The sequence below is a fragment of the Triticum urartu genome, chromosome 2A, assembly GCF_056163025.1.
Source record: "Triticum urartu cultivar PI428250 chromosome 2A, HENAU_Tu73, whole genome shotgun sequence".
Lineage (NCBI taxonomy): Eukaryota > Viridiplantae > Streptophyta > Magnoliopsida > Poales > Poaceae > Triticum > Triticum urartu.
In genome coordinates, this window is record NC_141874.1 from 684,449,056 (window position 1) to 684,520,631 (window position 71,576).

At 44.2% G+C, this 71,576-nt stretch overlaps 4 protein-coding genes and 1 non-coding gene across 8 annotated transcripts; 2 read left to right on the forward strand and 3 right to left on the reverse strand.

Annotated features, from left to right (window-relative positions):
- Positions 1-20,100: 20,100 nt before the first annotated feature.
- LOC125534084 (germin-like protein 4-1) lies at positions 20,101-21,846 on the reverse strand. Its single transcript, XM_048697380.2, has 2 exons — positions 21,623-21,846; positions 20,101-20,990 (listed from the first exon to the last, which is right to left on the reverse strand). Exons 1-2 carry the CDS (start codon positions 21,753-21,755, stop codon positions 20,332-20,334), a joined length of 792 nt encoding a protein of 263 aa, XP_048553337.1. The 5' UTR covers positions 21,756-21,846; the 3' UTR covers positions 20,101-20,331.
- Positions 21,847-26,602: 4,756 nt separating this feature from the next.
- LOC147986716 (uncharacterized) lies at positions 26,603-27,196 on the reverse strand. The gene has a single exon (XM_087542125.1). It carries the CDS (start codon positions 27,194-27,196, stop codon positions 26,603-26,605), a length of 594 nt encoding a protein of 197 aa, XP_087398251.1.
- A 1,957-nt stretch (positions 27,197-29,153) lies between these two features.
- LOC125539712 (transferases, transferring hexosyl groups) lies at positions 29,154-35,121 on the forward strand. 2 transcript variants are annotated; one of them, XM_048703222.2, is made up of 10 exons: positions 29,154-29,462; positions 29,923-29,984; positions 30,641-31,047; positions 31,149-31,254; positions 31,814-31,906; positions 31,998-32,193; positions 32,823-33,001; positions 33,952-34,205; positions 34,408-34,595; positions 34,668-35,121. In XM_048703222.2, the coding sequence occupies exons 3-10, from the start codon at positions 30,729-30,731 to the stop codon at positions 34,839-34,841; spliced, it is 1,509 nt and encodes a 502-aa protein (XP_048559179.1). In that variant the 5' UTR covers positions 29,154-29,462; positions 29,923-29,984; positions 30,641-30,728; the 3' UTR covers positions 34,842-35,121. The 2 variants fall into 2 exon arrangements, with proteins under 2 accessions (XP_048559179.1, XP_048559180.1); XM_048703223.2 differs by having other exon boundaries at positions 32,835-33,001.
- A 4,757-nt stretch (positions 35,122-39,878) lies between these two features.
- Positions 39,879-39,951, reverse strand: TRNAR-CCG (transfer RNA arginine (anticodon CCG)). The gene has a single exon. It is a non-coding gene; the product is annotated as a tRNA-Arg (tRNA).
- Positions 39,952-40,034: 83 nt separating this feature from the next.
- LOC125539713 (GRAS family transcription factor) lies at positions 40,035-47,055 on the forward strand. 3 transcript variants are annotated; one of them, XR_015617395.1, is made up of 2 exons: positions 40,035-41,814; positions 41,904-42,187. XR_015617395.1 is itself a non-coding variant. In XM_048703225.2 (2 exons), exon 2 carries the CDS (start codon positions 44,902-44,904, stop codon positions 46,453-46,455), a length of 1,554 nt encoding a protein of 517 aa, XP_048559182.2. In that variant the 5' UTR covers positions 41,354-41,814; positions 41,900-44,901; the 3' UTR covers positions 46,456-47,055. The 3 variants fall into 3 exon arrangements, 2 of the variants coding, with proteins under 2 accessions (XP_048559182.2, XP_087401027.1); XM_048703225.2 differs by having other exon boundaries at positions 41,354-41,814; positions 41,900-47,055; XM_087544901.1 differs by having other exon boundaries at positions 41,354-41,814; positions 41,904-47,055.
- The last annotated feature ends 24,521 nt before the right edge of the window (positions 47,056-71,576 follow it).

Sequence of the window (71,576 nt, forward strand, 5' to 3'; positions counted from 1 at the left end):
GGTACGTAGATCACACTCTCCCCTCTCGTTGCTATGCATCACCATGATCTTGCGTGTGCGTAGGAAATTTTTTGAAATTACTACGTTCCCCAACACGTAATACTTATGCTCTCGAGAGAAGCCTCTAGTGAAACCTATGGCCCCCGGGTCTATTTTCCATCATATTAATCTTCCAATACTTAGTTATTTCCTTTGCCATTTATTTTACTTGCATCTTTATTTCTCTTTGTCATAAAAATACCAAAAATATTATCTTATCATATCTATCAGATCTCACTCTCGTAGGTGACCGTGAAGGGATTGACAACCCCTTTATCATGTTGGTTGCGAGGAGTTTATTTGTTTGTGTAGGTGCGAGGGACTCGTGCGTGGCCTCCTACTGGATTGATACCTTGGTTCTCAAAAACTGAGGGAAATACTTACGCTGCTCTGCTGCATCACCCTTTCCTCTTCAAGGGAAAACCAATGCAGTGCTCAAGAGGTAGCATTGCCCTGATGTATTTACAGAGGAATTACCAGGCATGCCACCAGATCGAGATATAGAATTTTTTGATAGAGCTATTGCCAGGCACCGGACCAATATCGAAGAGACCGTATCGGATGCCCGCAAATGATCTGGAGGAAATTAAGAAGCAGATTAAGGAGTTATCAGAGAAAGGTTATATTCGACCAAGTTCATCATCGTGGGGAGCCCCAGTGCTCTTAGTAGAGAAGAAGGATGGATCTTTGAGAATAGTTGTTGATTATCGTGCATTGAATGAAGTGACGAACAAGAACACGTACCCACTAACAATGATCAATGATTTGTTTGACCAGCTGTAGGGAGCTAAAGTATTCTCGAAGATCGGTCTTCGATCAGGATACCACCAGCTGAAGATCCGAGAATAGGATATACCTAAGATAGACTTTACCACAAGGTACGGGCTATATGAGTACACAGTCATGTCTTTTGGATTGACTAACGCCCCTGCCTATTTTATGAGTATGACGAATAAGGTGTTCATGGAGTTCTTGGATAAGTTTGTTGTGGTGTTCATAGACGATATATTAGTGTACTCGAAGAATGAAGAAGAACACAAGGAACATTTGCGCCTAGTTCTCGAGAAGCTCAGAGAACATCAGCTATATGCCAAGTTCAGCAAGTGTGAATTTTGGTTGAAAGAAGTTGGATTTCTTGGACATGTTATATCAGGAGAAGGTATAGTAGTAGACCCTACCAAGGTTTAGTCTGTCACTGAGTGGTTGGCACCCACCTCAGTTGGGGAGATCCGCAGTTTTCTGGGACTCGCAGGATACTATAGGAGGTTCATTGAGAATTTTTCCAAGATTGTGAAACCCATGACAGAGTTGTTGAAGAAGGAAACCAAGTTTAAATGGACCGAGGAATGTGAGTCCAGTTTTCAGGAGTTCAAAAAACGTTTGGTTACAACCCCAGTGCTGCTTCTTCCGGATATACGCAAGGATTTCCAAGTTTATTGCGACGCTTCTCGCCTGGGACTTGGAGGTGTACTTATGCAAGACGGAAGAGTTGTTTCATATGCCTCACGTCAGCTTCGACCTCATGAGCTGAATTATGCCACGCATGATTTGGAGTTAGCAGCCCTAGTGCATGCGCTCAAAACCTGGAGACATTTTCTTATTGGAAACCATTGTGATGTATACACGGACCATAAGAGTTTGAAATATATTTTCACACAGAAGGAGTTGAATATCAGGAAGAGGAGATGGTTGGAGCTCATAAAGGATTATGATATGAAACTACATTATCACCCAGGAAAGGCCAATGTCATAGCAGACACTTTGAGCCGCAAGAGTTATGTCAATACCCTCGTAAGCGGAGGATTACCGCAGGAGTTAGTCGACGATCTCAAGGAACTTCGTTTGGAGATAGTTCCAAGGGGATTTGTTGCAGCAATGGAGGTTCAGTCTACGTTATTGGGAAGGATTCGAGAAGCTCGGAAGGATGATAAGGAAATTTCTGAGATAAAGGAGAAGATGAGTGAAGGAAAGGCCAAAGGTTTTTGTGAAGATGAGCACGAAAATTTATGGTTCGAGGACTGTGTTTACGTGCCTAATGACTCAGATATCAAGAAGTTAATACTTCAGGAGGCTCATGACTCGCCATACTCGATTCACCCCGGAAACACTAAGATGTATTTGGATTTGAAGGAACGTTTCTGGTGGACAGGTATGAAGAAGGATTTTGCCGAGTATGTAGCCGTATGTGATGTATGTCAGAGAGTTAAGGCAGAGCACCAAAAGCCAGCCAGATTATTACAGCCTATGCCGATACCTGAATGGAAGTGGGATAAACTTGGAATGGACTTTATCACCGGATTACCCGGGACAAGATCAGGATATGACTCCATCTGGATAGTAGTTGATCGCTTGACCAAAGTGCCTCACTTTATCCCTGTGAAAACCACTTATACGAGCGTGAAGTTGGCCAAGATATATATGACCAGGATCGTATGTCTGCATGGAGTTCCGAGGACCATCATATCAGATAGAGGAACACAGTTTACTTCGATGTTTTGTAATCAGCTGCACCAGACTTTAGGTACCAGGTTAGAGTTTAGTACAGCCTTTCATCCGCAGACAGATGTACAGACCGAGAGAGTCAATCAGATTCTGGAGGACATGTTGAGAGCTTGTGCACTAGATTATGGATCTAGTTGGGATGATAATTTTCCTTACGCAGAGTTCTCATACAACAATAGTTATCAGGCTAGTTTGAATATGGCCCCTTTTGAAGCTTTGTATGGAAGAAGGTGTAGGACACCATTGATGTGGGATGAAGTTGGAGACCGTCAGTTGTTCGGACCAGATTTAATCAGAGAGACTGAAGAGAAGGTTAAGTTAATTCGTGATAGACTGAAGGTAGCTCAGTCCAGGGAGAAGAGTTATGCGGATAGAAAACGCAAGGAGGTGGTCTATAAAATCGGAGACAGGGCATATCTTCGTGTGTCACCACTGCGAGGAGTTAAAGGATTTGGAGTCAAAGGAAAATTAGCCCCAAGATTTGTAGGACCATATCAAGTTATGGAATGTATGGGAGAAGTGGCCTACAAGTTGGAGTTGCCAGAAGGATTGTCAGGAGTTCATGATGTGTTTCACGTTTCCCAGTTGAAGAAGTGTCATGCTCAAATGGCTGATATTCCTCTGAGAGATACAATGCCCCTGGAAGCAATTCAGTTGGAGAGTGACCTAACCTACGAGGAGAAACCCATCAAGATTCTCGAGTTTGCCAGCCGAGTTACACGCAACAAGGTTATCAAGTTTTGCAAATTCAGTGGATCCACCTGATATGTCTCCAACGTATCTATAATTTTTGATTGTTCCATACTATTATATTATTTGTTTTGGATGTTAATGGGCTTATTTATACACTTTTATATTATTTTTGGGACTAACCTACTAACCCAAGGCCCAGTGCAAATTTTTGTTTTTTGCCTATTTCAGTGTTTCGCAGAAAAGGAATATCAAACGGAATCCAAACGGAATAAAACTATTTTTGGAACAAACGTGATCCAGATGACTTGGAGTGGACGTCAAGCAACCAACGAGGAGGCCACAAGGCAGGGGGCGCGCCTACCCCCCTGGGCACGCCCGCCACACTCGTGGGCCCCTCGTGGCTCCACCGACCTACTTCTTCCTCCTATATATGGCCACATACCCCGAAAACATCCAGGGGCACCAAGGAACCCTATTTCCACCGCCACAACCTTCTGTACCCAAGAGATCCCATCTTGGGGCCTTTTTCAGAGCTCCGTCGGAGGGGGAATCGATCACGGAGGGCTTCTATATCAACACCATAGCCTCTCCGATGATGTGTGAGTAGTTTACCTCAGACCTTCGGGCCCATAGTTATTAGCTAGATGGCTTCTTCTATCTCTTTGGATCTCAATACAATGTTCTCCTCGATCTTCTTGGAGATCTATTTGATGTAACTCTTTTTGCGGTGTGTTTGTCGAGATCCGATGAAGTGTGGGTTTATGATCAAGTTTATCTATGAACAATATTTGATTCTTCTCTGAAATCTTTTATGTATGATTGGTTATCTTTGCAAGTCTCTTTGAATTATTAGTTTGGTTTGGCCTACTAGATTGATCTTTCTTGCAATGGGAGAAGTGCTTAGCTTTGGGTTCGATCTTGCGATGTCCTTTCCTAGTGACAGCAGGGGCAGCAAGGCACATATTGTATTGTTGCCATCAAGGATAAAAAGATGGGGTTTATATCATATTGCTTGAGTTTATCCCTCTACATCATGTCATCTTGCCTAATGCATTACTCTGTTCTTATGAACTTAATACTCTAGATGCATGTTTGATAGTGGTCTATGTGTGGAGTAATAGTAGTAGATGCAGAATCGTTTCGGTCTACTTGTCGCGGATGTGATGCCTATATACATGATCATGCCTAGATATTCTCATAATTATTCACTATTCTATCAATTGCTCGACAGTAATTGGTTCACCCACCGTAATACTTATGTTATCTTGAGAGAAGCCACTGGTGAAACCTATGGCCCCTGGGTCTATCTTTTATCATATAAGTTTTCCAATCTATTCTACTTTGCAATCTTTACTTTCAATCTATATCATAAAAATACCAAAAATATTTATCTTATTATTATTATCTCTATCATATCTCACTCTCATAAGTGACCGTGAAGGGATTGACAACCCCTTTATTGCGTTGGTTGTGAGGTTCTTATTTGTTTGTGTAGGCACGAGGGACTTGTGCGCAGTCTCCTACTGGATTGATACCTTGGTTTTCAAAAACTGAGGGAAATACTTACGCTACTTTGCTGCATCTCCCTTTCTGCTTCAAGGGAAAACCAACGCAGTGCTCAAGAGGTAGCACCACCATACCGAGGAGGAAGCCACCTGGGAGCGGGAAGAAGACCTACTGAAAGACCACCCACACCTATTTTCTAGTCAACCCGAATCTCGAGGGCGAGATTCATCTTAAGGGGGGTAGGTTAATAACATCCCAATTTTCAATTTGGATGTTATACATAGGTCATCATATGCATATCCTATTTTTTTGCATTTGGTTGTGATCCTACAAATCCTAAGCAACTCAAGGACCCAAGGAGAGAGTTGGAGGTTTCACTAAATTTCATATTTGAATTTATTTCAAATTGGATGAAAGGATCAATTTGATTTTAATATTTTCTCTCCAATTATTTCCAATAACAAAAATAAATGAGAGAAGATAATATGACTTCTTCAACACAAGAGAAATATTGGAGGAGAAATTTTAAAATCAATTTCTTATTTTTTTTGCTATTTTATTTCAATTAGAGAAAAACTTGCATTTTGAAATTTGCATTTAGTCCAGAAAAATGTTCATCTTGTCCTAAATATTAGGTTTGGACGGTGAAAGTTGTTTCTGGGATTTTTAGAATTTTTTATGTTTTATTAGGATTTTTCTTCCGCGGCAAAATTTATTTTTAAAAAAGGTTTCTTGGGCTGGCCCAGCACGCCGTCGTCTTCCTCCGGCTCGGGACCGGAGTCCCGAGTGCGCCCGCCGTCGTCGCCGTGTCCGACCAGGACACGGGGACCCCGCCCCCTCTCGCAAGCCACCCCACCGCCTCCCTCCCCCTCCCCTTAAATAGCGACCCCGGGGCCCCCTTGGGACCCCGAGCCAGCCGCCGCCCGGTTCTAGCCGCTGCCGCTGCCGCAAGCCAGCTGCCGCCGCTGCCGCCCGCGCCGCCCCACCCCGCAGCCCCGCTGCCGCCTTTAGCCGCCGCCACCGCCGTCATCCGGATCCGCTGACGTTTTTCCGACAAAAACCGTCGAACCGGTAAAAACCAACAAAACCCCGCCCGTTTTTTTTCTAATCTCGGTTTTTTTGTTAGATCAGTTTTATTTTTAGGGTTTGCTAATTAACGAATGTTCACCCGTTAGTTTCTCATAGCGAACATGTTCGTTCATTAGGCTCTGTTTACGAACGTTCGTTCGTTAGATTTTTCTTTTAATTTTAATATTCGGCCAGGGACCTATCCGCGAATACTTTTAAACTTCAAACCCTCCTTACCTTTTACTCGTTTATCCAAATCTAGTGAAACCAACGCAAATATCTTCGTCTTGTTTCCCTCTATCCAGATAATCAACTTGAACATGGCTTTGACAATTTAAAATTTGGTTTGAAGCAGATTTGAATTCGAACTTCTTTTGATCGTAGTTTGAGTTTCGTAGCTCCGATTCGATTGATTCTTTTTGCAAATCGAAGCTCTTGACTTGAAATTTCAGTTTGGATCTTTTCTCTTAGGTTTTACCTTTGCATTTTATGCTTGAGTGCTTATGTATGCTATTGTTTGTTCACGATAGAGTTTCCGGAGTGCGAGGCTTGCTACTACGAATCACTAGGGTTTTCAGTTCGTCAGCAAGGCAAGTAACCTTTGATCATGTCCCTTATTACCTAGTTTTTATGCATTACTTTCAACCATCAAACATTTCATGAGTAGGTTTGATTAACATGTGGGTATTGGGAACTAGTTGATGAGGTAGAACCTATTGTCTTACATCAAACCCTGGGTATTTACTACGTATTCTTATACTGCTATGCTATTCTCGTAGACGTGGTTTGGTTTCAGTGATCCATGACAGATGTGAGAGTTGTTATTAATTAATGGTTAACTTAAGGTGTCTACTTTAATACACATCTGGGTGGATTGGTTGGGGCACCCTGGAGCACCCAGTGGTTGTCCGGACACCTGGAGCAATCCAATGTTGTCCTAGGATATCCCAGAGAACCCGTATGATAATCCTATGGTTTGCCACCCAGGCTCAAAGGGATCATAAGATTATTCATGCTAGAAACTTCCGTGTGCAGCCACAAGCCATTATGGGCTCTGGCATAGTTGAGTATGTTGTGTGACCTCTTTCAGTGGTAGGCTAGCAGATGTAGGGGATGTAGGTGGTGCTGTCTACCCAGAGTAAAGAGTTAATGCTTCTGAAAGACTGTGTCTCGGTCATCCATTTCTCAAACACCATGTAGTGCGAGAAATACAACGGAGGAGATCGAGTCTTGTGGGGAAAAGTGTGCAAACCTCTGTAGAGTGTACAGACTAATCATGGTTAGTCGTGTCCCCGGTTATGGACATCTTGAGTATCTGGTACTTGAATTATTGATTTGATCTCATCACTCTACTTAATTAATTTGTGGGGTTATAATTATTATTATGGGATAGAGTTGGAGGAACCTTCTCAATGATTTCAACCAACTTGGTAGTTAAATAAAAAAATATTCCTTTGTTGTAGGAAAAAATTAGCTTTATGAGCCTCCACCAGCCATATATGCATGTAGTGATAGCTGTTATTTGTTCATTGCTCTATAGTGTTATCTTGCCAGCATATTCCATGTGCTGACCTACACAGGCTACAACGTATTATGTTGCAGAGTTTTCAAACGAAGAGTAAGGTGCGCTATGTCATTGTCATGCACTCAGCTTTGTCGTGGAGTTGGATGGACTCTACTACCTTTGAAGCTTCCGTTGTTATCTTATTTAGATGGCCTTCAGCCATATTATTGTAATAAGCTCTCTATTGAGACATTCGATGTAATAAGTGTGTGATTGAACTCTGTTATAAATCCTCGAGTACTGTGTGTGTCAGCAATACCGATCCAGGGATGACACTTAAGCACAGCGACTTGACCGTCTGAGGTAGGGTCGCTACAAAGAGAGATAAGAAGCCTGATGGTGGTAGGCTTAACCAATGGACTGAAGGTGTCTTTGTAGTCAAGACCATAGCGCTGACGAAATCCTCTGGTAACAAGATGTGCTTTGTAGCGCTCAATAGACCCATCCGAATGCTTCTTCACCTTGAAAGCCCATTTAGAATCAACAACATTAACTCACGGTGGTCGAGGAATAAGAGTCCATGTCTGATTACGAAGAAGAGCGTGATACTCCTGCTCCATGGCCTCTCTCCAATGAGGAATTCTCATAGCAGCTTGATACATATGCGACTCAGAGGATGGATCCGCAAGAGCAGCAGTCATACATGCAGCAAGCTAAGCAACAGTACCATCGGTGCGCTGCTTCAGTTGAAAAACGCCACTGCGACTGCGTGTATGTGGATGTAGAGCAGCAACAGGGGCTAGCGACGTCGAGGGTGGAGCCGGCGAGGGACTGGGCGATGAAGGAGGCTCAGCCGACAAGGGGCTGAGCGGTGGCAACGGAGACGACCCAGTCGGCGAGGGACTGGGCGACAGCGACGGAGATGGCCCAGCCGGGAAGGGACTGAAGACATAGAGCCAGGCGGCGCTAGGCTGCTTGCCGGCCCAGGCGCAGTGGGCGTGGAAAGCCACACGCGGGGCGAGGCTGGCCCAGATGCCGTGGGCGAAGCCGGCCCAGGCGTGGTGGGCATGGCAGGCAGGACACAAGGCGAGACCGGCCCAGATGCCATGGGCGATGAAGCGGGCGGCGTCACAGGTGCATCGGCCTAGCGTGCATGGGCACGCGGACCGAGGCCATGAAGGGGCACAACCTGATTGACGTGAGCGTCAGTGGGCATCAACGATGAAGGTGATGGTGCCTGTAAAATTTCCAAACAAGCCCCACGTCCAGTGCTTGCACCATGGTTAGGTAATAATATAGGAGAGTATGAAACATCATCAAATTGGTCAGAGGCAATGGGAGATGAATGCATGGATGGTGGTTCCGTGGTGGATGCAGGAAGTTTGGCAAAGGGAAAAACATGCTCATCAAACACGACATCCCGAGATATGTAGACACGATTAGTGGGAACATGAAGACATTTATATCCTTTATGAATGGAACTATAGCCAAGAAAGACACACCTTGGGGGGCGCCGGCCCTAGGAGATGGATCTCCAAGGGGGGCGGCGGCCAAGGGGTGGCTTCCCCCCCCCCCCAAGCCAAGTGGGGGGCGCCCCACCCCTAGGGTTTCCCAACCCTAGGCGCAGGGGAGGCCCAAGGGGGGGCGCACCAGCCCACTAGGGGCTGGTTTCCCTCCCAATTCAGCCCATGGGGCCCTCCGGGATAGGTGGCCCCACCCGGTGGACCCCCGGGACCCTTCCGGTGGTCTCGGTACAATACCGGCGACCCCCGAAACCTTCCCGGTGGCCGAAACCGGACTTCCTATATATAAATCTTTACCTCTGAACCATTCCGGAACTCCTCGTGACGTCCGGGACTCCAGACAACTTTCGGGTTACTGCATACTAATATCTCTACAACCCTAGCGTCACTGAACCTTAAGTGTGTAGACCCTGCGGGTTCGGGAGACATGCAGACATGACCGAGACGCCTCTCTGGTCAATAACCAACAGCGGGATCTGGATACCCATGTTCTCTCCCACATGCTCCACGATGATCTCATCGGATGAACCATGATGTCGAGGATTCAATCAATCTGTATACAATTCCCTTTGTCAATCGGTACGTTACTTGCCCGAGACTCGATCGTCGGTATCCCAATACCTCGTTCAATCTCGTTACCGGCAAGTCACTTTACTCGTGCCGTAATGCATGATCCCGTGATCAACCACTTGGTCACATTGAGCTCATTATGATGATGCATTACCGAGTGGGCCCAGAGATACCTCTCCGTCATACGGAGTGACAAATCCCAGTCTCGGTTCGTGTCAACCCAACAAACACTTTCGGAGATACCTGTAGTGTACCTTTATAGTCACCCAGTTACGTTGTGACGTTTGGCACACCCAAGGCACTCCTACGGTATCCGGGAGTTGCACAATCTCATGGTCTAAGGAAATGATACTTGACATTTGGAAAAGCTACAGCAAACGAACTACACGATCTTTGAGCTATGCTTAGGATTGGGTCTTGTCCATCACAGCATGCTCCTAATGATGTGATCCCGTTATCAATGACATCCAATGTCCATAGTCAGGAAACCATGACTATCTTTTGATCAACGAGCTAGTCAACTAGAGGCTCACTAGGGACGTGTTGTGGTCTATGTATTCACACATGTATTACGATTTCCAGATAACACAATTATAGCATGAACAATAGACAATTATCATGAACAAAGAAATATAATAATAACCATTTTATTATTGCCTCTAGGACATATTTCCAACAGTCTCCCACTTGCACTAGAGTCAATAGTCTAGTTACATTGTGATGAATCGAACACCCATGCAGTTCTGGTGTTGATCATGTTTTGCTCTAGGGAGAGGTTTAGTCAACGGATCTGCCACATTCAGGTCCGTATGTACTTTACAAATCTCTATGTCTCCATTTTGAACACTTTCACGAATGGAGTTGAAGCGACGCTTGATATGCCTGGTCTTCCTGTGAAACCTAGGCTCCTTGGCAAGGGCAATAGCTCCAGTGTTGTCACAGAAGAGAGTCATCAGGCCCGACGCATTGGGTATGACTCCTAGGTCTGTAATGAACTCCTTCACCCAAACTGCTTCTTGTGCTGCCTCCGAGGCTGCCATGTACACTTCACATGTAGATCCCGCCACAACGCTTTGCTTGCAACTGCACCAGTTTACTGCCCCACCATTCAAAATATACACGTATCCGGTTTGTGACTTAGAGTCATCCAGATCTGTGTCGAAGCTAGCATCGACGTAACCCTTTACGACGAGCTCTTCATCACCTCCATAAACGAGAAACATATCCTTAGTTCTTTTCAGGTATTTCAGGATATTCTTGACCGCTGTCCAGTGTTCCATGCCGGGATTACTTTGGTACCTTCCTACCAAACTTACGGCAAGGTTTACATCAGGTCTGGTACACAGCATAGCATACATGATAGACCCTATGGCCGAGGCATAGGGGACGACACTCATCTTTTCTCTATCTTCTGCCGTGGTCGGGCATTGAGCCGTGCTCAATCTCGTACCTTGCAATACAGGCAAGAACCCCTTCTTTGACTGATCCATTTTGAACTCCTTCAATATCTTGTCAAGGTACATACTTTGTGAAAGACCAATGAGGCGTCTCGATCTATCTCTATAGATCTTGATGCCTAATATATAAGTAGCTTCTCCAAGGTCCTTCATTGAAAAACACTTGTTCAAGTAGGTCTTTATGCTTTCCAAGAATTCTATATCATTTCCCATCAACAGTATGTCATCCACATACAATATGAGAAATGCTACAGAGCTCCCACTCACTTTCTTGTAAATGCAGGCTTCTCCATAAGTCTGCGTAAACCCAAACGCTTTGATCATCTCATCAAAACGAATGTTCCAACTCCGAGATGCTTGCACCAGCCCATAAATCGAGCGTTGGAGCTTGCACACCTTGTCAGCATTCTTAGGATCGACAAAACCTTCCGGCTGCATCATATACAATTCTTCCTTAAGGAAACCATTAAGGAATGCCGTTTTGATGTCCATTTGCCATATCTCATAGTCATAGAATGCGGCAATTGCTAACATGATTCGGACGGACTTCAGCTTCGCTACGGGTGAGAAAGTCTCATCGTAGTCAACCCCTTGAACTTGTCGATAACCCTTAGCGACAAGCCAAGCTTTATAGATGGTAATGTTACCATCCGCGTCTGTCTTCTTCTTAAAGATCCATTTATTTTCTATGGCTCGCCGATCATCGGGCAAGTCAGTCAAAGTCCATACTTCGTTTTCATACATGGATCCTATCTCGGATTTCATGGCTTCCAGCCATTTGTCGGAATCCGGGCCCGCCATCGCTTCTTCATAGTTCGAAGGTTCACCGTTGTCTAACAACATGATTTCCAAGACAGGGTTGCCATACCACTCTGGTGCGGAACGTGTCCTTGTGGACCTACGAAGTTCAGTAGCAACTTGATCTAAAGTTTCATGATCATCATCATTAACTTCCTCTCTAATCGGTGCAGGCACCTCAGGAACATTTTCTTGAGCTGCGCTACTTACCGGTTCAAGAGGTAATACTTCATCAAGTTCTACTTTCCTCCCACTTATTTCTTTCAAGAGAAACTCTTTCTCTAGAAAGGACCCATTCTTGGCAACAAAGATCTTGCCTTCGGATCTTAGGTAGAAGGTATACCCAATAGTTTCTTTAGGGTATCCTATGAAGACGCATTTTTCCGATTTGGGTTTGAGCTTTTCAGGTTGAAGTTTCTTGACATAAGCATCGCATCCCCAAACTTTTAGAAACGACAGCTTAGGTTTCTTCCCAAACCATAATTCATACGGTGTTGTCTCAACGGATTTCGACGGAGCCCTATTTAAAGTGAATGCGGCAGTCTCTAAAGCATAGCCCCAAAAATGACAGCGGTAAATCGGTAAGAGAAATCATAGATCGCACCATATCCAATAGAGTGCGATTACGACGTTCGGACACACCATTACGCTGAGGTGTTCCAGGCGGCGTGAGTTGTGAAACTATTCCACATTTTCTTAAGTGTGTGCCAAATTCGTGACTCAAGTATTCTCCCCCACGATCTGATCGCAAGAACTTGATTTTCCTGTCACGTTGATTCTCAACCTCACTCTGAAACTCCTTGAACTTTTCAAAGGTCTCAGACTTGTGTTTCATTAAGTAGACATACCCATATCTACTCAAGTCATCAGTGAGGGTGAGAACATAACGATAGCCACCGCGAGCCTCAACACTCATTGGACCGCACACATCAGTATGTATGATTTCCAATAAGTTGGTTGCTCGCTCCATTGTTCCTGAGAACGGAGTCTTGGTCATTTTACCCATGAGGCATGGTTCGCACGTGTCAAATGATTCGTAATCAAGAGACTCCAAAAGCCCATCTGCATGGAGCTTCTTCATGCGTTTGACACCTATGTGACCAAGGCGGCAGTTCCACAAGTATGTGGGACTATCATTATCAACCTTACATCTTTTGGTATTCACACTATGAATATGTGTAGCATTACACTCGAGATTCATTAAGAATAAACCATTCACCATCGAAGCATGACCATAAAACATATCTCTCATATAAATAGAACAACCATTATTCTCGGATATAAATGAGTAGCCATCTCGAATTAAACGAGATCCTGATACAATGTTCATGCTCAAAGCTGACACTAAATAACAATTATTGAGGTTTAAAACTAATCCCGTAGGTAAATGTAGAGGTAGTGTGCCGACGGCGATCACATTGACCTTGGAACCATTCCCGACACGCATCGTCGCCTCGTCCTTCGTCAGTCTCCGCTTATTCCGCAGCTCCTACTTTGAGTTACAAATGTGAGCAACCGCACCGGTATCAAATACCCAGGAGCTACTACGAGTACTGGTAAGGTACACATCAATCACATGTATATCACATATACCATTGGTGTTGCCGGCCTTCTTGTCCGCTAAGTATTTGGGGCAGTTCCGCTTCCAGTGACCACTTCCCTTGTAATAAAAACACTCAGTCTCGGGCTTGGGTCCATTCTTTGGCTTCTTCCCGGCAGCTTGCTTACCGGGCGCGGCAACTCCCTTGCCGTCCTTCTTGAAGTTCTTTTTACCCTTGCCTTTCTTGAACTTAGTGGTTTTATTCACCATCAACACTTGATGTTCCTTTTTTATTTCCACCTCTGCTGATTTCAGCATTGAATATACCTCAGGAATGGTCTTTTCCATCCCCTGCATATTGAAGTTCATCACAAAGCTCTTGTAGCTCGGTGGAAGCGACCGAAGGATTCTGTCAATGACCGCGTCATCCGGGAGATTAACTCCTAGCTGAGTCAAGCGGTTATGCAACCCAGACATTTTGAGTATGTGCTCACTGACAGAACTATTTTCCTCCATCTTACAACTGAAGAACTTGTCGGAGACTTCATATCTCTCGACCCGGGCATGATCTTGGAAAACCATTTTCAGCTCTTCGAACATCTCATATGCTCCGTGTCTCTCAAAACGCTTTTGGAGCCCCGGTTCTAAGCTGTAAAGCATGCCGCACTGAACGAGGGAGTAATCATCAGCACGTGACTGCCAAGCGTTCATAACGTCTTGGTTCTCTGGGACAGGTGCGTTACCTAGCGGTGCTTCTAGGACATAATCTTTCTTGGCAGCTATGAGGATAATCCTTAGGTTCCGGACCCAGTCCGTATAGTTACTGCCATCATCTTTCAGCTTGGTTTTCTCTAGGAACGCGTTGAAGTTGAGGACAACGTGGGCCATTTGATCTACAAGACATATTGTAAAGATTTTAGACTAAGTTCATGATAATTAAGTTCATCTAATCAAATTACTCAATGAACTCCCACTCAGATAGACATCCCTCCAGTCATCTAAGTGAAACATGATCCGAGTTAACTAGGCCGTGTCCTATCATCACGTGAGACGGACTAGCCAACATCGGTGAACATCTACATGTTGATCGTATCTTCTATACGACTCATGCTCGACCTTTCGGTCTTCCGTGTTCCGAGGCCATGTCTGTACATGCTAGGCTCGTCAAGTCAACCTAAGTGTATTGCGTGTGTAAATCTGGCTTACACCCGTTGTATTCGAACGTTAGAATCTATCACACCCGATCATCACGTGGTGCTTCGAAACAACGAACCTTCGCAACGGTGCACGGTTAGGGGGAACACTTTCTTGAAATGATTACGAGGGATCATCTTATTTAAGCTACCGTCGTTCTAAGCAAATAAGATGTAAACCATGATAAACATCACATGCAATCAAATAGTGACATGATATGTCCAATATCATTTGCTCCTTTTGATCTCCATCTTCGGGGCTCCATGATCATCGTTGTCACCGGCATGACACCATGATCTCCAACATCGTGTCTTCTTGAAGTTGTCTCGTCATCTATTACTTCTACTACTATGGCTAACGGTTTAGCAATAAAGTAAAGTAATTACATGACGTTATATGTTGACACGCAGGTCACAAATAAATTAAGACAACTCCTATGGCTCCTGCCGGTTGTCATACTCATCGACATGCAAGTCGTGATTCCTATTACAAGAACATGATCATCTCATACATCACATATATCATTCATCACATCCTTTGGCCATATCACATCACAAAACACTTGCTGCAAAAACAAGTTAGACGTCCTCTAATTGTTGTTGCAAGCTTTTACGTGGCTGCTATAGGATTCTAGCAAGAACGTTTCTTACCTACGCCAAAACCACAACGTGAATTGCCAATTTCTATTTACCCTTCATAAGGACCCTGTTCATCGAATCCGATCCGACTAAAGTGGGAGAGACAGACACCCGCCAGCCACCTTATGCAACTAGTGCATGTCAGTCGGTGGAACCAGTCTCACGTAAGTGTACGTGTAAGGTCGGTCCGGGCCGCTTCATCCCACAATGCCGCCGAATCAAGATAAGACTAGTAACGGCAAGATAATTGACAATATCGACGCCCACAACTACTTTGTGTTCTACTCGTGCATAGAAACTACGCATAGACCTAGCTCATGATGCCACTGTTGGGGAACGTAGCAGAATTTTAAAATTTTCTACGCATCACCAAGATCAATCTATGGAGTCATCTAGCAACGAGGGAGAGAGGAGTGCATCTACATACCCTTGTAGATCACGTGCGGAAGCATTCAAGAGAACGGGGTTGATGGAGTCGTACTCGACGTGATCCAAATCACCGATGACCCAGTGCCGAACGGACGGCACCTCCGCGTTCAACACACGTACGGTTGGGAAGACGTCTCCTCCTTCTTGATCCAGCAAGGGGGAAGGAGAGGTTGATGAAGATCCAGCAGCACAACGGCGTGGTGGTGGATGCAGCAGGATCCCTGCAGGGCTTCGCCAAGCGCAAGCGGGGAGGAGAGGTGTTACGGAGGGAGAGGGAGGCGCCAAGAGCAAGGGGTGCGGCTGCCCTCCCTCCCCCTCTTTATATAGGGGCCTTGGGGGGGGCGCCGGCCCTAGGAGATGGATCTCCAAGGGGGCGGCGGCCAAGGGGTGGCTTCTCCCCAAGCCAAGTGGGGGGCGCCCCCACCCCTACGGTTTCCCAACCCTAGGCGCAGGGGAGGCCCAAGGGGGGCCGCACCAGCCTACTAGGGGCTGGTTTCCCTCCCAATTCAGCCCATGGGGCCCTCTGGGATAGGTGGCCCCACCCGGTGGACCCCCGGGACCCTTTCGGTGGTCCCGGTACAATACCGGCGACCCCGAAACCTTCCCGATGGTCGAAACTGGACTTCCTATATATAAATCTTTACCTCCGGACCATTCCAGAACTCCTCGTGACGTCTGGGATCTCATCCGGGACTCCGAACAACTTTCGGGTTACTACATACTAATATCTCTACAACCCTAGCGTCACCGAACCTTAAGTGTGTAGACCCTATGGGTTCGGGAGACATGCAGACATGACCGAGACGCCTCTCCGATCAATAACCAACAGTGGGATCTAGATACCCATGTTGGCTCCCACATGCTCCACGATGATCTCATCGGATGAACCACGATGTCGAGGATTCAATCAATCCGTATACAATTCCCTTTGTCAATCGGTACGTTACTTGCCCGAGACTCGATCGTCGGTATCCCAATACCTCGTTCAATCTCGTTACCGGCAAGTCACTTTACTCGTGCCGTAATGCATGATCCCGTGATCAACCACTTGGTCACATTGAGCTCATTATGATGATGCATTACCGAGTGGGCCCAGAGATACCTCTCCGTCATAAGGAGTGACAAATCCCAATCTCGATTCGTGCCAACCCAACAGACACTTTCGGAGATACTTGTAGTGTACCTTTATAGTCACCCAGTTACGTTGTGACGTTTGGCACACCCAAGGCACTCCTACGGTATCCGGGAGTTGCACAATCTCATGGTCTAAGGAAATGATACTTGACATTCGGAAAAGCTACAGCAAACGAACTACACGATCTTTGAGCTATGCTTAGGATTGGGTCTTGTCCATCACAGCATTCTCCTAATGATGTGATCCCGTTATCAATGACATCCAATGTCCATAGTCAGGAAACCATGACTATCTTTTGATCAACGAGCTAGTCAACTAGAGGCTCACTAGGGACGTGTTGTGTTCTATGTATTCACACATGTATTACGATTTCCAGATAACACAATTATAGCATAAACAATAGACAATTATCATGAACAAAGAAATATAATAATAACCATTTTATTATTGCCTCTAGGGCATATTTCCAACATTGCCCCGCTCGTTGATGATCTCAACCAAGGCATCATACTCCTCGTCGAGCCCATTAACGATGAAGGAGTTGAACTCGGAGTTGGTGAGTGGTTGTCCAATGGACACCAACGTGTCAGCAAGAGCCTTAACCTTGTTGTAGAACTCCGTAGCAGTGGAGTCGAGCTTCTCACACTCGCCAAGCTCACGGCGAAGTGCGCTGACACGAGCCTGCGACTGCGCCGCGAACGAGCGCTCGAGGATAGTCCATGCCTCATGAGACGTCTTGGCAAAGACGATAAGCCCGGCAACAGCCGGTGTGAGCGACCCCTGGATAGAGGAGAGGTTCGCCTAATCCAGCCATGTCCAAACACGGCGTGCCGGATTGTAGACCTGGCCGTGCACGCTGTCCACCAGCGCGGGGGGCAAGGAAGAGAGCCGTCGATGTAGCCAAGCAGGTAATGAATCCCAAGGAGCGAAAGGACCTACGCGCGCCAGAAGATATAGTTGTTAGACGACAACTTGATGGTGATGAGGTTGCCGAAGTGAAACGGCGGTGGCGGCAGCGAGCCCGTGGAGTAAGCTGCCGGAGGCATATACGCCATAGGGGCAGACAGCGCCAGCGTGGAGCAGCCAATGGTGCGGACGCCACGGGGGCAGGGCCTGATGCAGAGAGGCCGGCCATTCAGGCTGACGCGGGCTCCTGCAGCACGAGGGGCGGGACGGCAGCGGCGATGGAGTCGGGCGATGAGGCACCCGACATGTGGATCGTCAGCGCATGCCCGACGACGAGGAGGCTGAGGGCTGGTTGGAGAAGAAGGAGCCGACGCTCCTCGTCCCGATCGGGAACGACTGCACCGCGGCGGAGTCAAGCGGGCGGGAGAGGAGGGCCGCGAGGGAGGCTGGCAGATAGCCGGCAGTGGAGGAGCCAGAGGCGGCGGCGCTGGACATGGCGGCGGCGGCGCGATCGGCAAGGGTGGCGGCGGCGGCGGTGTCGGCGCTGGTTAGGGTTTTAGGCGGAAGCGTTTTGACCTAGTCTGATACCATGTAAGACAATAAGTTTGGGGGAACCGGCACAACCCTCTAGAAGTGACCTATCACATATATATAATGAGTGAGGTACAATGTTACAATATATGTACACATATACAGAAGCTATACAGTCTAACAACATTTAGCTTAAATTATGTGCCTAACTTTTTGAACAATTGTTTTGGGAGTTGGATTAAAAGCTTTTCTAAGGGGTTGTTTGGATATGGAGCGTTGGCCCCGAGTATATAGAAAATCAGTTTTTAGCTGATTCTTAGCAAAACCCGTTTTAGAATATATTTTATCGATTATGAGTTTATGCAAAATTATGTTTGGGTTAGGAAAGTAATAAATCACGGCTGTATGGTTCTTTGTTTGGATAGTAACTAGTCTATCATAAGCTCACGCGTGACCTCTTCCTAATTTGACCGCTCGGCCACCATTGACGAACCTTCAAACTCCGATCTAGGACTCCTCCGTCGTTACTGACCATGTACCCTCCGGCCACAACGATTCTGTCTGGTCATCGCCCTCGGCATAGAATCTACCCTGGCCGCTGCTCACGTTCCATCTAGCCAACCGGACTCCGCGTGCGGCTATGCCGCCGTCGCCGTGGCAGGGCGTTTCTCCCGGCGAGGAGGTCGTCGGTCCCGCGCAACCTCTCCCTCGGGCTGCTGCACGTCGGTGTCGCAGTAGTACTCTGCCGTCGTGATGTCGTGCATACGCAACTATGCATTGCAGTCAAACACACGGCGGAGGCCACGCTGGAGCTAAATAACGAGCGTCGAGACGTGACGCTCCAGTTTTTTGAAGGACATGGGCAGCGTTGCGCCGTCGGCGAGGACCAGGAGGTCGCCGTCAGTGTAGCCGTACACGGCGCAGTCGCCAGCGATCCATCCGGCCGCCGGCCGCCAGCACCGACGGTCGTGGTTGTGGCAGGTCAGGCCTCCATCCATCGAGTCGTACACGTCATGATTGTCGCCGCCCGTCATGGTTTGTCATGGCGGAAGACATTCTTCATGCAACTCGATGCCACACGCTGAGCTTTGAGCTGGTTTTTCTAAAAAGCGTTTGCGCAAAAACGTCTCAGAGCCGTTTTTCTAAAAACGCAAATTTTGGGTATTACGAGAACCAAATTTTCCTTATCCAAGAATTAGTTAGATAAGCCAAACAAAGTTTTAGTTGGTTAGAATCTAAAACACATTTATAGCTAACTGGTTCTCTAAAAGCTCGCTAACCAAACAATCCCTAAGGATAATTAAAAAAGCGTGTACTTGTTGGTTCGGCTGCTGTTTTCTGGACTCTTTGGAAGTGCAGAAACAATATTATATTTGAAAACAAAATCTATACCGACCCATTGATTCTGATTAAGCTGATTTGCTACTGGATCGTGGGCTGGTCGATATTGCAGAAGGAGGAGCAAGAAGAGGTGTTGATGCTAGGGGCAAAACTTCTCAAGCATGTAGCAAGTGAGATATACAAGGCGTCGTATGGATGGAGATATGGTGTCTGCAGGCTTGGATCCTGAAGATCGAAGATGATGCTTTGTCTGCGTTCTCGCTGGATGCTGTTCGTAGTGTTTGTTTGACTTCTAGTTTCACCCTCATCTTTTGGCGATGTGTATAAACTTTGCAGTCACTGGAACCTGCTTAATCCTCGCGCATCGTCGTTGCCCTTTGGCTTTGCCGGGGTTAGTCTAGCTTTTGGTTGGTCTTGGTCTTGGGCTATCTGATGTAATGGATGTTAATTGTCGGATGCTGCTGTTTTCTTTTATGCTTTAGTTTGTTATTAGGAGCACCATATGGTTTCTTTAACGGAAATCGGAGGGGAGGCCCTTCTTATGCTAATTTTTTTTTATGAGTTTGAATAAAATTACAGAAGAAAACCCTACTACCATAAGCCATGTGACGACCGAAAAATAAGTACTCACCTTAAAAAAATGTACTTCAGAATGAATCTAAATAACACCAGGCAATGGTTGGCTGAGACTCAGATATTTCTCCGTCGACTGAGAATTAGCAAAACTTATGACCAAACCTTAGAATTTATTATTCCATATAGAAATTTAACAGCATTTAGCTAGTACACCGGTGCACTTTGGGCACTATTTATTCGACACGACCGAGTGCTAGCACGTATACGTACGTACCCCTCGATCCACAAACACCTGCTGGTACACGACTTACTACACCACACTCTGTTTACCAGTGGCTTGTTGTTTTTTCTTTACCTATAGGATGGCCGTCCGTCCGTCATTTAGGGCTTCTGCTTGCGCATGCCAGGATAGTAACCGCCACCGCCGCCGGTGCTGTTGCCGCCGGGCGGCATGTAGCCGCCACCGCCCATGCTGCTATTGCCGCTCATGGCCGGTGCGAACTTGGCCTGGATCCAGTCGACGGTGTCCTTCTCTGTCATGAAGGCCTTGGCGAGGATGAGGTCGCTGATGGGCGGCGTGGACCCGAAGACGGCGTTGGCGATGGTGATCACGCCGGCGTCCTGGCTGCTGAGCGCGGCAATGGCCACGGCGGGTACCTTGCCGTTGTTCACCTGGAAGTGGATGAGCCCCTGCGGGAACACGAACACGTCGCCCTCCACCAGCTGCTTGGTGAAGAGCAGGTTCTTCCCGTCCGCCTGGTTGGAAGTGACGAACCCCACCAGCAGCTGCCCCATGATCACGGTGAGGATCTCGGAGCCGCGAGGGTGCGTGTGGGGTGGGTTCTGCCCGCCGTTGGGCCCGAAGTCGATGCGCGCCAATGAGATGCCCAGCGTGTTCAGCCCCGCCAGCTGCTTCACCGTCACCGGTGTCACCGCTGAGCCCTGAGCGTTCAACTTGCCCGGCTTGTTAAGCCCGGGCAAGAAGAAGTCGTTCGCCGTCACCATCTTCATGTTCTTGCACACGAACCCATTCACAATCACTGCATGTATACACAGTTGCACATCCAAAGTTAAATCTTACCATGTTGCAGCAATTTCCAAGTGCCAAAGGTTGAATATAGTTATTCTAAGTTGATCAAGTTCTACATAAAATTTTAAAATATGTTTACTATCTAATAATGGATGTTATTGCTTCGACTAACCTAAGTGATCGAAACATGAAGTCCTGAACAATGAAACAGTTCACTTGATGTGCAAGTATGCATTTATAGTTTGTCCACTTTTCTTATATTTAATATTGTTTTTAGAGAATATCTTCAATATTGTTAATGTGTAAGAAAGCTAGAAAAGAGCATGTACTTTTACATTGCTATCTGAGGAGTAGTATATGTCAAATCAAACAAATAACAGGAAACACAATACTAGTTTTTTATGCCTGCATATATCGACCATGTTGCATGAAAGAAATTAATCATGTAGCTTCCGTTCCAAAAAGGTTTTATTGGATTCATCGTAAATATGTTATTGTACTATTCATATATTTCATGTTGTAGATATTATATTTCCTATATATATACTTGATCAAATATAGAAAATTTTGACAAAGAAAAAGCTAGAACTTTAAGTAAGTTGAAAAAGAGGGAGCAAATCTTCTTCTTTGCAAAAAATATACCAGGGTTCATTAGATCAGCAACGCAGAAGTCCTGGAGCTGGCTCGGGTCAGTAGCCAGAACACGAGGCGCCGGAGAACAGACCACGAGTACCACCACAGCAAGCAGTGCAGCCAAGGCACGGGAAGCCGCCATGGTTTTTCTTTCCTAGCTTCACTTGCAAGACCTAACAATGTCTGTCAGGGTAAGCTAGCCAGTGTTTGAGCTTGGTAATTGTGGATTGCAAGCACGTATCGGGGTGCCAATTTATACAGGCATAAAGGTGGCCGGGGAGTAGTGGGCTAGCTGCATGCTCCAGCAACATGGTACACTAGCAACAGCTATAATCGATCACTAATATCACCGTGTAGTTTGACTAGGCATCCACGATACTCCTACTAACATTGCTAGCTTACGTATGATCGGCTGATTTTTCCTCACAGCCCCACTAACTGTTTGTTTATACGGAATAACCACGTGCCTAAATATCCACCGTGGAAACTAATGCATACACCATTTTTGGGTGGAAGAACTTGACAAGGATAATGGCTCTTTCTTCTTCTTCTTTTTATTTGCAACATGCATCGATCGATCCACTAATAACTTGCAGAAGCTGGAGTTCCAGGACGGTACGTATGATAGTGGGGAGGGAATGCCTTGAGGTCGTGGTGATGGACTTCTTTGGTAGTAGATGCTGATTCTAATTAGATCGCCCAGACTATTTGGATGACGATGTTGGCCGTGGTCCTTTTGAATTTGATTTCCTTCATCAAACAATGTGGTAGTCCAATATTATATACTCTGTATATCTTCTAGAAGCAGATGCCGGGTGATCGGGTGAGCAAAAAAAATGTGGAATGTTTTTATGCTTTACAACTATTTTTAGACGAATACCAAAGCACCGGTTTTTTCGTCAAAAAGGATTAATCAGGCCCTCTGCATCGATTGATGCAAACAGCTTTATATTGATTGCAAAGTATCCGTTCTTACAGAATTGGAAGAACAGAAAGTTCAAAAGCACAATATATTACTACCGCAACAAAATTACATGTAGCATTATTAATCGTATTGTTAGGTCGTCACTCACACTAATTGAATATAACCCGTGGTACCATCTCCAACTGGTTGTACCCAAAGAGCAACGAATACTTTGCTACTAGTTGTTGGCGCACTTGCAAGTAACTAGATGGTCTTGATTATACATTGATCCCCTTTCTTTGGTTTTGGACAATTTGGATGACGTATGATGTTGGTTGTCCTTTTGAGTTCCTTCATCAAAGACTTTGTGTATCTTCTAGATGAGGGCAATACAACTTGGAAAGTGTTTCTATGCTTTACGACTATTTTTGGACGAATCCCTAAGCATTTTTTTCTATGCATTCTACGTTTTTTTCATAGTGATGCATTGTTTTCTAGCATCCGTAGCACTTTTCTTGGGAAATACACTCAAAGAGCATCTTAGGTCTGATAATTGTCAAGGAAAACCGACAGTACAACGTAAAGAGAACTGGACGTAGTCATGTAGAACGACCATTAAAAAGGTAAATACTAGCCTTCTTTTCTTCCGGTTGATTGCCACGTTAGAACATGTAATCTTTTTTCATTCTTGTTCGCTTATCTAGCTTTTATTTTGTTTTTAGAATTCGCTCCAAAATAAAAATACGACAGACATTGTTAGGTCTTGCAATGTGACGTTACCCCGATACAGAGGCCGGAAACAAAAATTCCGTTTTAAGAAATAATACACCCACTAAGGAACTAACATTGCATATGTTTTCTATAAGCTTTATACTTCATGCACGTGACGTTGGGCACGATCGGCTGTACGACCAATGTGCCAACAAGTGACACTTTTTTACTGAAATTTTCCGTTCCTGTGTACAGATATGGAGCTATCACTAACGGAAAATAGGTCAAGGGCCATTTCGCAGTGCTTATCCTTGCTCCATCGTGCATAAGATTTTGACCTTTTCGTTCCTTCAGTTCTCCAAAGGTGAGTGTGGCGGCTGTCCCGCTGTGTGCAGCGAGCGCGGGTGTCACGTTCCAGCAAAAATCTGTTGGATATGGAACTCCCAATCCCAACAACCCCCTCCACAATATCATGCATGCACCCGGCCGGCCTCGTGTGTTTTTGTGAGATTTTTCTCTTCATGCATGCAGCCTGGTACACGTATCGACCACTCGAGGTCTCAATACTCATGCGTGTTCTACAACGAGGTTTGTGTTGTGTATTACAGTAAGGAAAAACGGAGGTTTGGTCAGCTACTGTCAATTTTTTTCAGGCAGTGATGGACCCGGGACTTGAACTTAACCAGAAGGAACATTTAAAGTCTAAAATTTTGAAGGTTTAAAAGTTCTAAGAAATTCAACTACAAAAACATGAAAAAACATAAAAAGGTCTACGGAGAATAGGAGCGGCATAGTCTTCAATTTGCCTTCGGAGACGGCATCAGCATTGACATGCTAGATTAGATACTTCACCAACACAATCTGGTGGAATTACCTGCAAAATTGAGTGCCTTCTTCTAATTTCTGTACTATACACTTTAAATCCAAACATGGTGAAAAGCACATTCAAATGGAGTTTCGGTCAAGCCCTGGTAGCCGCAGCCTCCTCCTCTAAAATAAATCTAGGGTTTGTGCCTCTCGCCGGCGCCACTGCAGGTCCGCCTCGTCTCCAGTGGCCTTAGCGCTATGGGGGCACGGTGTATCTTGGCAAGGGCTGGGGGGAGGGCTTCGTTGTTCGTAGTTCCTTCGAGTTTTGTTAGGGTTTGTGTCCTATTTAGAGACAGTGACGGCTACTTGAACATGGAATAAAGGTTTCACTGCCTAGCCCCCATTCCGGTGATGTGTCTAGCATCGTTGACGGGCGTGTGAAGGTGTGTCTCCGGCGATCTATCCTCGGTGGATTTGCTCGGATCTGGTTGTTGTTCGTCTATGTTCGTGTGTCTTCGGGTTGGATCCTTTCGATCTACTTTATTCTTCATTTGTGGCGGTTGCTGTTCAGGTGCGCTGGTCCTATGGGGCCTTAGCACGACGACTTTCCGACTGTCTACTACAACAAGTTGTGCCCGACTCCGACGAGGGAGGGGCGATGACGGCGACGCACCTTTGGCTCGCTTCAGTGTTTGTAGTCGTCGCTAGGTGGCCTATGGATCTGGACGTAATTATTATTATTATTTATGTTTGTTGTACTGTCATGATTAAAAATGAATAGATCGAAAGTTTTCTCGCAAAAAAAATTCAAACATGGTGTCGCACAAAAAAATGTAAACCAAGCAAGAGCAAGGAGGGAAGAAAGGTCTGCTACTCCTGGCCATTCTCGATGTCTCGTGCGCGTTTGTGGGATGCCGCCGCCGCCCGAAGTTGCTTCCACTTCTTTGGCCTTCTCCCCTGAATCCATCACTTGCGGGTGGTGGGCAGAGGGCAGGTTGAGCAGCGGAGGAGGGAGCGTCCAAAAGGCTGAGATTGAGAATTGAGGAATTGCTGAAGAATTCACTCATATAGCTTCAGGTCGGCGTGAAGGAGGGACGTCCAATGGGGGGAGGATGTAAGGAGTTGTGGAGTGGGTGGCAAGCAATTCAACGTGGAGGAGGAGGTGTACAACGGCGGCGCTAGGCAACAATAGTATTCCCTCCGTTTCTTTTTAGTCTACATATAAGATTTGTTCAAAATTAAACTTTCTTAACTTTGACTAAGTTTATAAAAAAAATATTAAGATTCACAATATGAAATCAATATTGTTAGATGCATTATGAAATAAACTTTCCTACCATATAGCTTTAGTATTGTAGATGCTAATATTTTTTCTATAAAATTAGTCAAACTTTACAAAATTTGACTTTAACCAAATCTTATATGCAGACTAAAAAGAAACAGAGGAAGTACTATTGTAGTGGCTCGATCAATTGGTTGCTTATGTGGGAATTTCCTATTCGACGCTTATTGCGACAAGTTGTCGCCACCCACGTGCGATTGCCAGTTGCCAGTGCCCGCTCACCGGAGCGAGTTTACACCGCCACCAATCGAGTCCAGACTACGAGCCTCCATGAGAGCAACTCCAATGGGACGACCCAAACAGACGGCGATTTCGTTCGTTTTTTGTTTGTTTGGGTCGGCCGCCCGTCCGGGTCCGCCCTCTTTTAGATTTGGATCGGCAGCGCGTCCAAAACACCGACCCATATGTGCCGGCTGGCCGTCCAATATTACATTGATTTGCATTCAAATATATTGTCAAATAACATAGTTTACCGAATAATAGTATAGTTTTACAAGCTGGATACAAATAAAAATGTTTCACATAGTTTTGCAAACGAATAAAAAAGATACATCTATTGGTTGCCAACATGAGCCTACATATGCTCAACTAAATCATTTTGCAGCTGCACGTGAGTTTTCCAATCACGCATGTCTTCATGAAGTTGGGTGAACTGTTCAAACATTGCCGCTACTTCATGCTCAAGCACAACATTCTCACCCTGAAACTGAAAGCCTTGATTATACAGATGTTCCGGACGCTTGTCTTCTACGATCATACTGTGCATAATCACACAAACAGTCATCACCTCCCACAGTTTCTGCGTGCTCCAGGTATTAACAGGATACCGAACGATGCCCTATCGAGATAGCAAAACACGAAAGGCACGCTCTACATCCTTCCTAGGACTCTCTTGCTCTTAGGCAAAAATTTTCCTTTTCTCTTCGACAGGGTTGGGTATTGTCTTGACAATAGTGGTCCACTGAGGATAGATACCGTCACCCAGGTAGTATCATTTGTCGTAGTTGTGTCCGTTGACAGTAAAGTTCACCGGTGGGCTGTTGCCTTCGGCAAGCCTAGCAAACACCGGCGAGCACTGAAGCACATTGATACCATTGTGTGATCCAGCCATACCAAAGAAAGAGTGCCAGATTCAGAGATCTTGAAACGCCACGGCCTCTAGTATGATAGTGCAAGCCCTAACATGTCCCTTATACTGCCCTTGCCAAGCAGAAGGACAGTTCTTTCACTCCCAGTGCATGCAGTCTATGTTGCCAGGCATCCCTGGGAAGCCCCTTCTGGCTTCAGCTGTCGGCTCTCTCAAGTACTCAGGGCCAAACACAGCAATAACAGCCTTACAGAACTTATACAGAGACTCTAGGCATGTAGACTCGCTCATACGGACGTACTCGTCAATGAGATCACCGGGCACTCCGTATGCAAACATTCGGGTGGCGGCAGTGCATTTCTGATAAAAGGAGAAACCAATCTTGCCGATGGCATCCTCTTTGCACTCGAAATAGTCATCATAGCCTACCACTCCTTCTCTAATATGGTTGAAAACATGCCTACTCATACGGAAACAGCGGCGGAATTTTTGATGTTTGAACAACGGGTTTGTTGTATCAAAGTAGTCCTTCCAAAGAAAGAAATGCCCACTCTCGCGGTTGCAATTCAACGCCGGAAGGTGGCCCGGAATGGAACCACGGAATAATGGGCGCTGGCTGTTTAGGTGGTGATGGACCAACACGGCGGCCAATATCTCCTCCTCGTCGTCGGACGACGAATCGTCAGAGTCGCGAAGGAAATTGTGGAAGAAGAACTCGTTGGCGGAGTCCATTTCGTACCTTGGCAAACTGGAGAACAGCTTGCGGGCGTCGAAGAAGGAGACGGCCGGCGAGGGGAGTCGCGACGCGCACGGACCAGCTAGCTGCCCTGCCGGCGTCCGACGAGCGTGCCGGTCAGATCTGACCGGGACAGTGAGGCGGCTTCTTGGTCGCGGGCGGCTGTGCGGTGGGGGAGCGACGGTGGAAAGCAGTTTGCTCCCCCGGCGGCAAAACGGCGGTGGCGGGCGACGGAGGGAATGGGCCGCAGTGCTGGGCGGATATGGAGGCGGCGCAGCTGGCAAAGTCGCCGGCAAAAAATGGGCGGCGGCGGCGGCGACGAAGGAGGCGGGCGAGGGTTGCTGTTGGGAGGGAGAGGGGAGGCCAATGTGCCACCGACCAGCGGGCCCGGGAAAGGGAGAGGGCGAGCGCACGCGCCCGTTTCGTGTCCACACAGATGCAAATCCGTCTTAAAAATGGGCCAAAAATGGATTACCCACGGACGAAAAGCGGACGCGTATTCGTTTAGGTCGACGTGTTGGGCCGACTTTGTCCGCGCCAACCCAAATAAATGATGGCGAACGAAATAGGTCGCCTCATTGAAGTTGCTTTGGCAACTGTCGCCGCTTGATTTCAGTTGTTGTCACTGCCACTAGATTCAAATGTTTTCGTGCGCTGCCGCTGAGGACATCCATGGGGCGATCTTAGCTGTTGCTCGAGTCCAGGACTCCACGCACGTTGCTTCTCCATCTCACAAGTACTCCTAATCAGTGCAGAATCAAGACTACACTGGATCCAATATAGCCACGATTCTGGAATGCAGAGAGCTTGCTCTTGACTTTGCAAATGCTGAATACTCCCACTGTTTTCGTAAATCTAATGAGGTTGCTCATATATTAGCTAGTCACTCTTTTAGCATTAGATTTTCCTCATTTTGGGAAGCCTACATCCCGGACTTTATTTCTCAGGCTATTGTAAACAATTTGTCTCTGATATGAGGAATAAAGTCTTGAAGTTTCAAAAAAAAAAGTACCCCTAATCAGCGCCGGCTGCTAACAAAACTGATGCTCACGCGCATGCTCTCATGGGTCGGCCTGCAGGAAGCTTCTCACTCGCTCGTTTTTTACGGTTGGACAGGTTCAACCAGGTTGACTGTTGCCTCAAAAAGAAAGAAAAAATAATGTTGACTGGTTGACTTTCGAAATATTATTAATTCAAAAAATCATATTTTTTTTAAAAAAATCATGAATTTGAAATAAGTTCATCATTTTTCAGAAAAACATCACACAATTAAAAAACTCCATGGATTTGAATTTTTTTCATGATTTTTAGAAAAAGTGTGTGAAATTTGGAAAGAATTCATGAATTTAAAAATATTAGTGAATTTGTAAAAGTTCACGAATTTCAAAATTTTCACTACTTTTATAAAAGCTCACGACTTGAAAAAGTTCAGGAATTTAAAAATATTAGTGAATTTACAAAAAGTTCAAGAATTTCAAATTTTTCACTACTTTGATAAAATTTCATGACTTGAAAAAGCTTACAAAATTGGAAAACGTTCACGAATTAAAAGAAAACATAAAGTTGAAGAAAGTTCACGAAATTTTGATTAAAAAATCACGAACTTGCAAAAAGTTTTTGAATTTGAAAATACTTTACGCATTTAAAAAAGAAAAGAAAAAACAAGTAAAAACCATGCCAGGAAAAACCGCAAGGAAAAGACCCAGAAAAACCGGCGGAAAACAGTTGTAAAAAAACCATGCACCAGGTAGCAAAATTGCCTATGAGCCACCTCTCGATCACAGGGCGGATCTACTACAAAGTGGGTCCAGAGGGAAAAAAAGGCCCAAGAAACAATGGCTTACTCGTCCTGACCCATCTCACTTCTCAGTCGGCTAGCCCAACAAACAACGCACCCTTTTTCTTCTCAAAAAAAAAAAAACAACGCACCCCTAAAAAAAAACATCGCACGCAGGCACACTCGGACTGTGGGACAGACGCACCTCGCCCCTGCTCGCTCCCCTCGGAAAAAAAAAACAACCTCGCCCCTGACCTCCGCCGCTCGGCTCGCGATCTCGCCGGCTCGCTGCGTACCTCGCCGTCTCTAGACGCCTAGGAGCCGCCCCTCCCTGCCCCGCCCGCCCGGCACCAACGCGCCACCTGGCGCCCCTGCAAGCCGGCTCCTGCCGCGTAGTCTGCTCTCCGCCGACTCCGGCACTTGGCCGGCAGCAAGCCAGCAACCCTGCCCGGCGTCCAGCCTTTAGCCCGATCTAAGGATTTGAGGCAAGTTTTCCACTGCGGCACTTCCCATTCCCCGTTTTCTGATTTAGGGTTTGCTCTTTGCTCTCTATTGCATCAATCAGGTGGAAGAGTCTAGTCTATTCCGTTAACTGAACAATCAGACTTGCTATCCAGTACATGAACACACACATAATTTCGCTATCCAGTACATGAACACACACACATAATTTCGCTATCCAGTACATGAGCACCTGATCATTGACATAATAATGATTTGTCTGATTGTTTGCCATTCTAACAAGTTACTCTGTCAATGCCACTCTTAACAAATTAACAATGCCACATAGTCTTCTTTGAACTTCTCAAGGTATGTATTATGTAGTCTGCTCATGCAAAATTGAGAATTTTAGTATGTCCGTAAGACCATATTGATCAATTTTTATGTGCTACTGGTAAATTAATTAGAATGTTGGCATGTCATATTCGTTGTCAATTTTTTTAGGTGGACCACCCTGTTCTGAAATCCTAGATCCGCCAGTGAGGTGAGCACCGTGCCACCGACAGGTATGTCCACATTAATTCTGTTCACCTTCTGTCCTTTTTCTTATGGGTTAGATTAGGCGATGTGTATGCTGTTGATCTTGCGATAGGGAACTAGAGATTAGCAATGAGGCTGATGGATTTTTCCGTGAATGGCTTCATGGCTTGATGCTCGCTGCCTTGCTTTTCTGTTGGTGGCTTGTGAAAATAACAAGAAGATTGCTGTTGTATTTCTCGGAGGCATAGACGCATAGCTCTGTTTAGGGGCTACTATTCGTAGCTTCCTGTGTACTGTCTTCATAAATGATGCACCATGTCCCATTTCCCGTCGCTCGTTAGAGAAGATAGTTAAGACTTAAGAATAAGATCTATCTCTAGAGCAGAGTTGGGGGGGTTGAAATTTATGATACTCCCTCCGTTCACTTTTGTAAGTCGTTTCAGACAACTCAAAATAGGCTGTTTTGCACATTGTCTGAAATGTTTTCAAGGTCTTATAAAAGTGAACAGAGGGAGTAAAAGATTTTGGGGGGTTGGAATCTTTGTGATTTTCTCCATATGTAATGTTTGGTTCATAGTATTGAAGTTTATGATTTTATCTTCTTCTAGAAATCCTTTTTACTAAATTTTATAGAAAAAAAATCCATTGAGTGAAACATCTAAATCCATATGTAATGTTTTAGGAACCAGACGGGTCAGAAAACCACCAGTGAGTCAGCGATCCACCCTACCGGTGTTCTGCTCTCACGGTGCTTTACCCCCGCCCGACCCATGGCGCCGCCACTCGTCGCCATCGTCCGGCTTGCCACTGCCTCCCGTGTCTTGGTCCTTACTCTCTCTCTGCTCGCTCGCCTTCTCTTCCGCCCATACGACACCTCCGCCTCCCTTCACCCGCCTTGTCTCTCCTCCCCCTCCTTCCCCCCTTCCGCCTCCTCTTCTAATTCCACTGCTACCGCCACCGCCATCTCGTCCCTAGCTGTATGGGACGGTGTCCACTTCGCTCGCTCTGCTGAGTGCGGCTACGAGTATGAGCAGTCATTCGCCTTCCTCCCCCTGCTCCCAGCCTCAATCGCTCTACTCTCCCGGTCCCGTAAGTTACTCGCCTCTACCTCAACTTCTCACCTTCTCATCGTTGAGGTGTGTGCTTGATCTGGTCTGGTGTTGGGTCATGGCCCCATTCTCCTTCTGCAGTGTTTGCGCCGCTGGTGCCGATGCTGGGGTACAGGGCCGTGCTTGTGATCTCCGGGCATGTTCTGAACAATGTGGCATTTGTTGGCGCCGCGGCCTATTTCTACAGGTGACTGACGTTCTTCAGCTACACACATGTGGTGTATTTATTTCAGTGTAGTTAGGATTTCTATGTTTAAGTATTTTTAGCGTTTAAGTGTTGTTTTAGGTTTTTGGATCAGGTCAACAGATATTCATTCTATCGGAGTCATGCTTGTGCGCATAATGGTCTACTAATGTTGGTGTGTTTAATCATCTTGATGCTTGATGTTTCAGACAGTCTTGGTATCCATCATAGTTTAATACTCCCTCTGGTCCATATTAATTGCCGCAGCTTTAGTACAACTTTAGTACAAAGTTGTACTAAAGCTGCGACAATTAATTTGGATTGGAGGGAGTAATAGAGTTTGAGTAAATTGCAATAAAAAAATCTGCCCTCAATTTTTAGTTATAGTACATTCATTTCGAGTGCAGGACTGCCCATTTCTCGTTTATAAATATTGCCAGTTGCACAACCACCAATGATTTTTCTCATGTCTAATAAGATGTAGAGTCGCTTTGCCTAGTATTTATAATACGACTATTTGTTCTAATGTGAAAAAAGTGACCCTTTATTGTACTTCGTGCAGATTATCTGTGCTGATCTTGAAGGACTCAGGAGCGGCTTACCGTGCATCTGTTCTTTTTTGCTTCAATCCAGCTTCTGTGTTCTACTCATCACTGTAAACTTCTTTGCCTTTATGCGATGACGAATCATGTACTAGCTATGACTGAACAGCAGCATGTTTCTGTTTTTTGTTTTTGTTTTGGCAGATATTCAGAAAGTCTTTATGCCCTTTTTTCGCTCGGAGGGCTCTTCTACCTGTTTTCCGGTGCTCGTACCGTTGCAATGATAATGCTCGCTCTATCTGGTTCAGCTAGGTCAAATGGAGCACTTAATGCTGGCTATATCTGTTTTGAGGCTTTGCTACAAGCATATGATGCTGCTATCCAGAAGAAAAGGCCCATGGTAAGCTTTCTTTGCCGGTTGCACTTCATGTTGTTGTGCACGGTGCTTACTATACTAGCTAACATGAAGAGGCCATATGGCTGAAGAGGCACCCAAAACTCGTGCGCATCCCAATATCCCATACAATTTTTTCACCAGGAAGTTTGACTTTTTTTTCTCAAAAAGTCAAATGTAGTGATGATGTGAAATTTTGTGTGCATGTGAAAATAAAATCCCATGCGCGCTATAGAGTAGGACAAGTACTCATACGAGAGTACAATCTTCTTATTTTTTGTAGATGCCCGTATGATCAAAATTGTCCACAAAATTTTAGATGTACACATACTTTCACATGTTTAACCAATGTGATGTTTTTGTTTAATATCTTCTACATGACCTTATATGGTACTTCAACCTATGCTGATGTTTTCTTGGACTACATGAGTTGCTGTTGAGGGAATTATGCATGGTTTATAAGGCGGTAAACGACCTAAAGCGAGCACCACCCACTCTGACGCTTAAGCGCCTAAAGCGGACATATTTCTAAGGCACTCCCAGGACGCCTTATCACTTAAGCGTCTGAAGCAGGACGCTTTATAAATAATGGAATTATGGGTACCTAACGGCATTACCTTTTTCTTTGGCCCAAGTGGGCAGTGCAGGCCCTTGTCACTGGATTTTTGCGCTCCACTTGTGTATTCCTACCATTCTTTGCCTTTCAAGCATATGGATATTTGAACATATGCGTACACGGGGACACGGATGAGCTGAGGCCATGGTGCAAAGCAAAACTGCCCCTTTTGTATAGTTTTATTCAGAGTCACTACTGGTAATTGTTTCATCTCATCTTTACCAACACCAGCTCAACAATTTATAATTTTCCCTTGAATTCTGTATTTTACCTTGGGATAGTGTTCTATTTTTCTTTGTCACAACTCATATATCAATATGATTGTATGCTTAACAAGAGTTCTTGTGAGTTACAAGGAGCTACCATTTCTCTTATACAGCCATGATAATTACATATTCATCTTTTGTGGAGAGTGATATGTCTGTTCTTTCGTCCTTCTGTTCTGTTGCACCAATAGTGTATGCTGTCAAGTCACAAGGATGCCATGCTTGGTAATATGGGATCTCCATGCTTAGGCTGTATGCTCCACGTATAGAAAATAGGCAAACTCCATTCTCATTTATGTCCACCAGAATTTGAAGTACTTTTGTTGTTTTGACTGGTTAAAGAATGTCCATGTATATGCATTTCTCCTTACAATTTTACATAGACTCTTGTACTAAGGGCATCTACAATGTGATGCTGCCAAATTTGCGACGTCGTCAGAATTTTGGCACTGGTATCAAATAGACTAGCTATCCACAGCGTTAGCTGGTTCCCAATTTCTGTATAGTGGGGATCACTACAGAATAGAATGGAATAAAAACACTATCACATCTCTCTTTACCCACAACATTTGGGCCTGTTCACAAAGGTTCATGTATTATTTTATTAGCTGAGGTTGTTTGGCATTGGAGCATGAAGGAGCATCGATGCCCTCTTTTTTTAATTTGGCAACACCCTCCATAATGGTTCTCACCGGTGTCAAAAGCCATTTTAATATTTGGCACTATCAATTTGGCATACATTATGGATGCCTTTTAATATTTGGCACTATCAATTTGGCATACATTATGGATGCCCTAAGCTTGCTTTTTGAGTACCATCTTCTGAAGACTTATGCTCCCATTATTCACGAGCTTTATGTTATTTTACATCTTTCTTTTCAGGGGAGTTGGTTTCTTGAGATACTTTCAAGTCAAGCAGCTGCCCAACTTTCTTTTGGCTTCACCAGTACTATCTCTTGCAGTTTATTCTATAGTTCACTACACAAAATTGCTTCACCAACTCTTCCAATCAACTAGCATACACGAGCAGATAATTGCCATTGTTGACGGGAGGTTAGTTGAAGCATATGAAAGCTCAGATGTTGCCACAGTGTTGAAGAGTGAAATTTCTACCGGACCACATAACAAAAAGCAAGGTACTATTACATTCTCAACTGTCAACATTTTGTCTCTATTTTGAAAGATCATTGGAAAATGATATTCCTCAACTTTCTTAACACATGCCTAGGAGTTGAGAAAATTTCAACTGTCCTGAAAAATGGAGAACTGACCTCAACCTATTCAATATAGGCTACTGGAGAACTGAAGTTTGAACATAACTCTGCAATGTTTGAACAGGGAACACTGAGGTTAAGAAGAGAAAATCTGTCGCGGCCAGCGCTGCTTCAGCAGCATCTTTAGATAGCAATGTATCAAGAGGCCGAATTGTGGGAGATAACAAGGATGAGTGCCCTTTGCTAGTTCTTCCTTTCATTTTACACCTGACATTCATGACATTTACCGCCTTCTTCGTGATGCACGTCCAGGTCAGTATAATGCCCGATGAAATTTATTTGTAGGTCGCTACTCAAGTCTCATCTGTTGCTTCTTCGGTCCAGGTGTCAACGCGGTTTCTGTCTGCCAGCCCCCCGATCTACTGGGCCGCTTCGCGCATTTTGGCTCCTGCAAGGGGCGGCTCTTGCAAGAGATGGGGATACTTCGTCATCGTTTACTTCGTTGCTTATATTCTTCTCGGCAGTTTGCTCTTCCCCAACTTCTACCCATTCACATGAGAACAGCTGCTGTCATGCACACACGAATTGTATGCGCTAGATTAGCCTGGAGGTTCTCCTTGGCGGAATGTTCCTGTACAGTTGGTGTATCTCTTTCCTTTTGTTCCCTAAAACCACGGCCATAGAATTGAGGAGTGCATTCTGGAGGTTTTTCTTTCTGGGAGATCTGAATCATGTGCTCCATTTCCTTACCTAGGTTGCACTAGATCGCATGCCATGTTATGTTGACACCTTGATATGAAAATGATAATAATGATAATAGTAATAATATTTATGATGATGATGATGATGATGATGATGGTAATAATAACAATAGTAGTAATAATATCTGCATAAATGGGAATCCTATAGTGATTCGGAATGACAAAAATATATATACCGTTCTTCACCGGTTGCCTGGGAGTGCATACCGAAGAGTGCAGACAATTTCTCTGGATTCCTTGTGTCAAACTGCGTCCTCAGCGTTTTGACACCAAAATTAGATTAACGCTGCAGCAGCTGGGTCGATTCAGTACGGATAGAATTTGTGAGGTCAGTGATGCGAAATGGGTTACCAGTTGGTTGCTGGTGGCGCACATCCTCAAGTGCAATTATGAAATGGAAAATGGCGAGGACTCGGCTCTTACCATGGAAACCAGCAATAAAAAACACTAAGAACCGAGGCATCGTTATCTCGCTCCTCACCACTGGCCACCTGAGCAACCCATAGGGGAAGTGGATCCATGAGCTTGCTGGTGAAGTTTTGAGGGGATAAGTGGCCTAGCAGCCGTAGTCGCAAGAGGGAAAGAGAAAACCTAATCAGAGGATGTTTGAGGCTTGTCTTTAGGAACAGAAACCCTTAACCAAGTCAACAACGAAGTACTTCCTCCGTAAAGAAATATAAGAGTGTTTAGATCACTAAAGAGACGGAGAGAGTAGTTTACAGAGAAGATCCCAATTCATATGAAAATATGCCAAGGAAAGACTGGCGAGGAGACTACCATCAACAAAACTATGAACAACCACCATCAACACCACATATTTTGCTACTCCCTCCGATCCAAAACAAGTGTCGCAGTCTTGAACTAAGGTTAGTTCAACCTTAGTTCAAAATTGCAACCGACCTTAACCCAAAACTACGACACTTGTTATGGATCGGAGGGAGTAGCAGAATGAGGCGCACCTCGTGAAGAATCTCCACAAACTTTAGAACAAACCTCCTCTTCCTTGGGTTCTTGACCAATGTGTACACTTTCAAAAATGACTATGCCTATGTTTTAATCTTGACCATTTAAAAAGAAAAGTTTGACTTCAATCAATCTACGGGCTTGTCGGCGGAGTTCAAAAGGGATGAGTGCCCTAGCCACTGCAGTCGCAAGAGGGGGAAAGAACCCAAATCAGGAGACATTTGAGGAGGTTCAAAACAAAGTTGTCGGTCACAGAATAAAGTTAGCCATGAACTTGCTGCGTATGGCCGTAGCACTTCCTGTACTGCAGTATGGTTACATTCTCGCTGTTGTCGGTCACAGAATAAAGTTAGCCATGAACTTGCTGCGTATGGCCGTAGCACTTCCCGTACTGCAGTATGGTTACATTCGGGATTAGATTTTGTTGTAAACTTGGCATTGGCTGAGAAGCCTCCGTGAGTAATGAGAATCTTTTTTTCTCCCGCAAAAAAAATCTTAAACAATTCAGGAGAAGGTTCAAAACAAAATCAGGAAAGAAAAAACGACTTTATGCAAACTATGGACTTCTTTCAAAAAAAACTATAGTGGATATGTTAAATCCATAGTGGATATGTTAAATTCAGGAGAAGGTTCAAAACAAAATCAGGAAAGAAAAAACGACTTTATGCAAACTATGGACTTCTTTCAAAAAAAACTATAGTGGATATGTTAAATTCAGGAGAAGGTTCAAAACAAAATCAGGAAAGAAAAAACGACTTTATGCAAACTATGGACTTCTTTCAAAAAAAACTATAGTGGATATGTTAAATTCAGGAGAAGGTTCAAAACAAAATCAGGAAAGAAAAAACGACTTTATGCAAACTATGGACTTCTTTCAAAAAAACTATAGTGGATATGTTAAATTCAGGAGAAGGTTCAAAACAAAATCAGGAAAGAAAAAACGACTTTATGCAAACTATGGACTTCTTTCAAAAAAAACTATAGTGGATATGTTAAATTCAGGAGAAGGTTCAAAACAAAATCAGGAAAGAAAAAACGACTTTATGCAAACTATGGACTTCTTTCAAAAAAAACTATAGTGGATATGTTAAATTCAGGAGAAGGTTCAAAACAAAATCAGGAAAGAAAAAACGACTTTATGCAAACTATGGACTTCTTTCAAAAAAAACTATAGTGGATATGTTAAATTCAGGAGAAGGTTCAAAACAAAATCAGGAAAGAAAAAACGACTTTATGCAAACTATGGACTTCTTTCAAAAAAAACTATAGTGGATATGTTAAATTCAGGAGAAGGTTCAAAACAAAATCAGGAAAGAAAAAACGACTTTATGCAAACTATGGACTTCTTTCAAAAAAAACTATAGTGGATATGTTAAATTCAGGAGAAGGTTCAAAACAAAATCAGGAAAGAAAAAACGACTTTATGCAAACTATGGACTTTCTTTCAAAAAAAACTATAGTGGATATGTTAAATTCAGGAGAAGGTTCAAAACAAAATCAGGAAAGAAAAAACGACTTTATGCAAACTATGGACTTCTTTCAAAAAAAACTATAGTGGATATGTTAAATTCAGGAGAAGGTTCAAAACAAAATCAGGAAAGAAAAAACGACTTTATGCAAACTATGGACTTCTTTCAAAAAAAACTATAGTGGATATGTTAAATTCAGGAGAAGGTTCAAAACAAAATCAGGAAAGAAAAAACGACTTTATGCAAACTATGGACTTCTTTCAAAAAAAACTATAGTGGATATGTTAAATTCAGGAGAAGGTTCAAAACAAAATCAGGAAAGAAAAAACGACTTTATGCAAACTATGGACTTCTTTCAAAAAAAACTATAGTGGATATGTTAAATTCAGGAGAAGGTTCAAAACAAAATCAGGAAAGAAAAAACGACTTTATGCAAACTATGGACTTCTTTCAAAAAAAACTATAGTGGATATGTTAAATTCAGGAGAAGGTTCAAAACAAAATCAGGAAAGAAAAAACGACTTTATGCAAACTATGGACTTCTTTCAAAAAAAACTATAGTGGATATGTTAAATTCAGGAGAAGGTTCAAAACAAAATCAGGAAAGAAAAAACGACTTTATGCAAACTATGGACTTCTTTCAAAAAAAACTATAGTGGATATGTTAAATTCAGGAGAAGGTTCAAAACAAAATCAGGAAAGAAAAAACGACTTTATGCAAACTATGGACTTCTTTCAAAAAAAACTATAGTGGATATGTTAAATTCAGGAGAAGGTTCAAAACAAAATCAGGAAAGAAAAAACGACTTTATGCAAACTATGGACTTCTTTCAAAAAAAACTATAGTGGATATGTTAAATTCAGGAGAAGGTTCAAAACAAAATCAGGAAAGAAAAAACGACTTTATGCAAACTATGGACTTCTTTCAAAAAAAACTATAGTGGATATGTTAAATTCAGGAGAAGGTTCAAAACAAAATCAGGAAAGAAAAAACGACTTTATGCAAACTATGGACTTCTTTCAAAAAAAACTATAGTGGATATGTTAAATTCAGGAGAAGGTTCAAAACAAAATCAGGAAAGAAAAAACGACTTTATGCAAACTATGGACTTCTTTCAAAAAAAACTATAGTGGATATGTTAAATTCAGGAGAAGGTTCAAAACAAAATCAGGAAAGAAAAAACGACTTTATGCAAACTATGGACTTCTTTCAAAAAAAACTATAGTGGATATGTTAAATTCAGGAGAAGGTTCAAAACAAAATCAGGAAAGAAAAAACGACTTTATGCAAACTATGGACTTTCTTTCAAAAAAACTATAGTGGATATGTTAAATTCAGGAGAAGGTTCAAAACAAAATCAGGAAAGAAAAAACGACTTTATGCAAACTATGGACTTCTTTCAAAAAAAACTATAGTGGATATGTTAAATTCAGGAGAAGGTTCAAAACAAAATCAGGAAAGAAAAAACGACTTTATGCAAACTATGGACTTCTTTCAAAAAAAACTATAGTGGATATGTTAAATTCAGGAGAAGGTTCAAAACAAAATCAGGAAAGAAAAAACGACTTTATGCAAACTATGGACTTTCTTTCAAAAAAACTATAGTGGATATGTTAAATTCAGGAGAAGGTTCAAAACAAAATCAGGAAAGAAAAAACGACTTTATGCAAACTATGGACTTCTTTCAAAAAAAACTATAGTGGATATGTTAAATTCAGGAGAAGGTTCAAAACAAAATCAGGAAAGAAAAAACGACTTTATGCAAACTATGGACTTTCTTTCAAAAAAAACTATAGTGGATATGTTAAATTCAGGAGAAGGTTCAAAACAAAATCAGGAAAGAAAAAACGACTTTATGCAAACTATGGACTTCTTTCAAAAAAAACTATAGTGGATATGTTAAATTCAGGAGAAGGTTCAAAACAAAATCAGGAAAGAAAAAACGACTTTATGCAAACTATGGACTTCTTTCAAAAAAAACTATAGTGGATATGTTAAATTCAGGAGAAGGTTCAAAACAAAATCAGGAAAGAAAAAACGACTTTATGCAAACTATGGACTTTCTTTCAAAAAAAACTATAGTGGATATGTTAAATTCAGGAGAAGGTTCAAAACAAAATCAGGAAAGAAAAAACGACTTTATGCAAACTATGGACTTCTTTCAAAAAAAACTATAGTGGATATGTTAAATTCAGGAGAAGGTTCAAAACAAAATCAGGAAAGAAAAAACGACTTTATGCAAACTATGGACTTCTTTCAAAAAAAACTATAGTGGATATGTTAAATTCAGGAGAAGGTTCAAAACAAAATCAGGAAAGAAAAAACGACTTTATGCAAACTATGGACTTCTTTCAAAAAAAACTATAGTGGATATGTTAAATCCAAGGTGAGTAAAAAAAAGCGACCACGCTGGGACTCGAACCCAGAATCTCCCGCTCCGGAGGCGAGCGCCTTATCCATTAGGCCACGCGGTCATGTCGTGCACACTTACATACTAAAGCTATACATAGATTTGTTCAGACCAGACGAGTTGGGCTTTCCCTAAGAAAGAGCCCAAGGCCCGCCATGGTCCTAGTCCTCCTGTCCGGGCACATCGCCGCCGCCCAGCGGCGCCTCCGCCTCTCTTCCCCTCAGTCCTCACCCAGTCGCCGCCGGCCACCGGACCTCCCCCAGCGCAGCCCACCTCCTTCCTTGCTACACCCACCACCACCTCCCCGATAAGGTCTCCAACCACTTCTCGAGTAGCCCAGCCCCGCCCCACCCGACTCCCAGCTCCCGGCGGCGGCATGTCAAGAGCCCTAGCGCGGCGCGCGGCGCCCCCATTCCTGAGGCTCCGCTCCACGGCAGGCAACGACGGCCACTGGATCGGCCGGCTGGACCACAAGGACTGGCTCGCCCCGAACGAGGTGCTCAAGATCTTCGCGAGCATCAGGGACGCCGCTCTGATAACCAGCGTGTTCCGGAAGGCCTGCGCCCGGCGCGACTACAAGCCCAGCGAGGCCCTCTACGGCCTGATGATCGACCGGCTCGCCGGCTCCAGGCGGTTCAGCGACGTGGAGGAGCTGCTGGCCAGGGCGAGGGCCGAGCGGTTCAGGTTCTCCGACGAGTTCTTCCACAGGCTCATCAAGATGTACGGCAATGTGGCCAACCACCCCGAGAAGGCCATGGAGACGCTCTACGCGATGCCTGAGTACGGCTGCTGGCCCTCCACCAAGACCTTCAACTACGTGCTCCACATGCTCGTCTGCAGGCGGCAGTACGAGGTTGTTCATGAGGTGTACGCCAGCGCGCCCAGGCTGGGCGTGGAGCTCGACACCTGCTGCTTCAACATCCTTATCAAGGGGCTGTGCCAGTTTGGGAGATTCAGTGAGGCCCTCTCGCTGCTGGATGAGATGCCGAAGCAGGAGTGCCGGCCTAATGTGACGACCTACTCGACGCTGATGCATTTCCTCTGCCGGAACTGCCGGGTGGATGAGGCATTCGAGCTGTTTGAGAGAATGCGCAAGGAGGAAATCGACGCGGATACGGTTGTTTACAATATATTGGTATCTGGTCTCTGCAGAGAGGGGAGGGTGAGCTCTGCATATGATCTGTTCAAGTCGATGTCGTCTGAGGGCTGCCACCCAAATTCAGGGACTTATCAGGTACTTCTTGATGGCCTTGTGGCCTCAAAGAAGTTTGTGGAGGCGAAGGACCTAGTTGGTATGATGAGTGCTGAAGGTCTGAGGCCTAGTTTCTCATCGTACAAGCTGCTGATTGATGGCCTCTGTAGTGTTAACTGCTTAGATGATGCACATCATGTCTTGAAGCAAATGGTGGACCAAGGTTTTGTTCCTCGGATGGGTACTTGGACAAAACTTCTTACTACATGCTTATGCTGAAATGCATGATCATGCCAGTGGGCAGTGGTTTAGTGGACCTGACAATACACTTGAGCAATGAGATTATTTTGTTGCTGGAACTAGTGGACCAACCTGCCCGCCTTTCTGCGTGGACTTGCATGTCGAAGTCGGATCTTTTTCCTTATGGGGATTATTAAGGATTTTTGGTCTCACGATGACCAAGTTCTGTTTACTGATGACTCATATACTGATGTACCTGAGAACCGAGCGCTAGCTCGGTTGGCTTGAAGCTCACAGGTGTGAGCTCGCCCACCTACGTTCGATGCACAGGGAAGGCTCATTTTCTTCCTAACTAACGGACAGTTAAAGGAGGGACTCTTCACCCTGTAGGCAACGTTTATATACGATGTACCTTGCGAGCCTATTATTGGTTTTGTCCCTGATTTCAACATCAGTGCTGGCTCCACATTCTCCAGTTTAAATGTGAAAATATTGGTAAGCTCATGACATTATGTTCTTTTGTTACAACTCAAATCCAACAATCTCTCTTTTGTATGTCTGACATGTGAAATATCTGAAGACAGTGTTCGTGCATTTGGAGAGGACTTAATCCTTCTGATGATTCTCTCTGGACCATACTGCTATTGAAAACCAGGCAAACAGTATGGAAGATGCATGCCATGAGGTAGTTTTTCACCTTTTATACCCTTGAAGTGCAGAAAATCATGTTGTTTGTGATACAGTTATTAGTCATACATTGTTCTCAGTGAGACAGAATGTCCCTTAATAATGTTTTCTCTTTCGTTGATTGACTAATTGTTTAACTAGTCCTAATACTAATATAATTCTGTTCCTAGGTTCGTAACCATCTTCCCAACTTGTATCTTTTGGGGCCTAAGAGTAAACATTAACCCCTTTACTCAAGTTGTATCATCCCTTAGAGTAAACATTAACCTCTTTACTCAAGTTGTCGTAGATTTCGTTCCAAGATAAGAACAAGTGAGTCCATATAGAGATGGAATCTGCAAGTTAATTTAACACAAGTGAATAGACGTGTGTTCATGATTACAAGGGAATTGGACTGATGCCTAGGGATAAAACTGCCGGCTTAGAGTAATACACATCATTGTGTACATCAAAATACAACAAATCAAGTACCTGTCTTACAGTATAGTATCCGGTGCTAAAAACACAGGGCTGGCGGACTGCAGTGAGATTCGTCTAGGATGCAGAAATATAAAAGACATAACTGCCGTCTAAACAGTACTTACTGAAGTACTGCCTGTTACATCTTTTAGTTGTAACTTGTCTTGTTACTAGCCTTGACGACAAATTTTACCGTCTTGATGCATCGAGAAAAGCAAAGCAATTTCACCGTCACCATCTGCATTATGTCACACCTGAATAAATTAGCTGTAGAGCTGTGTGGACGAAGGCAATTCTTATGTCTAGTAACTGATATTTGCGCGTCCTGCTGGCATCTATGTAGCACCTTTAGAAAACACTGAAAGGGTCACTCGATGACCTCTCCTGGTGCATCAGGAGTTGCTTGAGATGCCCAGACACGTTTCCTAAACACTATGAAAGCTGCAATTTGCAGCCTCTCAAATGTAACAAATTCAGAAGAAAGCGACCCGGTTTTCTAGCTTACCGTTCGCTAATTATTTGGGGTACTACTAGCTAGGCACTACCAATTATCAAACAGAACAACGAAGAACCATTCCAGATTAATTATCTGGGGTACTAGCTAGCCAGGCACCACCAATTATCAAATAGAACCAGAAGAATCATTCTAAAATTAGGTGTCGCCATTTTCCGGACGAACATGTGTCGAGGCCTGATTGTCAATAGGAACTAAAGAAAGAGGAATTGCTGCGCAGGCAGTATATATGCAGGCAATATTTGCAGGATGGTGGCTGTCCCCACAGGTGGCCACATGCACTTGTGATGGTGTCATTTGGACCCTAATTAATCATTCGAGATTCAGCCTGGATCCAAGGAACAGCTGACATAGGCATGCCAACTAACAACTAGCAACCATCCCTGTCGCCTTCCAACCAAACTGCTTATTGCTGTGCCGAAATGTTGTGATAGGCACACACACACTTCTTGCAGCTAGCAAACTTAGTTGGTAGCTGAATATTTCAAAGCAGACTTTGGCACAGATGTCACCCATACAGTCAATGAATCTAGGACAGTAATAAGGCCTGCATTTACAAGTTTTAGCTTAGAACTGATATAAGAAGTGGGGTTTAAATAAGAAATTTCCCTCATGGCACTCTTTGTTTTTTTACATTGTGACATGCTCTTTATCATCCGAGCAAGGCTTGTCCCAATAATTCAAAAGCATACGGACTTTGAGTTTATTTCAAGTTTTCCAAACTTCTCAGTAAAACTGACTGTTTTAAACTTCCAAACCACGCGACGGGCTGTCAAACTAGACTTTTTAAATTTCCTCACACGGCCATCTCTCTAACACCATGGGGCACCGGTGAGCCTCAAACCCTAACCTATCATTGCCCCTGAAGACCATCATTTCAAACAATATGGAGGAACTCGAGAAGGCGGCCAAACTTAATGTTGATCCAACGGTGAGTAGATCGACCGAGAGATATTGAATTCTTGGGCAATTGTGAAATTTCAAATCCGTTTTACTAAAGCTAATGTAATCAATATTGCTAAGAAAATACGGCCAGTGTTAGATACCCCCTCCGTTCCTAAATACAAGTCCTTTTAGAGATTACAATATGGACTACATATGGAGCAAAATAAGTGAACCTATATACATTCATGTGTAGTTTGTATTAGAATCTCTAAAAAGACTTATATTAGGCACAGAGGGAGTACATCGGTATCTTAGACAAATCTAAGACAAGTAATTTGAGACGGATGGAGTACTACGAAGAAGGATTCCGCTTCAGCTCATCTCCTTTTAACAATCATTTACCTCTTCGTTGAAAAGGGCATGATAATCTTTCAAATATGGTGGAAACTCGTATTGTATGACAGCGTGTCTATATACGTACATTGTGTGTACCGATGTATACACGCCTTATTAATTAGTAGTGTGTCAGCATCGGCGGAACGTACGTCCTGAAGGACGAATTTATCTTTTTCAAAATTGAATTAGGTATACTGAAGCAAGACACCTATTAAGAACGATAATCAAAAAAGGGATATTCCAAATGCCCTTTGTTAATCAGATATTTTTTTTTAGAATACCAATGTTTTGCACGGGAGCCATACGCAGCCAAGTTCGCAGAGAAAAAAATACTCCAAATTTGCAGAAAACATGTCAGCACTCCACAAGGACAGAATGCTAAAATACTCCATTTTGATGCCTGGTCCTGCTCCCTAGGTCGATCTCCTACTCATCCGCCAAACCCTAAACTACTCACTACTCGCTACAAAAACAACCATAAGCAAAGAAGAAGCAATTAACACCAAGTCAATTGGGTGCCAAGAACACAAGCAACCACACGCCACCCCCCTCCCTCTGGTAGTACAGTGCCCGTGCATATGTTTGCGCAGTGAGAGATCAATTGATTTGTTCTTGCGATCGAGCTTTCATGCGTGAAAGCCATGAACTACCATGAGAAGGAGGGTCAAGAGCTCGCCGTCGTCGCCACGAGCAACGACGGCTTGGACTGGCTCGAGGACTCCGTCTCCTTGCTCGCCGGGGACATCGACCTCGGCGGCAGCTACGGCTGGTGGTGTGACATCTTGCCGGCGCAGAAAGATGACATTGGGAGCGTCGTCGCGCAGACGCTGTCGCCTCCGGCGCCGCCCGCGACAAGCTCGCCCCTGGCCCACCCCTCGCCAAGCATTGCGTCGCCCGCGCCGTCGGAGCCGTCGCCCAAGAAGCGCAAGTCTCCGGCGCACGTGGTGTCCGGCTCCGGCCATAGCAGCAGCAGCAACCAGCGTCGCCGAACGGAGCAGGACAGGCCGGGCGGCGGCGGAAAGAAGGGCGGCGGCGCGGGCTCGGACCGGGACGCGAGGTGGGCGGAGCAGCTGCTGGGCCCGTGCGCCGTCGCCGTCGAGGCGCGCAACCTGTCGCGCGTGCAGCACCTCTTCTACGTGCTCGGCGAGCTCGCGGCCTTCTCCGGCGACGCCAACCACAGGCTGGCCGCGTACGGGCTGCGGGCGCTCTCGCTTCGTCTCCCCGCCGCGGTGGGCCCCGCGGCCGCCGCGGCCGTGAGGGTGCCGGCCGCCTGCGAGTCCCCGACGCCGTCGTTCGCCGGCGCGGAGCCACGGCTGTTCCGCGCGTCCCTCATCAAGTTCCACGAGGTCAGCCCGTGGTTCACGCTCCCCAACACGCTGGCGAACGCCGCCATCTCGCAGCTGGCCTCCGCGGCGCCCCGGCCGCTCCACCTCGTCGACATTGGCGTCTCGCACGGGGTGCAGTGGCCGACCTTGCTGGAGTCCCTCACCCGCATGGCCGCCGGACGAGCGCCGCCGTCCGTCCGGCTGACGGTCGTGGCCACCCCGCCCGTGCCCTTCTCGGCCTCCCCTCCGGGGTACGACTTCGCGCCGCATCTCCTCCGTTACGCCAAGTCCATTAAGCTGGACCTCGAGATCGGCCGCGCCAGTTCACTAGACCCCGCGCATGGCTTCTGCACCAGTCCCGACGAGGCGCTCGTGGTGTGCCTCCAGTTCAGGCTCGGCCATGTCACCGCCGAGGAGAGGACGGACATCATCCGCAGGGTCAGAGACCTCAAGCCGCACCTGGTGGTGCTATCAGAGCTCGACGTCGGGGGCAACGGCAGCGCGGCGGGCGAGTTCACGGCGAGGCTGGAGCTGCTGTGGCGGTTCCTGGAGTCCACGCACGCGGCGTTCAAGGGGAGGGACGGGGAGGACAGGCGGCTGCTGGAGGCCGAGGCGGGGACCGCCGTGGCGGTGGCCGCGGCCAGGGAGGCCATGGGGCGGGAGGGCTGGCGGGACCGCATGGCGGCGGCGGGGTTCGAGCAGGTGGCGTTCGGGGGCGAGGCGGTGGAGTCGGCCAGGTCGCTGCTGAGGAAGTACGACAACGGATGGGAGATGTCCACGGCGGCGGCGGCCACGGGAGGCGGCGGCGCCGTGGCGCTGCGGTGGAAAGGGCAGCCGGTGTCCTTCTGCTCGCTGTGGCGGCCGGCGTAGCAGCAGCTGCAGCTCAGCTGGATACCGACGTACGTCATGGTTTTGATGGCGACCGCACACATCCCGGGATTGGTGGAGAGCGAGGTTGATACGGTCACGTGTGACGCTCGCCACGGAAGCATATGCCATATGCGGTATGTCTGCAGCTTTGACCGGAGAGCTGCCCGCTGGTCGCCGGAGCTGGGCGGCGGTCCGGCCGGTGGGGAGGACGCGAGACGTACGTGCGGCGGTGTAATGTAAGCGCCTGGCGATCGGCATCTTTTTTTGTATGTACAAATTAATCAAGGGTTGGCGCATGGATGATCCCGTCTTTCATTGCTCCGTTTCTGATTTTTCTATGCGTCCATGTCAAGGAATCTTGGTATATTCCAAATGGTGACCTCATCAAGTTGGATCATCACTACTAACGTCTACATTAATTAGTAAGAAAAAACCATGCATTTTTTTTGCGAGATAATAAAAAATATGGTATATTCCAAGTGGTATATTCTGCTTTAAAAAAAGAAAAAACAACGCTGAGCGTATCATTCTTGGATGCGTGGCCCTGGACCATTGTAAACTATGATTGGTTTTTTTCTTGAGAAAGTAAACTATGATTAATTTGTCAACTATGCCATCGAATCTTGATGGTGATCCCATCCAGGTTCATTTTCCGAACCATTATTTGATAACGAAGGTCACAAGAAGCTAAATGAAAATCATACAGGTGCAGAGCTGCTACAGCTTGGTTATTGGACGATCTTCGACCGCGAACCAACTTGTGATTGAATAGTTAGAAAGACAGTGATATCCCTTGTCCACAGGGCTCAAGTCATGAACTTGATATTGGTGCTCGCATTTTCTTGAATTTATTTCAGCTATTCCGGCGATATGCGTTCAGTAGGAGGATGTAACACCCCAAATGTCAAGCTACAGTGATCTCACACTAATTATGCCAAGTCATCATATCAAGCCAAGTCATTTGCCACTTGTTTGAAATTAATTATAGCTGCAAGCTCAAAAATTATCTCACCAAACACTTATAAAAAAGTCATGTTGAACCCTGCTCCGCCCCGTCCCGACCTCACCAACGAGCTCGTGGCGAGCTACTCATCTGATTCCCCCTCATCCCAGGCTCGATCCAAGCCCCTACGCATCGTTGCTCACCATGGCCAGAGGTCGTCCATGCTCGCGTCCGTGCGCCACTGGTACAACAAGCTGCTATACAAACGGTTTCAACCCCTTTCCGCGATGGCATTTTAAAACGTCGCCTTGCTAGCGTGTGCGGTGGGGTGGGGGTGGGGGGGGGGGGGGGGGTCTTTCCCACACGACTCGGAAACCGTCAGGGATAGGGAGTAGCAATGCATACGTTTTGCATAACTAAGCGTATACGATGCTGACGTATATCCCAAATGTGAGTCTTTAGACAACATTAGTAATTTTTGTATGTAAAAATTAATCAAGGGCTGGCGCATGGATGATCCCTTTTTTCTTTGCTCCATTTCTGATATCTCTATGCGTCTGATGTCAAGGAATCTTGGTATATTCCATATGGTGATCTCCTCAAGTTAGATCATCACTAACGAGTATATTAATTAGTAAGAAAAAACCATGCCTTTTTTGTGAGACAATAAAAAATATGGTACGAAGTATATTCCAGGTGGTATATTCTGCTTTTTTTTAAAGAAAAAACAACGCTGAGCGTATCATTCTTGGATGCGTGGCCCTGGACCATTGTAAAATATGATTGATTTGTCAATTGTGCCATCGAATCTGGATGGTGATCCCATCCAGGTTCATTTTTCGAACCAGTATTTGATAATGAAGGTTGCAAGAAGTTTTAGATGCTTCAACGGTTAGCCTAGAAATGACCCCAATACATAAAAACTGAGGTTTTAGATGTTTTACCAATAAAAAAAGGAACAGCTCCAATGCTAATCTAAACTGCACGAGTTGCTACATTTTTTAGGCTATTAATACTAATGCTCAAACAAATACATCTAGGTGTATTTCAGTGCTAGATACATTTATTTGAGCGATAGTTATTTGTGGACCGAGGGAATGCATTATTTTGCCATTCAATGGCAAAATATAGGTCTTCTCTAGCACAAAGCCTAAAAAACACACAAAAGCAATTGTTGCACGGTGAAGTCTCAGTGTCTCACCGCCGCCATCCCGAGCCCTGCCACCCAATTCCGTCGCTCGTAGGCGTCCGCTGCGACCGCCACAACCATCGTCGAGCTCGCAACGAGGCTGCCCCGGTCTCGTCGATTCTGCCTGTGCTCTGGCCCCGCCACCACCCAAGATGAGCCCCAACGCCGCATCGCTGCCCGCCGAGCTCGATTAGGAGCCAGGCTATGCGAACACGACAGTTGTGACCCCCACCGAGTTAGGCGTCACTATGATGCCGGACTAGGCAGTGCCTTCCCCCGCCTGCCCATGCCGCCTTTCCACGAGCTACGGTGAGCGTGTCGGCCTTGACAACCTCCATCAGGTGAAGTCAAGCTCGGCACCTGGGCGGCCACCAGGTCCGCCTCCTGGCCTTCCTGTTGCCGGATCTTCACATTTTATTTGCTTTTGTAAAATTAGGCATCCAACTCTGCCTCGTGCGAACTCCCCATCTAGGGGCGCTGGCTCTGGTTTGCCTCATCTCCTATGGTCCTTGGACCATGGAGACGTGGCGGATCTCGGTCCTTGCCGGCGGGAGGTCTTCATTTTTTGCATTTTTTTTAGTTTTGTTAGGGTTTGTGCCATGCTCAAGAAGGCGAGGCGATGACGACTTCTTGAAGATGGAATAAGGTTCTTCCCCCCTAGCCATCGTCCAAGCGATGCTTCTAGTGTCGCCGAAAGGCGTGTGGAGATGTGTCTCCGGCAGATCATGTGTGATCCGATCGGCATTTGTTTATGGTGGATCCGCCCGGATCCGGTCTTCGTTCATCTACATTTATGTGTCTGCAGGTTGGGTCCTTCCAATCTACGCCTCTCTTCCCGACTGTCTATAATAATATTTGCCCGGCTTCGACGATGGACGGACGATAGCGTGCTCCAGTGCTTGTAGTCGTCGCTACTTGGTCTGCAAATCTCGATGTAATTTTACTTCTGGTGTTCTTTGTACTACTTTGACAGTTGATGAGTAGATCGAAAGTTTTCTCGAAAAAAATTAGGCATCCAAATTTAGGCCGGCTGTAAAATCAGAAAAAAATTGGCCACCAAAATCTTCTCTCTCCTCGCCTAATACTATTTTTTTATAGGTAGCCAAATTTTATGCTATCTAGTTATTGAAGATGCTCCTAGTCACATCAAGTAGTAATGAACGTCGACTTCCAGAAAACAAAAAAAAAAGTAGTAAGGTCGACTAATACGTACGGTTGTATGCTAGAAAGAAATCATTCATTTGACGCAAAACTGGTACCGTGCAAACCACGACTGGTCAACTGCCCTGCGCCTGATTGACACCACACTGGTTCGACTTTGTTTTAATTTTATCCTTGCTTTTTGTTTCTTCTCCAGTTTTCTTCGGTTTTTTTGTTTTTCAGGGATTCCCCTTTTTTCTTTTTTTTTGTTTCCTTTATTCTTTCTTCCCCGTTTATTTATTTATTTTTTATTTTTGCATGTTTTCTTCTGTTTTATTTTTATTTCCTTTTTTGTTTGGTTTATTTTGTTTCTTTTTCGTGTTTCTTTATTTCTTTTGATTCTCATTCTACATTTATTGTATAGGTCAACAACAGTTTCTAATACATGTTTAACATCTTTCTAATACAAACTTAACATTTTTTTAATACATGGTCAACATTTTTTCTATACACTTTTAAAAAAATTCAAATACTTGACTAACATTTTTCAACTACAAGATTCATCTTCTCTGAATACATGGTCAACACTATTTCTATACATTTTTAAATGCTTTATTAAGAACTTTCAAATAAAAATATTAACATTTTTTAAACAAGTCAACATTTTTTCTATAAAAAGATTAACATTTTCCAAACGCTTGATTAAAAAAATTGAACACTTGTTCAATATTTTTCCAAATGCTTGATTAATATTTATATATAAATGATCAAATGCTTTCATCATTCTTTAATACATACTCAACATTTTTTTCTATACATATTTAACATTTTCCAAATGCTTGATTAACATTTTTTAAACACCTGTTCAACTATTTTTCAAATGCTTGATTGATATTTTTATATACATCATTTTTTAATACATGGTCAACATTTTTTCTATACAAATTGAACATTTACCAAAAACTTGATTAGCATTTTCCAGATACATGTTCAACATTGTATTCAAATACTTGATTAAGAAAGTTATATACATGATGAAAATTTCATTTTTTTTAATACATGATCAATAATTTTTCTATACATGTTAAACATTTTTCCGAATGCTGGATTAACATTTTTCAAACTTTTGGTCAATATTTTAAATACCTGTTCAACATTTTTCAAACGTTATTTGTAGACTGATTTTTTGTAATAGATATATTTAGAATATTTTAAAGTATAAACAAAAGTACAAAAATAAAGAAAAAAACAAAAACATGAAACGTAAAGAAACTCAGAAAAAATAGAATGTGGCCCCAACCCATCTCGCTCGCCCCTCAGGCCCCGCTTGGTATAGGTGTAAATTTATACAACCGGGTTTAATCTACAGGTGTATATTACCGGCTGCCCTTGATTTTTGCCATGGAAAAAGAAACGATGCCTTGAGTTGGAAGCTAGAGAAGTGAGTTGGAAGCTAGACTCGCTGGATGCGGATATAGGGGCGCCGGGCAAATCCTATTTGACGACTGCACAACAAAGTGAAGGCCGGATGCTACACTGAATGAAATTGGGCCAGCCCAGTCCGACATTTCTATTTTCCTTCCTGCAGTTTTCTTTAGCGTTCTCTTCGTTGGTTTCTCTTTCCAATTTTTTATTTATATATTATTTATTATTTATTTTAAATATATGTTGATTTTTTAAAGACATTCCACATTTATCTACAGTCATTTATAAATATATTTTTATCCATGAATATTTTAGACATGAAATGTTTTAAAATATACTTTCAATGTTAATATGCAACGAAAAAAATTAAACATATGATAAAATTTTCTTAATGCAACGTGAGTATTTTTAAAAAATTTATGATAATTTTTATATTATACGATGAACATTTAATAAATGCACGACGAACTTTAGAAAAATGTCCATGCCTTTTATGCATACTTTTAAAAATCTTATAAGTAATTTTTGTTCACATATTTATTTTAAAATGTATGTTTTTTCTAAGAAAACCAGGCAAAGTGAGGAAAAAACTATAAACCGAATCTGAATACATCGCTCATTCTAGGTTTTGGGATAGAATGTGAGCTCGGGAAATAGCGTGAGTCGGATCGGTTGTCCGGCCCATAACTCCCTCTGTGCGTAGCCTTGACTATATGAGGATGATGCTATTTTTGCTAATCTCAACAAAGCTGGTTTGGGAGTGGTGGCTCTTGATCGCGAAGGAAATTGCCTCGTGGCATGTTCTGAACTCATTACTGGATCCTTCGATCCGGAGCAGAAGCGCTTGCGCTCCACCGAGCGGTAACAATGGCTCGAGACATACAATTCACGCATGTGATATTGCCTCGGATTGCCTTTCTTTGGTACAACGCATTAAACTCCAATATGGATCCATCTGGTGTGGGCTTTGTGGTGATGGATATCAAACAAGCAGCCATGACTTTTACTTCTTTGTCTTTCAAGCGTGTTCGTTGGCATTGTAATGTAGTGGCCCAAGTGTTGGCCAATTCTTGTAAAAACTCTAGTTTGTTGTATGGTCTCCATTCTGTTCCGGATATTGTATCCGGGAGGCCCTGTGTGACTTAATTGCTTAATCAATAAAATGCGGACTTTTGAAAAAAAACTATATGATGCTAAAGGTGTCATATACGACGATTACAAGCGACGGTAATGTGTCGGCAGAGTGGTGCGTCCTGGAACTGGGAGTGACTCGGAAGCAGCTGCATGAACAACATGGTAGTCTATCATGTTAAACAAGAAACGAAGAGCTTACGGATCTGGATTAATAAGGTGAAGAAAAGTAAGGAAATAATCCTGGATTGGCACATGATTGCAAGAAATGACAAGTTAGCATATCCACGTCATGCTTCACAGTAAAGGTGTCGAATCTGTATTCTCTGCTTGAGTCCGCGTCGTAGTGTTGGAAGCCTGGAACAGAGAAACACTATGACCATTCAGAGAGACAGAGACTGCAGTCGCAGGGAGGTGGGCAGAACAATTTGGATCTCCACATTACAACGTCTGTCTTCTGACAAAGCTGCAAACTGCAACCCCAGATTCATCCAAATTGTCTATGCATTCTTCGTCAGGAACTCTTGGTAGTCAGAATCACTTGATCATGGTGTAGCCGTGTCAACATTGTAGTTGCCGTTCTTGCAGCTTTGTAAGTGATACTGCAAAACTCTTCTGATACACCGCTCGGCGTATTCCAGTCTAGAGAAACAAGGAGAATCACTTGCTCAGCTGATGGCATTAATTGAGAGCTGACTAATGTGTGCGGTGTACTAATTCCATGTAAACCTGCAGACTGTATGTTAAATCCACATCTAAAAGATTCTAAAGTGAGATGCATGATTTTGTTCTGCCTGCAACTGCAGTGTGGAGAGCTAGAAGTCGCAGTGTCGGTCCTTGTTTTTTACTCTTGAGAGGGAGCGTTGTCATGTTATGGGGTGGGCAAAAGAGGGCAGCGTGTCCTCATCACCTGATGCGTGATGTCTTCTTTTTTTTTTAATGAGAATCACCTGATGCGTGATGTCTGATTGGTGATCGAGCAGCAGGACATGAGGGGTGCCGCGTCCATGTGTTGGTGACCTGGGGCTCACTTGGCGATCCCTGACGAGTCAAGCTCAACTGCTCAAGCTACGGTGATGGTGATGCAACAAGAGTCACACAGGTGGTGTTTGAGTCTACTGACTGAAAAATATACCGTGAAGTCTTTTTTATAATTAGTTGATTCTCAGTAATATTCAACTTTCTTTCAGATTTTTGTGGAAGGTTAAAATCCCTCCTAAATTAAGTGTTCTTGTGGCTTGTCATGCGTAATAGTGACCTCACTAAAGACAGTTTTCATTTTTGAAATCAAAGGGGTTTCCTCCCGCCCCAACTTTTTATTAAAGCCAAGGCAAACCACATGCAACCAGATTGTTAAGCAGCGTTCGGCGACAACCAAAGTAGCTGTCACAAATCGACCATACAGGGGTTCACATAAACTATCCTATTACATTTTAAGAGTTTGACAGAGGACCAAAGAAAGGTGCATAGAAGATAGTCTCAATCTAGCACACAAAATAGCACCTTTTGTGTCCCAGCTTAGCCACTCCAAGCGATCCTAAGCAACTCCCCTCTTCGATGATCCAAAAGTCTCCAAGCGATCCTAAGCAACTCCCCTCTTCGATGATCCAAAGCACGGGAGAAGAAGAGCACCCTGGGCCTCGGTACATAGAATTTTCCATTGCCTGATCATAGCCCCCACCAGATCCAAGACACAACATATACTTCACCATCTTCTTCTCTAAAAGACAAAGTGATTACGCAAAAGCCATAAGCTCCACAAGGTAGCAGAAGTAGCAGTATTGAGTGCTTCATAATCATTAACTTTTTCCGAGGGTTCCGGTAACCTCTCGATATTCCGAAAAATCCTCGAACCTCTTCGGAACCATTCCGGTGTCCGAATTTAACCTTTTAATATATGAATCTTTACCTCTCGGCCATTTCGAGACTCCTCGTCATGTCTGTGATCTCATCCGGGACTCCGAACAAACTTCGGTCATCAAATCAAATAACTCATAATACAAATCGTCATCGAACGTTAAGCGTGCGGACCCTACGGGTTCGAAAACTATGTAGACATGACCAAGACACATCTCCGGTCAGTAACCAGTAGCGGAACCTGGATGCTCATATTGGCTCCTACATATTCTACGAAGATCTTTATCGGTCAAACCGCATAACAATATACGTTGTTCCCTTTGTCATCGGTATGTTACTTGCCCGAGATTCGATCGTCGGTATCTTCATACCTACTTCAATCTCGTCACCGGCAACTCTCTTTACTCGTTTCGTAATGCATCATCCCGTAACTAACTCATTAGTCACATTGCTTGCAAGGCTCATAGTGATGTCCATTACCGAGAGGGCCCAGAGATACATCTCCGATACACGGAGTGACAAATCCTAATCTCGATCTATGCCAACTCAACAAACACCATCGGAGACACCTGTAGATCATCTTTATAATCACCCAGTTACGTTGTGACCTTTGATAGCACACAAGGTGTTCCTTCGGTATTTGGGAGTTGCATAATCTCATAGTCAGAGGAACATGTATAAGTCATGAAGAAAGCAATAATAATAAAACTAAACGATCATTATGCTAAGCTAACGGATGGGTCTTGTCCATCACATCATTCTCTAATGATGTGATCACGTTCATCAAATGACAACACATGTCTATGGTCAGGAAACTTAACCATCTTTGATTAACGAGCTAGTCAAGTAGAGGCATACTAGGGACACTCAGTTTTGGCTATGTATTCACACATGTACTAAGTTTCCGGTTAATACAATTCTAGCATGAATAATAAACATATATCATGATATAAGGAAATATAAATAACAACTTTATTATTGCCTCTAGGGCATATTTCCTTTAGTCTCCCACTTGCACTAGAGTCAATAATCTAGATTACATAGTAATGATTCTAACACCCATGGAGTCTTGGTGCTGATCATGTTTTTCTCGTGAGAGAGGCTTAGTCAACGGGTCTGCAACATTCAGATCTGTATGTATCTTGCAAATCTCTATGTCTCCCTCCTTGACTTGATCGCGGATGGAATTGAAGCGTCTTTTGATGTGTTTGGTTCTCTTGTGAAATCTAGATTAGACAATTGCTCCAGTATTGTCACAAAAGTTTTTCATTGGACCTGATGCACTAGGTATTACACCTAGATCGGATATGAACTCCTTCATCCAGACTCCTTCATTTGCTGCTTCCGAAGCAGCTATGTACTCCGCTTCACATGTAGATCCCGCCACGATGATACGTCTCCAACGTATCTACTTTTCCAAACACTTTTGCCCTTGTTTTGGACTCTAACTTGCATGATTTGAATGGAACTAACTCGGACTGACGCTGTTTTCAGCAGAATTGCCATGGTGTTATTTTTGTGCAGAAATAAAAGTTCTCGGAATGACCTAAAAATTTACGAAGACATGTTTTGGAAATAATAAAAAATACTGGCGAAAGAATCAACACCAGAGGGCCCACACCCTGTCTATGAGGGTGCAGGGCACGCCCCTGCCTCGTGGCCCCCCTGAGGCTCTACCGACGTCAACTCCGACTCTATATATTCATGTTCGGGAGAAAAAACAGAGAGAAGGATTCATCGTGTTTTACGATACGGAGTCGCCGCCAATCCCTAATCTCTCTCGGGAGGGCTGATCTGGAGTCCGTTCGGGGCTCCGGAGAGGGGAATCCATCGCCATCGCCATCGTCATCATCAACCTTCCTCCATCACCAATTTCATGATGCTCACCGCCGTGTGTGAGTAATCCCATCGTAGGCTTGTTGGACGGTGATGGGTTGGATGAGATTTACCATGTAATCAAGTTAGTTTTGTTAGGGTTTGATTCCTAGTATCCATTATGTTCTAAGATTGATGTTGCTATGGCTTTGCTATGCTTAATGCTTGTCACTAGGGCTCGAGTGTCATGATTTCAGATCTGAACCTATTATGTTTTCATGAATATATGTGAGTTCTTGATCCTATCTTGCAAGTCAATAGTCACCTACTATGTGTTATGATCCGGTAACCCCGAAGTGACAATAATCGGGACCACTCCCGGTGATGACCGTAGTTTGAGGAGTTCATGTATTCACTAAGTGTTAATGCTTTGGTCCGGTACTCTATTAAAAAGAGGCCTTAATATCCCTTAGTTTCCAATAGGACCCCGCTGCCACGGGAGGGTAGGACAAAAGATGTCATGCAAGTTCTTTCCATAAGCACGTATGACTATATTCGGAATACATGCCTACATTACATTGATGAACTGGAGCTAGTTCTGTGTCACCCTATGTTATAACTGTTGCATGAGGAATCGCATCCGACATAATTATCCATCACTGATCCATTGCCTACGAGCTTTTCACATATTGATCTTTGCTTAGTTACTTTTCCGTTGCCACTGTTACGATTGCTACAAAAACTACTACTATTACTTTTGCCACCGTTACCGTTACTTCCATACTACTTTGCTACTAAATACTTTGCTGCAGATATTAAGTCTTTCAGGTGTGGTTGAATTGACAACTCAACTGCTAATACTTGAGAATATTCTTTGGCTCCCCTTGTGTAAAATCAATAAATTTGGGTTGAATACTCTACCTTCGAAAACTGTTGCGATCCCCTATACTTGTGGGTTATCAAGACTATTTTCTGGCGCCGTTACCGGGGAGCATAGCTCTATTCTTTGAGTCACTTGGGATTTATATCTGTTGATCACTATGAGGAACTTGAAAGATGAAAGAACCAAGATTTTTCCCTCAACTACGAGGGGAGGTAATGAACTGCCATCTAGCTCTACACTTGATTCACCTTCTGTTTTGAGTAAACTTGCGACACCTACTCCTGCTATTGATTTTGATATGTCGCATGTTATTGATGATGCCACTTCTGCTATGCATGATGCTTATGATGAAACTACTTCTATGTTTGATAATACTGTGCCATTAGGTGAATTTCTGGATGAACAACTTGCTAGGGTTAGAGAGAATGAAATTATTGAAACTGATAATATTAATGAAAGTAACGATGAAGATTCTCCCCCTAGGTATGAATTGCCTGATGTGCCTGAGGGTTATGTTATGGCTGAAGAAACTGCTAGAGACCTTTTTGCTTGCAAAGATAGATGTGATCTTAAGAAACTATTAGCTAAGCTAAAAGAAAAATCTTTGAATGCTAGAATGAAATATGACCCTGCTTTTGCTACTTCACCTATCTGTATTTCTGATAAGGATTGTGATTTCTCTGTCAATCCTGAGTTAATTACTTTGCTTGAATCTGATCCTTTTTATGGCTATGAATATGAAAACGTTGTGGCACATCTTACTAAATTGAATGATATAGCCACCCTATTTACCCATGAGGAAAAAATTCATTACTACTATATCCTAAAGTTATTTCTGTTCTCACTAAAGGGTGATGCTAAAATATGGTTTAATTCTCTTGCTCTTGGTTGTGTGCGTAGTCCCTCGGATATGATTTATTACTTCTCTGCTAAATATTTCCCCGCTTATAAGAAACAAGATGCCTTAAGGGAAATATATAATTTTGTGCAAATTAAAGAAGAGAGTCTCCCACAAGCTTGGGGGAGGCTTCTCCGATTACTTAATGCTTTGCCTGATCATCCTCTAAAGAAAAATGAAATACTAGATATCTTTTATAATGGACTAACCGATGCTTCCAGAGACCACCTGGATAGTTGTGCTGGTTGTGTTTTCAGGGTAAGAACTGTTGAGCAAGCTGAATTGCTATTGAATAATATATTGAGTAATGATAATGATTGGACACTTCCTGAACCAACTCCTAATCCAACTCCGAAGAAAAGGGGTATTCTATTTCTCAGTCCTGAAGATATGCAAGAGGCAAAGAAATCTATGAAAGAAAGGGGTATTAAAGATGAAGATGTTAAGAATTTACCACCTATTGAAGAGATACATGATCTTGATAACCCGACACAGGCAGTAAAGGTAAATTCTCTCTATAGATTTGATGAAGGTGATATTCCTCGTTATAAGTCTGCTAGCCAATGCTTGGATGCGTTTGATAATTTTATTGTTAAACAAGAAAACTTCAATGCTTATGTTGGTAGACAATTGAAACGTAATGCTTATATGATTGAACACTTGAGTGATTATATGTATAGAGTTAAAGGTGACCTTAAACTTATTATTAAACATGCTTCTATGGTTACCACTCAAGTAGAACAAGTTCTTAAAGCTCAAGATGATTTGCTCAATGAATTAAATAATAAGAAAAATGATAATGTTGTTAGAGTTATGACTAGAGGGGGTAAAATGACTCAGGAACCTTTGTATCCCGAGGCCACCCTAAGAGAGTTGATTAAGATTCTCAGAGAACTAATGTTGATACACCTAGTCCTTCTAAGAAGAGGAAAAAGAAAAATGATAGGACTTTGCATGCTCCTAGTGAACCTGTTGTTGACACATCTGAGAATCCCAATGGTATTTCTATTTATGATGCTGAAACACAATCTGGTAATGAACATGAACCTAGTGATAATGTTAATGATGATGTTCATGTTGATGCTCAACCTAGCAATAGAAATGATGTAGAGATTGAACCTGCTGTTGATCTTGATAACCAACAATCAAAGAATCAACATTATGATAAGAGAGACTTCGTTGCTAGGAAGCACGGTAAAGAAAGAGAACCATGGGTTCAGAAACCCATGCCTTTTCCTCCTAAACCATCCAAGAAAAAGGATGAGGATTTTGAGCGCTTTGCTGAAATGATTAGACCTATCTTTTTGTGTATGAGTTTGACTGATATGCTTAAAATGAATCCTTATGCTAAGTATATGAAAGATATTGTTACAAATAAAAGAAAGATACCGGAAGATGAAATTTCCACCATGCTTGCCAATTATACTTTTAAAGGTGGAATACCAAAGAAACTAGGAGATCCAGGAGTACCAACTATACCATGCTCCATTAAAAGAAAGTATGTTAAAACTGCTTTATGTGATCTTGGAGCCGGTGTTAGTGTTATGCCTCTCTCTTTGTATCGTAGACTTGATTTGAATAAGTTGAAACCTACTGAAATATCTTTGGAAATGGCCAATAAATCAACTGCTATACCTATCAGTATCTGTGAGGATGTGCCTGCTGTGGTTGCAAACGTTACTATTTTAACGGACTTTGTTATTCTTGATATTCCTAAGGACGATAGTATGTCTATTATCCTTGGTAGACCCGTTTTGAATACTGCAGGGGTTGTTATTGATTGCAACAAGGCAATGTCACTTTTCATGTTAACAGTAATGAGCATACGGTACACTTTTCGAGGAAACAACCTCCAGTCCACAGTATCAATTCAATTGGAAAAATTTCAACGATAACTATTGGAGGTTTTGAATTCCCTCTTCCTACTGTCAAGAAGAAATATGATATTCTTATTGTTGGGGACATGCATATCCCCGTTGAGGTAACCTAGTGTTATTCGAAAGTTCTCCGGTTTCATGTTATTCGGAAAGAGTTTGTTAACAAGACTTGATCAACCTTATTAGTGGATTCCTTTTGATGAGCATGAGATGGATGAAATTAGAAAGCACAACCCTCTGTACCCCCTTTTACTTTCTGTTATTTAGATTAAATAAAGCAAAAATAGTATTTTCTGTCTGTTTTCTGAACTATCCTTGCAATAAAAATACTCCGAAAATAAAAGTTCTCCAAAGGTCCTGAAAATGAAATATGAATTTTTGTAGAATATTTAAGAATATTTGGCACTGAGAATACACCAGGGGGACCCACCATCTGGCCATGAGGGTCCAGGGCGCGCCCCCTTCCTCGTGGACCCCACGTGGACCCCCTCCACTTATTCCAGCACCCACACACTTTGTCTTCCTCTAGAAAAAATCATCCCGTAGCTCAAACCCGTGTTCTAGCTCATCTTGCTGCCATTTTCGATCTCCTTGTTCAAAGCTCCATTCACAAAATTGCTTTGGGGGATTGTTCTTTGGTATGTGACTCCTCCAATGGTCCAGTTAGTTTTTGTTCTAGTCCTTTATTTATTGCAAATTTTTGCTGCTTAGGTGACCCTGTTGTTGAGCTTGCATGTCAAATTTATATGGTCCAAAGTAGTTTTAATGCATGATATGACCTCTAGGCACTTCTGGGAGTAGTTGCTATCAATTTTGTTGAGTTTGGTTCACTTTTATTTTGAGTCACTAAAAAATTTAGAAATTTTTCAGAGGGAAAAAATGTTGAAGAGATTGTTGAGAGGCTCTTCGATCCGAAGCTCAAAGGATAAGCAGAATGAGGAGAATAAAAATCCCAAATACAATCTTCCTCGCACTGCGGAGGTTCGGCCATGCGAATGGCCTTGCGACGAGTTCTTGAGAGCCGCTGGAATTCATGATGACTTTTATTACTTGGCTGAGAATGTAGGCCTCACGGACTTCCTCCAGGACCAGCGCAAACAGTATCTCCTACTCACTAATATTTTCATGCAATTTTTTTCACTTCCATGCTAAGAAATCAACACCTTCAGTGGAGTTTCACTTATATGATGAGGTTAAGGAGATGTCACTCCATGATTTTTGTTGAGTCTGCAAGATACCCTTTGAGGGTAGCATCAAGGAACCACACCGTAGTGATGTGGATGGGTTTATTGATAGAATTGCCATAGGAGAAACTAGGAAAGTTTCTGATGCAAGAATTACTAGTATACATTTTCCTATTCTACGTTACTTTGCGATATTTGCTAGTAGATGCTTAATTGGTCACGGGAACAGTGGAAATCTTAGTGCTCCTGATATTGTCATATTGCGCCATGCTTTGTTTCGTGGCACCACTTTCAGCTTAGGCGCTATTGTTGCTAAACTATTGAATCTGAACCGTACAAAGGGCCCCATTTTTGGAGGCATCTTTACTTCACGCCTTGCTGAACATTTTAGGATACCTATTAGGCATTATGAGAAAGAGGAAAAGTTGCTGCCTCTATTTTTCTAGATTATAAGAGTATGGTAGCACATGATTTTATTGTTAAAGATAATAAGAAGAGGCTTAAGTATAATTCGATATTTGATAAAACTCACTATGAGATTATTACCTTTCCTGCACCCTCTTTGTTTAACATACTTTCAGGCACGTACCTCATCTTACCCGAGGCCATCTATGCATACTGGAGGCTGACACAAGTTCCAGAGCCTAAGCCACCACTTGACCCTTATCGTCGGTCTGTTTATCAGTGGGATCCGGAGGAGATCGCCAACCAGTGGCACCCTAAGGACCCTCCTCAATACACCGGTGGGAGTAGCTTCGAGCAGTGGCCATAGACCAACTTAGGCCAAAAGCCTAAGCTCGAGGGAGTACGCATCTCTCACCGACATTACATTCATGCTCACACACTCATTCTAGTTGTCGGTGCTCATACTTTTCCATTGTACTATCTGTGCTAGTTCATTTTATTTTCTAACATTCTTCTTGTGTGTTTGAAAAACCTTGAGAAAAACCAAAAAAATAGTTGTAGCTAGTTTATTTTCCATGACCGCAGTAGTAGTAATTAAAAGAAAACCCAGAAAGATTTCTCGTTCTTCTTTTGCTTGTTGGGAGCTTTCCTGTGTAAATAGTTTTATTTCTTTTCTTGTTCTTTGGGGGTCGAGAGGAGAAGACCATGATGAAAATGTTGAGTGGCTCTCATATGCATTATTGTTGATTTAACTAAGAGCCCATGTTACCTTGTCTTCTTCCTTGTATTAAATGCTTGCAAATTCTAGCTTAGTCCAATGCACGTGCACTATTATTATTATCCACACCGTTCGGTCGTGCGAGTGAAACGCAATAATGACGATATATGATGGACTGAATGAGATGAGACAAGCTGGTATGAACTTGATCTACCTTGTTTTTGTAAATATGATTAGTTCATCGTTCCTGATTCAGCCTATTATGGATGAAACATGTTTGCAATGACAATTAGAGATTGTAGTTTCCCATGCCATGCTTAATTAGCTAGGGGTTTATAATGGTTTACCTTGCGTGCCAACATGCTATTAAAATGGTTGTGATGTGGTATGATAGGGTGGTATCCTCCTTTGAACGATTCGAGTGGCTTGACTTGGCACATGTTCACGCATGTAGTTGAAACAAAATCAACATAGCCTCCACGATGTTTATGTTCATGGTGAATTATATCCTACTTATGCTTGCACTCAATGTTGATTAATTTTAATGCATGTTCATGACTATTGTCGCTCTCTAGTTGGTCGCTTCCTAGTCTCTTTCTAGCCTTCACTTGTACTAAGCAGGAATACTGCTTGTGCATCCACTTCCATAAACCCCAAAGTTATTCCATATGAGTCCACCATACCTTCCTATATGCGGTATTTACCTGCCGTTCCAATTAAATTTGTATGTGCCAAACTCTAAACCTTCAAATGAAATTCTGTTTTGTATGCTCGAATAGCTCATGTATCAACTAGGGTTGTCTATATCTTCCATGCTAGGTGGGTTATTCTCAAGATGAGTGGACTCCGCTCATCATTCACGAGAAAATGGCTGGTAACCGAGATGCCCAGTCCCATGCTCAAATCAAAATAATTGCAAACAAAACTCCCCCAAGATTGTTGTTAGTTGGAGGCACCCGTTGTTTCGGACAAGCCATGGATTGATGTTTGTTGGTGGTGGGGGAGTATAAACTTTACCATTCTGTTTGGGAACCGCCTATAATGTGTGTAGCATGGAAGATATCGAGATCACTTGGTTGTTATGTTGAAAATGAAAGTATGCCACTCAAAATATTATTTACCTCTGTTTCAAAACTCGATCTCTGGCACCTCTACAAATCCCTGCTTCCCTCTGCGAAGGGTCTATCTATTTAGTTTTATGTTGAGTCACCATCCTCTTATTAAAAAGCGCCAGTTGGAGAGCACCGCTGTCATTTGCATGCATTGCTATTAATTTACATTGAGTATGACTGTGACTGGATCTCTTTTACCATGAATTACAATGTCTAGTCAGTCCTTGATCTTCAGGGGTATTCTGCATTTATGTTTTGCGGTCTCAGAAAGGGCTAGCAAGATACCATCTTGTTATATCATATTATGATTGTTTTGAGAAAGTGTTGTCATCCGAGATTTATTATTATTGCTCGCTAGTTGATTATGTCATTGATATGAGTAAACATGAGACCTAAATGTTATTTTGAATATGATTAGTTCATAATCTTTGCCGAAAACTTGAATGCTAGCTTTACATATTTGCAACAACAAGAGCAAACAGAGTTTGTAAAAGTTTTTCTTTATCACTTTCAGTTTGTCAACTGAATTGCTTGAGGACAAGCAACGGTTTAAGCTTGGGGGAGTTGATACATCTCTGATGTATCTACTTTTCCAAACACTTTTGCCCTTGTTTTGGACTCTAACTTGCATGATTTGGATGGAACTAACCCGGACTGATGCTGTTTTTAGCAGAATTACCATGGTGTTATTTTTGTGCAGAAATAAAAGTTCTCAGAATGACCTGAAAATTTACGAGACATGTTTTGGAAATAATAAAAATACTGGCAAAAGAATCAGCACCAGGGGGCCCACACCCTGTCCATGAGGGTGTAGGGCGCACCCACCCCCCTGGGGCGCGCTGATGTCTACTACACAACCTTCTTCTTGTAGACGTTGTTGGGCCTCCAAGTGCAGAGGTTTGTAGGACACTAGAAAATTTCCCTCAAGTGGATGACCTAAGGTTTATCAATCCATGGGAGGCGTAGGATGAAGATGGTCTCTCTCAAGCAACCCTGCAACCAAATAACAAAGAGACTCTTGTGTCCCCAACACACCCAATACAATGGTAAATTGTATAGGTGCACTAGTTCGGCCAAGAGATGGTGATACAAGTGCAATATGGATAGTAGATAAAGGTTTTTGTAATCTGAAAATATAAAAACAGCAAGGTAACTAATGATAAAAGTGAGCACAAATTGTATTGCAATGCGTTGAAACAAGGCCTAGGGTTCATACTTTCACTAGTGCAAGTTCTCTCAACAATAATAACACAATTGGATCATATAACTATCCCTCAACATGCAACCAAGAGTCACTCCAAAGCCACTAATAGCGGAGAACAAACGAAGAGATTATGGTAGGGTAGGAAACCACCTCAAAGTTATCCTTTCTGATCGATCTATTCAAGAGTCCGTAGTAAAATAACATGAATTAATTCTTTCCGTTTAATCTATCATAGAGTTCGTACTAGAATAACACCTTAAGACACAAATCAACCAAAACCCTAATGTCACCTAGATACTCCAATGTCACCTCAAGTATCCGTGGGTATGATTATACGATATGCATCACACAATCTCAGATTCATCTATTCAACCAACACAAAGAACCTCAAAGAGTGCCCCAAAGTTCTACCGGAGAGTCAAGACAAAAACGTGTGCCAACCCCTATGCATAAGTTCACGAGGTCACGGAACTCGCAAGTTGATCACCAAAACATACATCAAGTGGATCACGTGATATCCCATTGTCACCACAGATAAGCACATGCAAGACATACATCAAGTGTTCTCAAATCCTTAAAGACTCAATCCGATAAGATCACTTCAAAGGGAAAACTCAATTCATCACAAGAGAGTAGAGGGGGAGAAACATCATAAGATCCAAATATAATAGCAAAGCTCACGATACATTAAGATCGTACCACCTCAAGAACACAAGAGAGAGAGAGGTCAAACACACAACTACTGGTACATACCCTCAGCCCCGAGGGAGAACTACTCCCTCCTCGTCATGGAGAGCACCGGGATGATGAAGATGGCCAACGGAGAGGGATTCCCTCCTCCGGCAGGGTGCCGGAACGGGTCTAGATTAGTTTTCTGTGGCTACGAAGGCTTCTGGCGGCGGAACTCCCGATCTATTCTGCTCCCCGATGTTTCTAGGGTATATGGATATATATATATAGGCAAAAGAAGTCGGTCAGGGGAGCCACGAGGGGCCCATGAGGTAGGGGGCGCGCCCGGGGGGATAGGGCGCGCCCCCCACCCTTGTGGTGGCCTTGGGACTCTTATGGCCCAGCTTTGGTACTCCGTGGGCTTCTTCTGGTCCAAAAATGATCTCCGTGAAGTTTCAGGTCAATTAGACTCCGTTTGGTTTTCCTTTTCTGTGATACTCAAAATCAAGAAAAAAACAGAAACTGGCACTGGGCTCTGGGTTAATAGGTTAGTCCCAAAAATCATATAAAATAGCATATAAATGCATATAAAACATCTAAGGTTGATAATATAATAGCATGGAACAATCAAAAATTACAGATACGTTGGAGACGTATCACGCGCCGCCTACCTCGTGGGCCCCTGAGGCTCCACTGTGACGCCCTCGATTTGACCGTACACTAATCATACACGCATATGTGTGCGATCAAGATCAAGGACTCACGGGAAGATATCACAACACAACTCTAGACACGAATTAAAATAATATAGGCTTTATATTACAAGCCAGGGGCCTGAAGGGCTCGAATACACAAGAGTCAGCGGAAGCAACAATATCTGAGTACAGACATAAGTTAAACAAGTTGCCATAAGATGGCTAGCACAAACTGGGATACATGTCGAAAGAGGCGCATGCCTCATGCCTGGGATCCTCCTAAACTAATCTTGGTCATCGTCAGTGGCCTGCATGTAGTAGTAGGCACCTCCAGTGTAGTAAGAGTCATCGTCAACAGTGGCGTCTGGCTCCTGGGCTCCCTCATCTGGTTGCGACAACCAGGAAGAAAGGAAAGGGGGAAAAGGGGGAGCAAAGCAACAGTGAGTACTCATCCAAAGTACTCGCAAGCAAGGAGATACACTACATATGCATTGGTATCAATGAAAGGGGTAGTATCTGTGGACTGAACTGCAGAATGCCAGAATAAGAGGGGGATAGCTAGTCCTATCGAAGACTACGCTTCTGGCAGCATCCATCTTGAAGCAGTAGAAGAGAGTAGATGGTAAGTTAACCAAGTATCATCGCATAGCATAATCCTACCCGGCGATCCTCCCCTCGTCGCCCTGTGAGAGAGCGATCACCGGGTTGTATCTGGCACTTGAAAGGGTGTGTTTTATTAAGTGTCCGGTTCTAGTTGTCATAAGGTCAAGGTACAACTCCGGGTCGTCCTTTTACCGAGGGGCACGGCTATTCGAATAGATAAACTTCCCTGCAGGGGTGCACCACATTTCCCAACACGCTTGATCCCTCTGGCCGGACACACTTTCCTGGGTCATGCCCGGCCTCGGAAGATCAACACGTCGCAGCCCTACCTAGGCACAACAGAGAGGTCAACACGCCGGTCTAAATCCTATGGCACAGGGGTCTGGGCCCATCGCCCATTGCACACCTGGACGTTGCGAATGCAGCCGGAAGCAGACCTAGCCTCCCTAATACAAGAGCACGCGTTCCAGCCCAATCCGGCGTGCGCCGCTCAGTCGCTGACGTCAAGAAGGCTTCGGCTGATACCACGACGTTGAGTGCCCATAATTGTTCCCGCGTAGTTGGTTAGTGCGTAAAGGCCAGTGGCCGGCCTCAGATCAAATACCAAGATCTCGTTAAGCATGTTAATTGAATTAATCGCGGACCCAACCAGGGCGAGGCCCACCTCTCTCCTAGGTGGTCTCAACCTGCCCTGTCGCTCCGTCACAAAGTAATAGTCGAGGGCCTTCGGGAACTCAGGCCCACCACTACCTGGATGGAACCACCTGCCCCTTCAGCCCCCACATCGGAATCACTTGCGGGTACTCTACGAGCCGACCCGACTTTAGTCATCACATGTATCATGTATAAGATATATAATATATACCCGTGAGCACCTCCCTAGTTATCACGACCCGATAGTATAGCATGGCAGACGGACAAGAATGTAGGGTCACTGATGATAAACTAGCATCCTATACTAAGCACTTAGGATTGGAGGTAAAGGTAACAACAGTAGTAGCAAGGACAAGCTATGCATCAGGATAGGATAAACGGAAAGCAGTAACATGCTACACTACTCTAATGCAACCAGTAGAGAGAAGAATAGGCGATATCTAGTGATCAAGGGGGGGCTTGCCTGGTTGCTCTGGCAAGAAGGAGGGTCGCCAACACCGTAGTCGTACTGGGTAGCAGCGGCATCGGTCTCGGTGTCTAACGAGAGAAGATGGGGAAGAAACAATAAATATAATGCAAACATAAGCATGACGATGCATGACATGACAAAGATCGGTGCTAGGTGTGCCCTAATGCGGTAGTAGGCAATATTGGCGAAGGGGGGAACCATCCGGGAAAGTATTCCCGGTGTTTCGTGTTTTCGGACAGATGGACTAGAGGGGGAAAGTTGCATGTTCGCTATGCTAGGTATGTGTGGCGGACGAACGGTCTGCGTATCCGGATTCGTCTCGTCGTTCTGAGAAACTTTCATGTACAAAGTTTTTCCATCCGAGTTACAGTTTATTTTATATGATTTTTCAAAGTTTTAAATCATTTTCTAAATTGTTTTAATGTAAAAATTAAATGTTAAATTGCTATGGGTACACAGAAATTTACCCACAGAAGGGCTTGTGTGGCTGACCAGTAGGCCCCGTTGACTTGGTCAACTGCCCAGTCAGCAGAGACTGTTGACTGATCAAATTGACAAGTGGGTCCCTACTGTCATTGACTGTTCTGTTAATTAACATTAGTTAATTAGGTTAATTAAATTAGGATTAATTAAGTTAATTAATTCTTTAATTAATTAATATTTTTGATTATTTTTTATTTTTTATTTGAATTCTTTTTTTATTCGTTCTCGGGCATGGGGCCCCCATGTCAGTGGCCAGGGGGTCCTTAGTGGTTACGGGTGCGGGGGATGCGGGCGCTCAGCGATGCGAGTGTCCGACCCAGGAGAGGGTCTAGCGGCGCAGACGGGCGCCGGCGCCGGGCGACGACCGGGACCGTAGCGAGGGTGGCCGAAATGGGGCGGCGCCGGTGATGCTGGGCAGGGGGGCTGCGGTAGAGGCAGCACCTGCCGCAACTACAGCGGCGGGTGATGCGAAGGCGGGCGGGCACGACGGTCACTTCGGTCATGCGCGCGCGGGGAAGGAAAGTGGGGCACGCGAGGGGGCTGGCCGCAGCGACGGCAGAACAGCAGCAGGCGGGAGGCGCGAGCCACGGTGGGCCGTGGGGTTTGCGCGGGGTGGAGGTCAGGGAGGCAAACGAGAGCCGCGGTCGTAGGCGGGCGTAGGCAGGGGGCGCATCAGCACGCGGTGTGCAGGTAGGCGACACGGGCGAGCGAGGGGAGCAGCGCGCAACGGCTGCAGTAAGGTGGGGCGCGGTCGCAGGGGTGCCGGGAGGGCGCGCCGCCCGCAGCGGCAGCAGCGCAGCAGCAGCTCACGGCAAGGGGGAAAGGAGCACGGCGCGAGCGGGGTGTGCGAGGCGTGACTTGGGGAGGCCGAGCGTGGCGGGGAAGGAGGCAGCGGGTGCTTGTGGCGTGTGCGAGCGCGCGCGGCCGTTGGTGCGTGCATACGGGGACAGGGGAAAGAAGAGGCCGGGGCCTCACTGGGAGTTGCGGGGAACGGGGCAATGGGGGCGAGGAGGAGGACGGAGACGACGGGGACGGAGAGGAAGCAGTCCGGCGAGGACGCTACGGGCGGTGAGGTGGCCGCGACGGCAGGGGACGGGGAGGGGGCGATGGGATCGGGCTCCTCCCGATCCTGATCCAGTCGACGTAGTGGGGGAGTGGGGTGTGGGACGACGGGGGGAGTGGGTTAGGGTTTCGGGGGGTTATGGAGAGGGAGTGGGGGTGGGACAGCTGAAGTGGTCGATTGGGTCGGCCAATTGGGTCGGTTGGCCTAGGGGGGGGGGTCTTTTCTCTTCTACATTTTTTTGATTTCGTTTAGTCTTTTTCCTTTTATTTTTTTTCTTTTCTATTTTCTGTTTTCTTTTAGTTACATTTTATTTAGTTTTAGTAGAGTATCAAAGTTGTAACTAGTTTAGTATATATAATAATGCCACATTCCGAACATTTTCGTTTTGTTGTTTGAAAACCTTCGATGTTTGTTAAAAACCCGATTTTGAATTTGAATAGTTTTGATCCAACGCGAGTAGCAACAGTAACCGGGGTGACGTGGCACCGTTAACGTGGGGTTACTCTAGCATGATTATCTGGGCGTTACATCCACCGACGTCAACTCCAACTCTATATATTCACGTTCGGGGAGAAAAAACAAAGAGAAGGATTCATCGCGTTTTACGATATGGAGCCGCCGCCAAGCCCTAATCTCTCTCGGGAGGGCTGATCTGGAGTCTGTTCGGGGCTTCGGAGAGGGGAATCCATCGCCATCGTCATCATCAACCTTCCTCCATCACCAATTTCATGATGCTCACTGCCGTGCGTGAGTAATCCCATCTTAGGCTTGCTGGACGGTGATGGGTTGGATGAGATTTACCATGTAATCAAGTTAGCTTTGTTAGGGTTTGATCCCTACTATCCATTATGTTCTAAGATTGATGTTGCTATGACTTTGCTATGCTTAATGCTTGTCACTAGGGCCCGAGTGCCATGATTTCAGATCTGAACCTATTATGTTTTCATGAATATATGTGAGTTCTTGATCCTATCTTGCAAGTCAATAGTCACCTACTATGTGTTATGATCCGGTAACCCCGAAGTGACAATAATCGGTACTCTATGAAAATGAGGCCTTAATATCCCTTAGTTTTCAATAGGACCCCGCTGCCACGGGAGGGTAGGACAAAAGATGTCATGCAAGTTCTTTCCATAAGCACGTATGACTATATTCGGAATACATGCCTACATTACATTGATGAACTGCAGCTAGTTCTGTGTCACCCTATGTTATAACTGTTGCATGAGGAATCGCATCCGACATAATTATCCATCCCCGATCCATTGCCTACGAGCTTTTCATATATTGATCTTTGCTTAGTTACTTTTCCATTGCCACTGTTACGATTGCTACAAAAACTACTACTGTTACTTTTGCCACCGTTACCGTTACATCCATACTACTTTGTTACTAAATACTTTGCTGCAGATATTAAGTCTTTCAGGTGTGGTTGAATTGACAACTGAACTACTAATAGTTGAGAATATTCTTTGGCTCCCCTTGTGTCGAATCAATAAATTTGGGTTGAATACTCTACCCTCGAAAACTGTTGTGATCCCCTATACTTGTGGGTTATCACATGACGCTCTACTTGGAACTGCACTAACTGATAGCTCCACCATTCAATATAAATACGTATCTGGTTTGTGACTTAGAGTCATTCAGATCAGTGTCAAAGATTGCATCAACGTAACCATTTACGACGAGCTCTTTGTGACCTCCATAAACGAGAAACATATCCTTAGTCCTTTTCAGGTATTTCAGGATGTTCTTGACTGCTATCCAGTGATCCACTCCTGGATTACTTTGGTACCACCCTACTAAACTTATAGCAAGGCACACATCAGGTCTGGTACACAGCATTGCATACATGATAGAACCTATGGCTGAGGCATAGGAAATGACTTTCATTTTCTTTCTATCTTCTGTAGTGGTCGGGCATTGAGTCTGACTCAACTTCACACCTTGTAACACAGGCAAGAACCCTTTCTTTGACTGATCCATTTTGAACTTCTTCAAAACTTTATCAAGGTATGTGCTTTCTGAAAGTCCAATTAAGCATCTTGATCTATCTCTATAGATCTTGATGCCCAATATATAAGCAGCTTCACCGAGGTCTTTCATTGAAAAAATCTTATTCAAGTATGCTTTTATGCTATCCAGAAATTATGTATTATTTCCAATCAACAATATGTCACCCACATATAATATTAGAAATGCTACAGAGCTCCCACTCACTTTCTTGTAAATACAGGCTTCTCCAAAAGTCTATAGAAAACTATATGCTTTGATCACATTACCAAAGCGTATATTCCAACTCCGAGAGGCTTGCACCAGTCCATAAATGGATTGCTGGAGCTTGCACACTTTGTTAGCACCTTTTGGATCGACAAAACCTTCTGGTTGAATCATATACAACTCTTCTTTAAGATATCCGTTAAGGAATGCAGTTTTGACATCCATTTGCCAAATTTCATAATCATAAAATGCGGCAATTGCTAACATGATTCAGACAGTCTTAAGCATCGCTACGGGTGAGAAGGTCTCATCGTAGTCAACTCCTTGAACTTGTCGAAAACCTTTCGCGACAAGTCGAGCTTTGTAAACAGTAACATTACCATCAGTGTCATTCTTCTTCTTGAAGATCCAGTTATTCTCTATTGCTTGCCGAACATCAGGCAAGTCAACCAAAGTCCACACTTCGTTCTCATACATGGATCCC

What these genes read in the sequence shown, in the direction of transcription:
- LOC125534084 (XM_048697380.2), bottom strand. Translation starts at nt 21,755, where the DNA reads ATGGCGGCTTCCCGTGCCTTGGCTGCACTGCTTGCTGTGGTGGTACTC. An exon ending in TGCTGATCTAATGAACCCTG is followed by an intron (nt 20,991 to 21,622) that starts GTATATTTTTTG and finishes GTATACATGCAG; the next exon opens with TGATTGTGAATGGGTTCGTG.
- LOC147986716 (XM_087542125.1), bottom strand. Translation starts at nt 27,196, where the DNA reads ATGGACTCCGCCAACGAGTTCTTCTTCCACAATTTCCTTCGCGACTCT.
- LOC125539712 (XM_048703222.2), top strand. Translation starts at nt 30,729, where the DNA reads ATGGCGCCGCCACTCGTCGCCATCGTCCGGCTTGCCACTGCCTCCCGT. An exon ending in TCTGTGTTCTACTCATCACT is followed by an intron (nt 31,907 to 31,997) that starts GTAAACTTCTTT and finishes TTGTTTTGGCAG; the next exon opens with ATATTCAGAAAGTCTTTATG. An exon ending in TCCAGAAGAAAAGGCCCATG is followed by an intron (nt 32,194 to 32,822) that starts GTAAGCTTTCTT and finishes CTTTGGCCCAAG; the next exon opens with TGGGCAGTGCAGGCCCTTGT.
- LOC125539713 (XM_048703225.2), top strand. Translation starts at nt 44,902, where the DNA reads ATGAACTACCATGAGAAGGAGGGTCAAGAGCTCGCCGTCGTCGCCACG.